The following is a 72,089-nucleotide window of genomic DNA, read 5'->3' as shown; positions in this document are numbered from 1 at the left end:
CACCATCCACTTGTAAAATATGATCATAGCTGGTGTTCAGCTGGAGCAACTACCAGGTTTCCAATATGTATAGAAATGAGTTAGCCGCCTTCCCCCCCCCCCCCTCCCCCCTTGCTTGTTGTTCGAAGAATAATGGGACGTGCCGTGCACTTTCTCGAGCATGTTTATGTTCTGTCAGCGTATGTGGTTTCTTGCTTCTCCAGGTATGGATATTGTGTGTTCACCTTGCTACTTACGTGGAAAGCGGCTCCATCGCTGAAAATGAGTGTCTATCAAACCAGCGTGCACTAATCCCAATTTGTACGGTTTAAAACATAGCCCCTAACGTAACACCTTCCACACTGCAATCTTTAGCACGAACAATTCCCTGCTTGTTTTAGTGAGTGACTTCCGACAACTTGGTTGAAACGCCTCGCGCAATCTTTCGACATTTGCATCAGGCGTACGGCGTCAACCAAGACTCTTCCTGTTACAAAAACAACCAATTTCCGTGAACTGTCGGTACCATACACCTACGTTATGTGATGAGTGTTTCCTAAATCGTGCAAGGAACTCACGCTGCACTTTAACCACAGATTTGGACACCTCAAAATGGAACACACAGGAAGCGTTCTCCTGTTCCGACGCCATCTTCGAGACAGACGCTATGCACGTGCAGTAAGCATTGCAAACGAAGATTGGATAGTGCATCAAAAACTTGGACAGCTACCGCTGCTTATGCTCTGAAGCTTTTCCATATGAAGTAATAAAACGATTTATTATTCATTTTTAAAACCGCAACTCTGATTTATAAATATTCTGTGCTACTCTGGGAGGAGATAGCTGATGAGGACTGTAGCAACAGTGGAAGCAGAAATATCTGGTGCAACGGACGCTCCGGCAAACGAAGATTGGATAGTGCATCAAAAACTTGGACAGCTACCGCTGCTTATGCTCTGAAGCTTTTCCATATGAAGTAATAAAACGATTTATTATTCATTTTTAAAACCGCAACTCTGATTTATAAATATTCTGTGCTACTCTGGGAGGAGATAGCTGATGAGGACTGTAGCAACAGTGGAAGCAGAAATATCTGGTGCAACGGACGCTCCGGCAAACGAAGATTGGATAGTGCATCAAAAACTTGGACAGCTACCGCTGCTTATGCTCTGAAGCTTTTCCATATGAAGTAATAAAACGATTTATTATTCATTTTTAAAACCGCAACTCTGATTTATAAATATTCTGTGCTACTCTGGGAGGAGATAGCTGATGAGGACTGTAGCAACAGTGGAAGCAGAAATATCTGGTGCAACGGACGCTCCGGCAAACGAAGATTGGATAGTGCATCAAAAACTTGGACAGCTACCGCTGCTTATGCTCTGAAGCTTTTCCATATGAAGTAATAAAACGATTTATTATTCATTTTTAAAACCGCAACTCTGATTTATAAATATTCTGTGCTACTCTGGGAGGAGATAGCTGATGAGGACTGTAGCAACAGTGGAAGCAGAAATATCTGGTGCAACGGACGCTCCGGCTATATTGTCATTGCCCACGTAAATAGACAGAAGCAGAGGTTTAAGTGTCGCAAAAGTGAAACGCTAGAGGACTCGACGTGGAACACATTACTAAACAGCTGGCTGAGTACGCCGCAGCCAGTTCCAGAGGCCGGTGTGCGCCTGTTGCCCCCGCGCATTGAACGTCGCTGCTGGCAACATTCCGTTCCGCGGCCCCTCTCCAGAGAACAAAAGGAACGCTCAGCCCAGCAGCCGCAGTGCCCGGGGAGGCGGGCTCGCATGCCGCGCTACCATCAGGCTTACGCTCCGCACAGGTTATCTCGGCTACCGCGCGCCCGAGGCTCTCGGCAATTACAGGCCGGATGTGGACAATCTTGTCCGACAGATCAGCACCAGGCCGGTCCAAACTCTGGACGAGGCCCGCACGTGGCTCTGTTCCACAGAGTCACCCAGTGGCCGATACACCTCGGTCTCGGACCAGGAGGTTCAACCGATGGCACTGACCAGATCAGGCAGCATGCCCGTCGGTGTTGTTTCATACGAGAGGGGTTCAATAAGTAACGCAACACGTTTTTCTTCTCGGCCAATATCGATTAAAAAAGTGTGGAATTTGTTGTCGAACATCGTGGAATATTCCTACTTCGGCCCCTACGGTGTTATGAAATTCCTACTGGTGGCGACGATATATGCAGCCTTCAAAATGGCGCGTTCCAAGCAGAGAACTGTCTTTTTTTTAGTTTCTTTTGGCGGATATCCACAGCGTCGCAAATATTCATAGGCGCTTGCAGGATGTCTACAGAGGCCTACCAGTGAACAGAAGCAGGCTGATTCGCTGGGCGAGGCGTCTGTCATCATCGCAACAAGGTGGAAACCTGTCCGACCTCCAGCACGCAGCTATGATTCCTGCATTATTGGAACGTACGGACACATTCATTCGAGGTGATCGACATATCAAAATCAAATACCTCGCTAAACAACTGAACATCTCAGTTGGTACTGCTTACACATCAACTCGAGTACTCAAAGGTGTGTGCTCGCTGGCCGTGACATTTTTTGGTGAACGTCAACGAAGGCGATGAAACATAGCTTCCTCATTTTGAATCGAAAACGAGACGGCAGTCCAGGGAGTGGCGCCACACTACCTCTCCTCCGAAGAAAAGGTTCGAATCCGCACCTGCAGCGGGTAAAGTCATGGCGAAGGTCTTCTGGGACTCTGAAAGGTTATTCCGTTTGATGTCCTTTCTCATGGTGCAGTTGAAACGACTTCAGCGTGTCCGTCCTACAAAAAGGCAAACGAGCTTCTCCTCTTCTGTGACAACGCAAGGCCTCACATCTACTTTCACAAATTTCTTTTCTTCTCAGCTCGATTAACTGCCTCCTCTTTATGAATCTAATCTATCCATGTCATTTTCAACATTCTTCTGAAGCAGCGCCTTCCAAAAGCTCCTATTCTCTTATAGTATGAACTATGTATCTTCCACATTTCACTTCCGTACAAGGCTATACTCCAGATAAACACCGTCAGAAGACACTTCCGAACACACAAATTTGTATTCCACCCTTTCGACTTCGCTCACCGTCAGTTATTTAGCTCTCCAAACAGCAAAACCCTTCTACCCCTTTCCGTATTTGCTAACCTACTTCCCCTCACCACAGTCTCATTTAATTCGGCTACATTCCATTAACCTTTTCAGCTTTGTTCATGCTCATTTTCTAACCTCTTTGAAGGCATTATTCATTCTTTTCAGCCACTCTTCTACGTTCTTTGCCTGCTGTGACTGAATTGCCGTATTATCACCAAACGTATAAATTTTATTTCTTCAGGATGAACCCTTGTTCTTTTTCCAACTTTTTTGTTAGTTTTCTTCACAGCCTCCTCAATAAGAACGCGGATGGGGTACAACTCTGTCTTGCCCCCTTTTCGACAAGTGTTTCCCTTTTATGTCCTTAAGACTTTTGCATCTGTAGTTTGGTTTCTGTACAAGCTGTGAATAACCTTTCACTGCCTATGTTTTATCTTTACTAACTTCAAAATTTAAAAAAATGAGTAATTCAGTGAACTTTCTCAAAAGCTTTCACAAAATCTACACACGCTGTAAAAGTCGGTTTGCCTTCATTCTACCTGTCTCAGAAGTAGGCTCAGTTTTATTTCGCGTATTCCAACATTTCTCCACGATTAAGACATAACTCGTTTCAGTATTATGCAACCATAAATTATTAAAAAGATGGTTCGGTAATATTCACCACCCTTAGCACATGCTGTTTTTGGAACTGGAATTGCTACGACAACGACGGCACTGTTTTCCCCATGCCCCCGACACGGTTTATCACGTCCACTGCTAATGCTGCTACATGCTGCCTGTGAATAACGTTCCCGTCAAATATAGGCGGCGGTCACATTAATGTGCCTGGACCATGTATAATCCATACGGAGACGTGGTAGATGTGTTCGAGGGAGCTTAAATGATCTTTTGAGGAAAGACAGCGTTCTCACGCAACATTTAGAGAACAGGTATTCGACGAAAGCTCCGACGAAAGCTCCGATGTCACCACTGTGTACTTCGGGTGTCTTAAGTAAAAGATAAGGAAAAGTAGGAGGCATAAACAGACATACCCGCAGTCCTTGTCCCTCACCACCTCCATCCGCGAATGGAGGAAGACAAAAATTCGCTAAAACTCTCACGAAGTTGGTATAGCGACTTGAGGAATTTCGCTCCCCCACTGCTGAAGCCTTGGCAGTGCATTTGTCTGCAATCAGCTGTGGCAGAAATCGGCTCCTGACACCGCCCATTCACACTGGTGGCAGTCTGACTCACAAAACAGCAGAAGTTCTATCGCCCCCTATGCCCTGCGGAGGTGAAATGACGCTCGTTCGTAAAACGTTTGTGGATGCCCTGCTATACGGCGGTTTACTTGCGTGAAGACACTGTCTCATGGATGTTTAGACACTGCTGATGTAGAAAAAGCGAATTATTCTGTAACCTCCAATTCGTTATGACCCAGCGTCTTCAACCCGTTATCACCCCACGTTCGAGGTCGGGTAACACGGGGCGTGCTACCATATTCGCTACCACAACTATCTGTAACAGATGGCTCACATAGCGTGTCCACAGTCGCGCCACACGCCTCATCCAGCAATAACATTCGGAAATCATCCAGCAGTAACATTCGGAAATCACACAAGGCACGTCTTCAAATGGTACATGCCTTCTCGTGACTTTCAACCTCTCATTTTGAGGAGCGGAAAACGCACATTCGCCAACTTGCTCATCAAGATATTTACAATCTGTAATTGGAAAATGTGTCAACGTCCATGAGTAGAAAAAGGGGAATAAAGATCATCCCGAATCCTAAAAACAACCCAGTGAAAACGTCAAACGCGGTTCGTTTGCAGACTATCTTTAAAATCATTAATTTAATATCCACTACGTTCCTACTTCGATGTTTTCACTTGTTCCTTTCTAGTTTTCGGGATGGCTTTAGCCCCTTTTTCTATTCATGGGTGTTTGGACATTTGCGAGTTACAAATTTTAAATACCCTGTTGAGAATGTTGGGGTATGTGCTTTTTCTGGCTTTTAAACAGATCGCTTCTATGGAATGACAGTAAGCAGACATAAACCTAGTCGCTTTTATATTCCATTACCTGCCATTGCCAAAATTCTAATAAGTTGTTTTATACATCCGTATACAAATAAACCCCTGATGATGCAAATATAGTTCGCTAAACCGGCAATCTCTTTCAATAACTGTCGCAGCGTTTCTACTTATTCAACATGGAATATTTCGACGGTGGATGCGCTAAGCAAAATGTGTTATGGAAACTGCCTTACTCCAATGGAATTTATCAGATATCACATCAGTTCAATTGTCAGGGGGAATCTTAACTTAGTGCCTACATCTACACTCTGCAAACCACAGTGAAGTGCATGGCAAAGGGTACTAGCCATTGTTCTAGTTATCGGGGCTTCTTCCCATTCCATTCTCGTAAGTAGCGCGGGACGAATGATGGCTAAAAACCCTGTATGCTACGTTTAATCTGGTGTTCTCCATCCCTGCAGGGGTGATACATAGGGGGGACGTAGTGTACTTCCAGACTCTAGTTGGTTCTTTAAAGCTTTAGAACTAGGCATACAGGGGATAGTTCGCATCTGTCCTTAAGCGTATGACAGTTACGTTTTTCAGCAATGTGGTGACTCTGTCCCGTGGATCAAACAAACTTATCAGTTATCACCATTCGTGCTGCCTTCTCCGAAAAGGTTCAGAGCCCCCAGCTCGACCTATCTGATACGGATTCCACAGACTTCAGTCATATTCTATGAAGGATCGCACGAGCTTTTTTGTAACCAATTTCGTTTCTACACACTTTGCATTTTCCCAGTATCCTGCATAAACTACGACTGAGCCTGTGTGTCAATCCTACGTGTGATACCTACAATACAGCTGGCCGTGGCTATTTTAATTGGTATGACAGTAACCTGTGAAACTAGCGTTGCGGCCTGCTGTGGTTGCCTTGTCGGCCGGCGTGGAGATAGAGACGTCAGAAACGAGTTCCAGACCGGCCGCATTGGTAGCAGCTGGGCGAGTCACGTCCACAGCTGCGGGCACTGTAGCCTGCACAGCAGCGCTCCCACCTAGCAGGTAATCCGATCCTCCTTGCAGCCTAGGCATACAGACCTCGTTGACCCAGCGCAAGGCTTCTGACCTGAGGTAGCGCTCTCACTACATACATCGCCCCTTCCTCTCGCAGACATATGGATGCACACGTGCTCGGGTTCTGCCCGAGTCACGACGAACAAACCACAGGAAAATCTACGTAGTAACTACAACCATTGAAATTCCACGCATAAGCCCAGAAATACAAAGGATTACGTCGTAGAAATTTGCAGTTTCCGGGAGACAATTGCACGATGCTACCTATTATCTTGTTTTGAGAGATGTGAAACGCGAGTATGAGAGATGTGAAACGCGAGTATGTCGGTGGAATATAGCGCTCATGTGATGAATATAGCTTCCGATCAGAAAAAAAGCACAAAATATTGGTACGTGTTGCACGAACTGACTCGCGAGTAGCCAACATTCAACCATCCGCTGACGTTGACCAAACGCGCTCGAGAAAATCCATTCGACTACGCCAATAACAGAACGGAAAATTGTAACAATGGTAGTAGCCAGAGAATTTAGTTATATATATATATATATATATATATATATATATATCAGAACCGTATTTCGAAACCTTTTATTCTGTTCTTGTCCGAATTGTATATATATATATATATATATATATATATATATATATATATATATATATATATATATATAACAATTCGGACAAGAACAGAATAAAAGGTTTCGAAATACGGTGCTACAAAGGAACGCTGAAGATTAGGTGGCTTGCTGAGATTAACGAGGAAGTAATTGAGCAGATTGGGAAGGAAAGTGTAAGACACAACCTGAGGAAAAACGGGATCCGTCGATACGGTACATCAAGACCGTGTGAGATCGCTCTCTAAGTTTTCATCTATTTTTAGGTTTCAGATATATATTTTAACTGTTTTTGTGATAATATTTACTATATAAGTGACTTATTAGTGGTTTCTTCATTCAGCTCTGCATTTCTTGTGTTGTGGCCTGATATTTGTGAGTGTTTCGTATCGAGCAACTTAACCTCTTACCCGTGTTTACATTCCGCGCTGACCAGTTACAGCTGTAGCGGCGCATCGAAAGCTAAGTACTAATTAATTGTTTGTGTATAGTAGTTTATTTAGGAACTTTAGTAGTCTTCAACCGGTGTTCTTGGTGTTTTCCGGTGAAATAACTTCAGAAGAAATTTTTGCGAACTACTTTCAGTTTCATTACTGTCATTAGACGTTTGATTTTCTTTCTGTGTTAGTATTTTGTTATATTCTCATTTATTGTAGATTAATACTGTCAATAATAGTAGTTACTTCCCTTGTAGAGCAAGTTTGTGATTACTGTAGTCAGTTTTTAACTTCTTATTGTAGTAGCGGAACTTAGATAAAGTTGTTTTCTTGTTTCAATAATTGTAAAATTTTACCATGAGTGAGAAGTGTGGGCTTTGCCGTAGGTTCGTGAGCAGTGGATTGCGGTGTGAGACTTGTTCGAAGTATTTTCACTGGGGGGAATGCAGTGGGGAAGCCAGTGGGCATTCTGGTGAGATCCTCTCCTGGAACTGCAGGTTATGTAGCAAGAGTAAGTTGATAGAGGAGCAGGAGCGTAAGATCTGTGCCCTTCAGGTGCAGTTGAAAAACGCACAGGAGGAGCTAGATAGGATGAGGAGGGAGAAGGGGGTTGGGGAATGGGAGCTGGCTGTTGGCAAGAGATCTGCTAAGAGAAGGAGATTTTTAGATAGTTTTACTATTGGTGTTTGTAATAGATATGACCAACTGTCAGAGTCTAGTGGAGAGGAATCTCTAGTAGCTGTATATGTAGGAAGTATGCAGCAGACCTCAGCAGTTACGGTGGCTAGGACAGTTGCAAAGTCTAAGAGAAAGAAGAAGGTTCTGCTGTTAGGTAGTTCTCATGGTAGAGGTGTAGGCCAGCAGTCGCAGGAAGTTTTGGGGAGTGAGTACCAGGTCACCAGCATTGTGAAGCCTAATGCAGGATTGGCTCAGGTGACTTTTAAAATAGGGGGGTTATGTAGGGATTTTACTAAAGAGGATCAGGTAGTGATTGTGGGTGGGGCTGGTAATAGTATTGATAGGGATGGGGAGCCACTCAGACTGGCAACACGAATGTGCATTTCGTGGAACTGTTTCGGCGTCACGATCGGCCTCATCTTAATACAGCCGTCAGGCGTAATAACATGAGACTTGGGGGTGCGCTGATGACAGAAGGCATGAGTCACATTTCAGTGGTGTCGGTGGAGTCTATCGGCAGGACGGGTTTCACTAGACATGGCCTACACCTCAACAGGTATGGGAAGGGGAGGTTGGCAAAACTTATAGGTGACAGCATAGGTGGGGGTGGTGGGATCACTCATGGGAAAATTCCGGTACTTGTGGGTGTTAGAGCTGTACCTTTTTTAGATTGAAGTCAGCTGATAGGTATTCCTGCTTAAGGGAAGTCTCTCTAACAAAGAAACCACTTTCTACAAAGCTTGGGTATCCGATTAATGAGGGAATTAGTATATTTCATCAAAATATACAAGGTATTAGAGATAAAGTTAGTGAACTGCTTATAGATGTTGACTCTGAAATTATTGGTATATCTGAATACTTCTTAAATAAGGAGATAATTCAGAGGCTTCCTTTACCAGGATACAGGTTGGCTGGCAGCTTTTCTATGAGCTCTTTGCGGTGTGGGGGAGTAGCCATGTATGTGAAAAACGGTATCCCATTTGAGTCAATTGATGTTTCAAAGTACTGCACTGAAAAGGTGTTTGAATGTTGTGCAAGTGTGGTTAAATTTAGTGGAGCTAAACTTCTTACTGTTGTTATTTATAGATCCGCAGACTCCGATTTCACAACATTTTTGCTAAAGCTACAGGAGGTTCTTGGCTCACTTTATAGGAAATACAAAAAGTTAATTATATGTGGTGACTTCAATATTAATTGTATAAGTGATTGTGCAAGGAAAAGGATGCTGGTAGACCTCCTTAATTCATATAATCTTATGCAAACCGTATTCTTTCCAACGAGAGTGCAAGGGAGCAGTAGAACAACCATAGACAATATTTTTCTTCATTCGTCATTATTAGAAGGGCATTCTGTTAGCAAAAAGGTGAATGGCCTTTCAGATCATGATGCACAAATTTTAAGTCTAAAAGATTTTTGTGCTGCAACACATGTTAAATATAGTTACCAACTTTTTAGGAAAGCTGATCCAGTTGCTGTACAGACTTTTGTAAACTTTATCAAGGAACAAGAGTGGCAAGATGTTTATAGTGCTGATACAGTAGACGATAAATATAATGCTTTCCTCAAGACTTTTCTCGTGCTCTTTGAAAGTTGCTTTCCGTTAGAACGTTCAAAACAGGGTACTAGCACAAACAGGCAGCCTGGGTGGCTGACTAAAGGGATAAGAATATCTTGTAGAACAAAGTGGCAATTATATCAAAACGTTAGAAACAGTCACAATCTAAATGCAGCAGCCCATTACAAACAGTATTATAAGGTGCTTAAAAAAGTTATTAGGAAGGCAAAAAGTGTGTGGTATGCAGATAGAATAGCTAAGTCTCAGGATAAAATTAAAACCATATGGTCAGTCGTAAAGGAAGTGGCTGGTCTGCAGGGACAGGTCGAGAATATAGAATCAGTGGGTAGTGGGAATGTCCGTGTTACTGATAAGTCGGCATATATGTACAGTACTTAATAATCACTTTCTGAATATAGCAGGTGAACTAAATAGAAACCTAGTCCCAACAGGGAATCATATAGCGCTCTCAGAAAAAAGTGTTCCGAGACTGGTACCTGAAATGCTCCTCCAGGATACCGACAAGAGGGAGATTGAGTTAATAATTAAATCACTAAAGACCAAGAACTCTCATGGATATGACGGGGTATCTAGCAGAATACTGAAGTATTGTTCCACGTATGTTAGCTCAGTACTTAGCCATATCTGTAACTTTTCCTTTAGGAGTGGTCGGTTTCCTGACCGATTAAAGTACTCGGTAGTGAAGCCACTTTATAAAAAGGGAGACAGGGATAATGTTGACAATTATAGACCTATCTGTATGCCATCGGTGTTTGCTAAAGTTATCGAGAAGGTTGTATATACAAGGTTACTGCAGCATTTAAATTCACATAATTTGCTGTCAAATGTACAGTTTGGTTTTAGAAATGGCTTAACAACTGAAAATGCTATAGTCTCTTTTCTCTGTGAGGTTTTGGACGGATTAAATAAAAGGTTGCGAACGTTAGGTGTTTTCTTTGCTTTAACGAAGGCTTTTGACTGTGTTGACCACAAAATATTACTGCAGAAGTTGGAACATAATGGAGTAAGGGGAGTAGCTTACAATTGGTTCGCCTATTACTTTAAGAACAGAAAGCAGAAGGTAATCCTCCGCAATAATGAGTGTGGTAATGATGTTCAGTCCCAATGGGGCACTGTTAAATGGGGCGTTCCCCAAGGGTCGGTGCTGTGGCCACTGCTGTTTCTTATTTATATAAATGATATGCCTTCTAGTATTACAGGTGATTCAAAAATATTTCTGTTTGCTGATGACACCACCTTGGTAGTGAAGGATCTTGTGTGTAATATTGAAACATTATCAAATAATGTAGTTCATGATATAAGTTCGTGGCTTGTGGAAAATAATTTGATGCTAAATCACAGTAAGACTCAGTTTTTACAGTTTCTAACTCACAATTCAACAAGAACTGACATTTTAATCAGACAGAATGGGCATGTTATAAGCGAGATGGAACAGTTCAAGTTCCTAGGCGTATGGATAGATAGTAAGTTGTTGTGGAAAGCCCATGTTCAGGATCTTGTTCAGAAACTAAATGCCGCTTTATTTACCATTAGAACAGTATCTGAAATAAGTGACATTTCAACACGAAAAGTAGTATACTTCGCATATTTTCATACGCTTATGTCATATCGTATTATTTTTTGGGGTAATTCTTCTGATTCAAAAAGGGTATTTTTGGCTCAAAAACGGGCTGTTCGAGCTATGTATGGTGTAAGTTCGAAAACCTCTTGTCGACCCCTATTCAATAGTCTGGGAATTTTGACATTGCCCTCACAGTATGTATTTTCTTTAATGTCGTTTGTTGTTAGCAATATTAGCTTATTCCCAAGAGTTAGCAGCTTTCACTCAGTTAATACTAGGCAGAAATCAAATCTGCATGTGGAATGCACTTCCTTGACTCTTGTGCAGAAAGGAGTGCAGTATTCTGCTGCATCCATTTTCAATAAGCCACCACAAGAACTCAAAAACCTTAGCAGTAGCCCAAACACTTTTAAGTCTAAACTGAAGAGTTTCCTCATGGCTCACTCCTTCTGTTCTGTCGAGGAGCTCCTGGAAGAGCTAAAAAATTAAGCAAATTCCAGTGTTACATTCTTGATTTTCTTTATTTAAACTAACGACTTGTCGCCTGAATATGTTTCTTATATTTCATTTCATTCTGTTTCTACAATCGTGTTATAATTTCATGTATTGACTCGTTCCATGACCATGGAGACTTCTCCTAAATGTGGTCCCACGGAACAATAAATAAATAAATAAAAATAAATAAGAACGGACTAGCGTGGAGAGCTGCTTTGAAGCAGTTTTCAGACTGTAGACTATAGCACCGCCATCGAAATTTAGAAGAGGGGATTTCAAAAGTTAAGTTACCTGTGTCGTCTCACGCTATGAACGTTGCACATTGTCAGAGGAGAGTACATCAGCCGGGTTTCCTACAGACGCAGTTCGCCTATGGTGCAGCATACACGTGAAAAAAAAAAAAAAAAAAAAAAAAAAAAAAAAGTAGTGTGGGAGCGAAACGGTGCGGCAACTGCAAACGGAGTCCATAGCTAAGGCGCGCGGCACGTTACGATTCTTGAGCGCAAAACGTCTAAATTGCACACAGATTCACCGTGAAATTCTGGCTGCACATGGAACTAATATTACGTCGCCCCCAGACGTCAACAAACTGACGAAGGCCGCAAAGATGTGGGTGAAGGTGATCGGGAAGGATGGCCATCGACATCAATTACAGACGATAATGTCTAGGCATTCGAGGAACCCATTCGCAGCAGTCGCAGATTTTACAACGATGAGGTCGTGCGAACAACGGCTCTGGTGTATCTCCATGACCAAGGAGCGGATGCATATCGTCGAGGAACTGGTAGACCGTTGTTTACAGTGACTACGTAGAAAAACAGTGTCACGTATATACACTCCTGGAAATTGAAATAAGAACACCGTGAATTCATTGTCCCAGGAAGGGGAAACTTTATTGACACATTCCTGGGGTCAGATACATCACATAATCACACTGACAGAACCACAGGCACATAGACACAGGCAACAGAGCATGCACAATGTCGGCACTAGTACAGTGTATATCCACCTTTCGCAGCAATGCAGGCTGCTATTCTCCCATGGAGACGATCGTAGAGATGCTGGATGTAGTCCTGTGGAACGGCTTGCCATGCCATTTCCACCTGGCGCCTCAGTTGGACCAGCGTTCGTGCTGGACGTGCAGACCGCGTGAGACGACGCTTCATCCAGTCCCAAACATGCTCAATGGGGGACAGATCCGGAGATCTTGCTGGCCAGGGTAGTTGACTTACACCTTCTAGAGCACGTTGGGTGGCACGAGATACATGCGGACGTGCATTGTCCTGTTGGAACAGCAAGTTCCCTTGCCGGTCTAGGAATGGTAGAACGATGGGTTCGATGACGGTTTGGATGTACCGTGCACTATTCAGTGTCCCCTCGACGATCACCAGTGGTGTACGGCCAGTGTAGGAGATCGCTCCCCACACCATGATGCCGGGTGTTGGCCCTGTGTGCCTCGGTCGTATGCAGTCCTGATTGTGGCGCTCACCTGCACGGCGCCAAACACGCATACGACCATCATTGGCACCAAGGCAGAAGCGACTCTCATCGCTGAAGACGACACGTCTTCATTCGTCCCTCCATTCACGCCTGTCGCGACACCACTGGAGGCGGGCTGCACGATGTTGGGGCGTGAGCGGAAGACGGCCTAACGGTGTGCGGGACCGTAGCCCAGCTTCATGGAGACGGTTGCGAATGGTCCTCGCCGATACCCCAGGAGCAACAGTGTCCCTAATTTGCTGGGAAGTGGCGGTGCGGTCCCCTACGGCACTGCGTAGGATCCTACGGTCTTGGCGTGCATCCGTGCGTCGCTGCGGTCCGGTCCCAGGTCGACGGGCACGTGCACCTTCCGCCGACCACTGGCGACAACATCGATGTACTGTGGAGACCTCACGCCCCACGTGTTGAGCAATTCGGCGGTACGTCCACCCGGCCTCCCGCATGCCCACTATACGCCCTCGCTCAAAGTCCGTCAACTGCACATACGGTTCACGTCCACGCTGTCGCGGCATGCTACCAGTGTTAAAGACTGTGATGGAGCTCCGTATGCCACGGCAAACTGGCTGACACTGACGGCGGCGGTGCACAAATGCTGCGCAGCTAGCGCCATTCGACGGCCAACACCGCAGTTCCTGGTGTGTCCGCTGTGCCGTGCGTGTAATCATTGCTTGTACAGCCCTCTCGCAGTGTCCGGAGCAAGTATGGTGGGTCTGACACACCGGTGTCAATGTGTTCTTTTTTCCATTTCCAGGAGTGTACATTACTTTCAGGCACAGTGCAGCATTCAATAAAAGCTGACTGGCCTAACATATAATGTGTAACGAATGTTTTACGAATGAAGCAATTTATTAGAGCGACACTGCAATTAAGTTCCCACAGTTTGCTGTCGATCTGCTATGACGAAATTCACCATTTCTTAAAGAACTTTCGGGTATGAGTTACTAATCAACCAGGGCAAAAAAATTCTAAACGGAAGTAAAGAGGTTGATTTAGGAAAATTCATACAGAAAATGTAACCAAGTGGTACGCGTAGACTGTTCCTGGTAGTTAAGTAAGCCTTGGCGTGATGCTTCGTTCACCATCCCTACTTTCTTTCCGTGTAACAGTATTTATTTTACTTTGTGTTTCGACAAGCCGCCCTCAACGCATCAGAAACGTTTTACTGAATGGTGCTTGAAGGTATGTGCTGTAGGTAGCCACGGCTCTTTACCTACGAGGAAAAGCAGGCGCGTTTGACATGCTGCAGGCGCAAATGGCTGATTTAGCCTGAGAACAAACGTAACCGCCACGCGCTAGACGAGGGGATGCGGCCGCTGTAGGCCCAAGAGCGAATATTTTGTACAGGAATTAATGAGTATTTCAGGATAAGCTTCTTTATCAATCTAAAGTACCGCTATTATCATTATTATTATTATTATTATTATTATTATTATTATTATTATTATCATCATCATCGTCACTAGACTAACACATTTCACAAAATGTACTGTTATAGTTCTGACAAGGATCCCACGTCCGGAAACGCACTTTTTGGATATCAAAAGGATCACTTTCAGATCTCTCGCTTCACAGTATGCACACAAACTGAGAACAGGACACCGTCCTCAGTCCCTACCACTTCCTATTGCAATTATGACACCATTTACCAGTTTCGTCCGACTACAGCAACGGCTGCGAGAAACTGGTACGTTCGCAGTTTGGATGGTTAACTGTGGTGCTGCAAGGACGTGCCGCTCTCTCGACTTTCGAGATGACGTCCATCGTCATGTAGAAGTGAATCCTAGAGTAGTACTCGAAATATTTCTCACGCCATGGGGCCCTGTAGGGAACGCAGGTCAAAGATCACCTAGCTCCCGCTGTGTGCGTACCGTCGTGTGGGAGATATGAAAGCAATCGCATCCTCAAACTTATTTTTCATCCACACGGCACATATCTGGATACAAGTTCCTAACCGAAACTTTGTCTAATAAGTCTTCTCTACGGCTCATAGAATAGCGAAACACTCCGCATTATTTTGCGTTCCATCCTACTGCAGACTGCATTTTTATAAGTAGATGACTAAATTTTCAGTAAAACGCTACTTACTACATGTTGCCCGCTGACTGTGTCTTATCCAGACCTCTCACTTTCTGGTTCTCAGGAAGCACAACTCCTGGATCCAGAGATCTCAACATGGTTAAACGTGCAGAGTACTGCTGATACTCGATGTAAAATGTAAGTCGATAAATAAAAATAAGGAAAACTGGCCAGGTGCGAGTAGGACTTGCACACTGACGGTTTCGTACAAACTTAATTACATAGATGAACAATTCATCCATTCCGGGAGTTAGAGATACTGCCGATTTTTTTATGTTATCGACAAGTATACTGGCAAACTATAGGTCCCATGGATTCCAAGACTTAAGAGAATGCTTTAATTTCAAGTGTGAAGCAGGAAAAATTTGTAAATTTGTGGTAAGTTCCTATAGGACCAAAATGCTGAAGTCAATGGTCCCTAGGCTTACACACTACTTAATCTAACTGAAACTAACTTACGCTAAGGACAACACACACACCCATCCCCTAGGGAAGACTCAAATCTCCAACGGGCGGATCCGCGCGAACCGTGGCAAGGCGCCCAAACATCGCGGCTGGATAACACATGACCAAAGAAGTATTCTTCTTCGTGCGATATAATTACAAATTAATAATTTCGGCTTGTTCCTTTTATCTGTACTGTGAGACCTTACTTCTTGCTAAATTTCACGATTCTAGGTCAAGGGAAAGTACCCCTTAAGTTTTGATGAGTGAGTTTTTGAGTAACAAAATATGTGACATAAATGGCCGTATCTTTTCGCTGCGTTAAATTAGAAGCTTAAAGTTTTTACACCGCCAAGAAAAAATAGACCCTAGTACGTGGAGTAAATTTGAACTTGATACGTTTGCCCGTTCCTGAGAAAAGGGGTTCTTAGCAGTCAGACGGACAGACAGACAGACAGATAGATAGATAGATGGACGGGCAACAAAGTGATCCTACAAGAGTTCCGTTTTTACGCACTAAGGCGGAACCCTCAAACTGAAAAATTAAGTAAATTAAAAGAAAGGAAAGAACTAGTGACACTGCCATTGCAAAACTGCCGCAACCACCCTCCCTGTGATTCAGCGTGAAAACAAAGTGAGCTGTGTTTTCTACTTATTTTTCTTTCCGGTCTTGCTCCCTATTCTGGAAGTTGTGTTCTTCGCCGATACGCGTGAAGCGGATTTCTGGAGACAGGCAGCTATGCGCAGATGGGCTAACTTCGTTTCCTACGAAGTGTGTGGCTGGAGTGGTCTTTTGTTTCCAGCGCTCCAGGACACGTTGAGGGACCGTACATGCCCAGGCCGCTTATGGTCTCTGATGCTCCGTAAGAGACCCTGAAGTCAGAAGCGTCACGTACCCGGAAGTCGACACACACACACACACACACACACACACACACACACACACACACACACACACACACACACACACACACACACACACACCGTCCCCCTCGTGTTGGTACTCCTACACAGCGATCATCAGCTCCGTTGCTGTTTCGTCTTCTGCTACACCCACCGAAATTCATGTTTGTATTGTTATGACCAGCTGCTGCGAGCCAGATGCCTGGGTTTCTGCTGTGGCTGGTCCTCCGGTAAGGTTTATAACTCTTCCCTCCTATAGCCTTATCCGTCATTCCGTAAATGTGTACCATAATCTTTCTGTTTTCAGTATTATATTTCTTGTGGTGTTTAGTCCGAATACTAGTTTGATGCTATTCTACAGCTAGTTCGTCCTACCCAGTACTCTTCATCTCTGCATAGCAACTGAAACCTAAATTCATTTGAATGTGCTAGTTTTACTTAAGCCTTCGTCTTCCTCTACAATTTTTACCCCCTCTCCCTACATTTTTTTGAACTAATAAAGTGGCGATTCCTTGATACCTCAGCACGCGTCCTGTCAACCATTCTCTCCTTCCAGTAAAGTTGTGCCATAAATTGCCTCTCTCCCCAATTCGATTTAGTATTTCCTCGGTGTTTATTTGATCTACTCGCCTAATCTTCATTCTTCTTCTTTAGCCCCGTATTTCAAAATCTTTTATTCATACTCCAGTTTCGTTTGTTTCCATTACTGCTTGCTCAGTGTACAGACTGAACAATATTGGGAATAGGCAACACCGCTGGTTCACTCCCTTTACAACTACTACTTCCCTTTCACGTCCTTCGACTCTTGTAACTACAGTGTGGGCTATGCACAAGTTGCAGATGACGTCTTATCTATGCTACCTTTAGAATTTCAGAGAATGTATTCTACTAAAGATTGTTAAAGAATTTTCCCAAGTCTACAAATGCTGTAAACGCAGGTTTATCTTTCTTCAGCTCATCTTCTAAGATATATTACATGGACAGTATTGCCTGGATTGTCACTATATTTCTCCAGACCCAAAGCGATCCTCCCCGAGATTGCATTATACCATATTTTCCAGTCTTGGGTAAATCATTCGTGTAACTTTTTGCAGCGATGACTTGTTACACTGATGGTTCTGTAATAGTGATAGCTCTCAGCAACTGCCTTCTTTGGTGTAGGAATTCTGACGGACAGTCAAATGAAAACCGAACATTCTCCGCAGCGAGACAATGGAGTGGTCCCATTCAAGAGTACTCACCACACGCGTTAACACATGTATCACATGGGCGACATGATCAATTCCTGCTTTGCAGAACGTGTTCGGCTGCGGTCGGATCCGCAGCCGCACCCACTCTCGCACTTTCCCGTTCGCCTGATACCGACATCAACGCATGTTTTTCTTCAGGTCGCCAACGATGTGGAAAACACACAGTGAGCGATCCGGGCAGTACAGAGGACGCTGCAGTTTTTCCCAACCAAATCGCTAAAGCGTAACCTTCGTCCGACTGGCAGTGCGCCTGTGACTGCAGAGGCCCTCTCCTCGTCGAGTTCCTGAAGCGTGAAACCACAATCAATGAGCAGAGCTAAGAAGACATTTTGCAGAAACTGCGATGCGCCATAAAGACAAAACGCCGATGAATACTGTCGGACGGAATCATACTGTTGCACGACAACGCTCGCCCGCACACAGTCAATCGAACGAAGGCTACCCTTCATCCATTTGGTTGTGAAACACCGGAACTTCCTTCGTACAGCCTGGATCCTTCACCGTGTGATTTTCACATTGTTTGCGACGTGAAGAAAGACAAGCGTGGACGTTGGTTTCAGTTGGACGAAGAAGTGCAAGAGTGCGGCTGTGGATCCGTCAGCGGCCGACCGCAGGGGTCATAAATGTCTTAACATGTGTGGTGATCACATTTGAATGGAACCATCCCATGGTCCCGTTACGATGAGTGTTCGGTTTTCATTTGATTGCCTCTTACATTACACTCTTCTTGATGTGTCAGTGTATTTAACATATTTCATGTATCTTACACATCATGAAGAACAGTTCTGTCATAGCTGGCTCTCACAACGACGTCAATAATTCTGAAAAACATGTCGTCTATTCCAAGGGCTGTTTTTCGGCATATGTCTCTCAGCGCCGTGTCAAATTTTTCTCGCCGTATCATATATGTGGCACTGTGGAAGAAAATCCTGTCACCAGCAGTCATTAAGAACAACCCATCGCATTCCCATACCACAGAACCTGGATATCCTTAAAACAACACTAATTCCCCTCATTCAGATTATTTGTATCCAACCATTTGGTGTATCGTGTTGTGCTCCTGTAACACGACACAGAACTCCATGCTGGCGCATCAATTTTCCTGGCCGGCAGTTCATGTAACGAAACAATTCATTCGCGTGTATCTGCGATACAGCCAGCTCGTCTCACGTGTACCTGCACAAAGGTGAAGGACGTCCCCGTAGCCGCCTCGCAGCCCGCCCTCAATCCTCGCCACGGTCGCTGTCGCTACCGACGCCCAGACCGGAGCTGAGTCGCGCCATCTGTAAACCCCGACACTCACCCCCACACCCCAGTCCACCCCCGTTTTCGGCGCTGGTGAGGGTGGCAAACAGGCTGGAAAATGGGCCGCCAACTACAAAAACGGCGACCCCACTCCGCTGCTAATGTGAGGCAATTCCACAAGCACTCTGTGGTGGAATCCGCCCCTGCACGTGCGTCACTCCAGAGGCGAGGGTGCGAGCTCAACCCCTTTCAAGCCGCAGCCTCTAAGTGGCGCTATGTGCATTTAGCGCGGGTTCATTTGTGGCCACTTACCTTCAACAGGTTATCGGCACCATGCACTCTTGCTGTCAAGGTTACACCCTTCCTGTCATCACATACCTGTCGTTGAGAAATAAGTTCTGCACCTTTCTACTGTTCTGTAGGTCTCCACTTTAGGAACACGGCAAACTAGTCACATAAATGCTACGTAATGATAAAAAAATAAAATGATGGTGTGGCATTGTTGGCCGGGAGGCCCCGTCCGAGGAGCTCGCCAGCCGGGAGCAAGTCTTATTTCAGGTGACGCCACATTGGGCGATTAGCGCGTCGATGATGAGATAATGAGGAGCACAACACAACACCCAGTCCACGGGTGGAGAATCGAACCTGGGCCCGTTGCAGGGTAGGCAAGCACGTTACCACTCAGCTAAGTAGGCAGACTGCTTGATGATTAATGACACGTTCTACAGTTTCTTGGGGAAACATATAGACACGTAAATGAACCTCAGATGGGTACATCGACATAGCTAAACTGCACATGTCGAGAATGTCATCGACTTTATTCAGTATACTCATGAACAAATACAGTTTCATATATACTAGTTTTTAATTTTTTGTCTGGGTCGTATTTTCCCAGAATTAAATAAAAATTGTTTCCATATTCTAGTTGACGCAAGTGGAGCGCAGGAAAAACGACTATCTATATTCTTCCGTACGAGTCGTAATTTCTCTTATCTTGTTTTCGCCATCCTTGAGGCATTTCCTATTTGAGTTCACGAAGCATTCCCACAATACTCGTGTGTTGATCGAACCTACCAGTAGTAAATCTAGCAGACCGCCTCTACATTGCTTTGATGCCTATAATCCGACGTGGTGGAGATCCCAAACACTCGAATAGCACTGAAGAATGGGTCGCACTAGTGTTCTGTACGCTGTCTCGTTTATAGTTAATCTACACTTTCCTACAATTCCCCCAATAAGCCGAAGTCGATCATTCGCCTTCCCTACAAGTGATCTTACACCCTCGTTCCATCCCATATGGCTTTCAAACGTTACGCCTACGTATTTAATCGACGTTACTGTGTCAAGCAGCACAATACTAATGCTGTATTCGAAACTTACGGGGCTATTTTTCCTACTCGTCTGCATTAACTTACAAACTTTTGTACATTTGCCGCAAGCTGACATTCATCACAACTAAAAATTTAGCCTGTCATCTTGTATTCTCCTACAGTCACACAATGACGACACCTTGCCGTATACCACAATATCATCAGCAAACAGGCGCAGACTGCTGCTCATCCTGTCGTTAGATCATTTATGTACTCGCATATAAAGAATAATAACGGTCATATCACGCTTCTCTACCGCACCCTTGACGACAGCCTTATCTCTGATGAGCACTCGCCGTTCAGGACAACTTACTGGATTCGAGCCACTCACATATCTGATAACCTACTCCGTATGCTCGGACTTCCGTTAACCCACGGGCATATGCAGCTGGCTCACAGCCAGTCGCAGTTTCCAGGTCTGTTATTACACTGCCGGTTGTGAGACGGGCCGAGCAGCTACAGCTTCTTCTTCTTCTTCTTCTTCTTCTTCTTCTTCTTCTTCTTCTTCTTCCTCTCTGTTAAAAGATGACAGGAAACATGTTATGTACCACTGGAAAGCTGAGAAACCTATCTATTTAGTGGTGTATAACACAATCGATTTCTTTCGACATTTTGCTAGTTACAAGAAATCGTTTTCAGGTTTTATTAGGTTTATCCCCCCCTCACCTAATTCCATAAAAAAACACGCTGCAGAAATAGTGTGTGTGTGTGGGGGGGGGGGGGAGGGGGGGAAGCGCACGCACGCACGCACGCACGCACGCACGCACAGCAAGGAAGAAGAAGTGATACATGGTGTGAGTGTGAGAAATGTCTAGCGGCGTTGCACCTGCCTGTATTTTTTCGGAATGCCGCACCAACATGAACTACAACAGTACTATCTACACTCATCGTTACTTTAATAAATAGTAAGGATAGATTTATAAAGAATTCCTATCAAAAAATTATATAATTTTGAGAGAAGAGTGCAAGACAAAATATGCTTGTTGTCGTAAATCTAAATAGTAAATGTAGGGTCGCCTATGGGAATAAATATTAGTAAGTCAGTGGGTTAACGATCTGCAGTGGGATATTGCATGAGATGTCCGGAAATGGACGAACGTGGAATCTAACAGTGGCATAATTACTTAATCTGGATGACATTTCTTATTAACATATAAAGCAGATGGTAGTGAACAATATTTATAGTATATTGTTTCGGATATTTGAAGGTGTTACTTGTTAAGAGTGAATGCAAGGACTTGAAAACTAATTTGACTGTCATTAAAATCTCAGTATTATCAGAGCAGCATGCAGCAAACGACAATGAGGCATTAAGTGCTCTACATGCTTGGAAATGGAAATGATAATCATTTCAGTGCGCCGGACGTTAGTAGCTGGAGTAATACGGTCTACATTATGTATATAAGGAAACATTTCGCAGCAGGCTCCTTATCCATAAACTGCATCTGAATATTGGCTGTTTACAAGAAGAAATATATCGCTTCTCGCATTTGGTCGGGATCTCACGACTCATGCTAATATGGAATCGATGGGTACCAGGGTGCCATCCTCAACATCGTACACTATGTCGGCTGCCCCACGCGACTAGCACCGAAGGGGAAAATTTCAGCTATGGAGGATCGTACAGCCACGTCACGTATCTTCAGTCAGGAAGTGGGTTGTTCGCAGGAATATTAGATTCCACAAGGTCAGCGCGATGTCGTCTGCAGCACCACGAATTCTCAGCACAGCTACCGTTGTTGCGGCTTTCCTTGACGCAGCAGAAGCAGCAGAGAGATGAGCTGACACTGGTAAGACCAGTGGTAACACTGAAAACAGGGGTGGCACCACGTCCCAGTTCTGCATACAGCATAGTGATGGAAGAATCCAAGTGTGGAGGCTCCGATGGGAAAGAACGTTGGAAGGTTACATTCAACATCGTCGTATGGACCTAGTAACTGGTGCGATGGTATGGAGTGCCATTTCTGATGTATTAACGCCAGTAGTTGGGCCCTCCCTACGAGGTCTAATGACGATAAAGTAAGACTACACGCTGCCCGTGATATACTGATCCACTTCGACACAGTGTGTTCGACTGTTGCTTTGTCACACGATGGAAACATTTGATGAGGAGAAGACGGCAAGTGCCATAATCCAATTTCTCAGAAACTTCGCTCAATGTAAGAGGAGTTACAATAATGTGTCTCGGCTTATCTGAAGATACAGGACCGTTTCTGAGAAAAAGGCTGTCAAGGTTTTCGACTTCATTTCGGTGCTTTTTTAGCGCGCGATAAGGTTAACCCAACAGGTGGCACAGTGGATAGCGTTGCAGCCTTTCACTATTGCACCTTGTGTACGAAACTCGATTACTGTTTTTACTGATTTTATGTTTTTCATTAATCTATCCATGTACCACGCGACTGTTTCTTATGAAGTTAGCGGATACAATGGAGTTATATTAATTGTAAAGTTACAGCTGGATTTCACAGTAAGTGTTACGCACTGATCACATAACATATGCGTGTGCGGTAATTTCGGGGCTTACACTCTTTTTAAATTCTGATATTATTATGTTTCATTCGTACATCAGTTCTTGATTCTTGTATTTTACTGTTATGTTTATTCTTCAGGAAGATTTGGTTTATATAGAAATTCCTACCACCAACAGCATCGCGCGAAAACAGGTTTCTCACAGCGACATTTCTTCGTATTAATCTCACTCGAGAAAGACACTTCGTTAACACTGCTGAAGGTTTCACGCGTTGGCAATAAATTGGCGCAAAAACCACGCAGAACTGATCACTTTTCCGAAAACTAGCGCTTGCAGTTGATTATGAATCAAGAAACACTTCCTGCTTTTTTATTCATTTACCTGGTAGATAACTAATAGACAAATAAGGACAACGTTATTTCAGTATACACTGGAAAACATTCGTGTAATGTGATAAATAAATAAAAATAATCTGGTTTTGAACACGGAGCGCCAAAGTGTGAAGACATGACGCTACCCACTATGCCACTGTTTCGGTTGGACTGTTTACTTGCAAAAAGGTATATAAATTACCTCGAAAAAATTAACCGCCATTCGAAAAAATTAACCGCCATTTTCTCAGAAGCAGTCGCATATATACGGATAAGTAAGATACGTGTTCTCTTACTTTGACCACTCTTCACTTAACGAAGTTCCTGGGAAATCGGGTTATGGCACTTGCCGTTTTGATACCAAGACTGTTTAGAGCCGTTGCTGCTGCTTTCTCCAGAGGTAGCAGAACGGCATACTAGATTTCGCGCCCCGTATACCTTCAAATCACCAACAAATTTAATTATGTATTTTCCTGTTATACTGTATAGAATTGTACATCAAATTCGTCACCAACCATTTTTTCCTAGTGTTACCGTTTCAATGGCCAGCACGGTATATGAGAACCTGTTACCTAGTCAAATGACGCGCTGCCTATTGATGATGATGTGTTTACGACAGGAGGGCATGCGGAAGCTGTACTTTTAGCTAATTCGCGAAGTCGAATCTCAATACGCTGTCTGAAGAGTATTAATCACAGTCCAAACGTCACACTAGCAGACTGTCGTATCTATGGGGTTTACTTTCATTTGTGCCTATGTATTGAAGTATATTACGTGGCTAGTAAACAATGATCAGCAGAAAGATAATACCGCAGTGACATCAACCACCAATCCTGGTTCAAATAATTCAACACGTAACAGTATTTCTGTGAACATGAGTTAGGGAAGCTCATGCTGTTAACAGCATCCTTTCTTTCGTCACTGATCTGTTTTTATAACGTGAACTGCCAGCGCAAGCCCACTGTTGGTTTCGGGAGCGACGCCTGATGTATAGGCCTCCCGCATACCTTCGCCACAGGCCTCACTGCGGCTCCGGCTGCCTTCAATAGTTTATGTCGGCCCACCGCTCGATTCACTTCTGCGCTCAGTTTTCTTTCTTACAAATTCCTTTCTTCTCTTTTAGCAGCCTCTTGCGGAAATTCCAGCACATCGTACACTGACACACTGTTCTTTTTTTACTTGTTACCCTGAACTTCATAATACGAATTTATTACTACTTAACAAATTTTGCAAAAAGAAAATATCAGTCGTAAAATACGAATCTACTGGAAATTCAACGGCCTTAAAAAGAACTTCTGAGTAAGAAAGGTGATGTATTACAAGTTTTGCGTATTTAGTGGCCTATGTAATACTTGCGAAATTGTTTCCTACCAACTACGGAAACCATCTTCAATTCGACTCTGTGCTCAGCGTCTAATGAACTCTTTGTCGTTGTGCCGCTATCCCTAAGCTACCTTCCTGCCTTCTTTTCTGCCGGTGATAACATCACAGGATTCTTGACATCCCTTGTGTTGACTAGTTGACAGGGCTCACGGCGAGAGAGATCACGTAGTTGAACCTTGGTAGTGTTCAAATGTAATTTTTGTGTGTTTTCTGCAACAAATGAGGTGGAGGGAGGATATGCTGCGTTCACCCCGATGTATTCACGCGCTTAATAAATTCTAAATTCTTCATAATCGACGAATCCTTACTTCACACTCATTCATTACTTAGTTATCTTCTAAGACGTCATCGACTGCGATCTGCTTTCACATTCTATTGTCATTTCAATTTTCTTTGTCGATGTTCAGTATACGGAGACACCGTTTCCGGATATCTACGGCGTATAAAAGATAGGGTCTTCTATGTTGCTGTAAGGCCAAATTCCAATCAAATACAGAGGCAAATATGGCTTCTTGAAATAAACCGACGTGTTTATTTACCCTATGTAAGAGCTCTTGAGAAGAGTAAACGAACAGTAACGATTATTACCGTCTGCAATTAGACTCTCAGCGAGAATAACTGAAAATTGTTGAAAATGTCAAGGCTAAGGTGATGTCCAGCGAATGCGATGTCCACCCGGGAAACGATACAACGTTGCTAGCCTTACCTCCACACAATCTGTGGATCACCAAGTAACTGTGCAGCAGGTATCACTGTAAGCACTGGCGACAGTACTATGCACATAAACAAAAAGAAAGAAACGATAGTGACATGCGTAGCAAGCGCACATGGTGGATAAACTTTTAATTTGGACATGAAACTCTTCGAGAGGAGGTCGAATTTTCCTATTTCGGATATAGAATAGCTAAAGCAGGACGATGCAACGATGACGGAATGGTAAGGCTTGCTCACGTCCAAAGGGCTTTCTATTAAAAAGAATCAGCTTCTAACAACCAAAATTATGAACCTTCAGAGCAGAAAAATTTGATTATAAACCACGTATGGAGCGTACTTCTACGTTAGTGTGAAACGTGGGCAATGGGAAAGGTGTTACAGCAGACATGTGAGGATCAGACGGACTGATCGATAAGGAACGAAGTTCTGCAACAAGTGAACGAAAAACTACGCCTAACAATGAACGCTATGAAAAGGATAAACAGAATGGTTAGTCGATGTTGAAAACTGTAGCCGAAGGGATTGTGGAAGGATAGATTAGGTATGTGAAGAATACACGTGAACGTGACGCAGATTTTCGATGATGTGTAGGACGCAGCAATTGTGCTTAAATGAAGAGTAATAATGCCAAGCGCAAGACCTGGAGAACTACATCTAACCAACCTTAACGTTGATGATAGAGACAGCAGCAGCTAGTTCAGTATCTTCGTAGATGTAAAAGACAACAGGGAAGAAAACTTCCGTCGCTTTGTGTATTATCGACATTAAAAAACAATTAATATGAAGTGTCCAACGTGTCCTTTTATCAATTAAGTGGAATTAAGAAAATTTGTTTCCGACATCAGTGTGTTTGATTTCTCAGGTCTTTGCATAACACATGGGTTCTGTTTATAATTATCTCTCCGTTGTTCTAATCACAAATCCCAACTCAGTAAACCTCTTCCAAGTTTATTGGATCTGAACAAACTGCTGCTTGTGAAGACACCTGGGAAGCAGTATTAACTTAGCGACACTGCCAGTTGCGAGATGACCTCCCCTAAACCAATGATGCGTGTTCCGACATCAGCTCAAATTGAAATTAAACCGAAATGATATAGAGAAGTCGCTGGCGCGTCTGTCGATTGAATGGCAGGGGCTAGATTCAGATGCGTTGCTGTAAGGGTGTCACCACGAACCTCTCTCGCTCCTCCTCTGCTTCCCAGGTTAGGTATTTATCGAAGTATCTGCCGAGTTTAATTCACGTGCGATGTGTGTTGAATGACGCGTAGCGAATAAGTAACAGATAGGGGAGAGGGAGAGGAACCGTGAGCGAAACGAGGAATTGGGGGGGGGAGTGGGGGAGGGGGGGGAGGAACCGCTGAATGAGTTCCATCGAGATATGCGGCACGTTCTGTAGCACCCTCATCCGCAGTACTCGGCAGTGAAAGGACGCCGGCTGAATGCGAAGGAACGTAAGCAACATGTCCTCATTGCAGATGGCGTCGTAAAGCAGAAAGAGCAGCACGAGGCCCGGGCGTGGCACATATTGTGAGTGCGGATGGGTTTTAGAAAGTGAGTACGCTAACCTAGAGCTATACCAACGAACTGTTCCTATGATTATGACGCCTAAGGCAAGTGATCGCCACGATTCTCATTATAGCGCGCTTAATTATACATCACGTTGTTTTTGCTTAATGAACTAGTTCTTTTTCCATTAATACATCATGTGTGCAAATTTATATCTGTTATTCTTTCCTTGCTTTATTAAAAGACAGTCCCATTATTTCTTGGCTTCCTTCCCTAATCCGAAGGGACCGATGACCTTGCAGTCTGGTCCGCTCCCCCAAATCAACCAACCAACCAACCAACAGAGGTAACACGCAACTACCACCCTCGTTCGTGCAAGATATTTTCCTTCGTCAATCTAAAAATCCGATTATTTTTCCTCCGAATCGCAAATGAATGACTCTTTGTTTGTTGTAAGTAGCTGCCTGCCGCCACAGTAACGTCGATTAAATATCTAGGTGTAACGTTGCAAAGCGACATAAAATGGAACGAGTACCTAAGGTCGGTTATAAGGAAGGCGAATGGTCCACTTGAGTGTACTGGGAGATTCTAAAAAGTGTAGCTCCTCTACAAAGAAGACAGCGAACCGAACATTTGTGCGACCCATTCTTGCCTACTGTTCGAGCTTTTGGGATCCCCGTAAGGTCGGATTAAAGAAAGAAATCGAAGCAATTCAGCGGCGTGCCGCTAGATTCCTTTCCAGTAGGTTCTATCAACACGCGAGTATTACGGAAATGTTCCGTGAACTCAAAATGGAACCCCTGGAGGAAGTAGTAGTTCTTTTCGTTTACAATACTAAGAAATTTAGAGAACAATCATTTGCGGTACATTACAAAACGATCCTACTGCTACAATCTACATCTCGCGTAAGGTCCACGAAGACAAGAGAAATCAAGACTAGTGTGGAGGCACAAACAAGGTGGCCAGAGTCAGTCTGAAAAGCTTGTAAGGATATTGCAAGGTAGGTTGTGCTGAGAACTAGAAGTTAAGAACAAGAATTCTATACTTTACGTTGTTTCCGAGTTAATTAGCATTGAAGTTACTTAATCAGCCCCACTGCGCGTGCAAACTCAAGCGGCCCGCCAGATACAATTAGTGTCATTTGTTCTCAAAGCACACGAGACTGCTCAACCTTTATTGGCTCGGATTCGAGCCTTACTACGGTCCTACGTCCAGTTTTTTTTTATCGCTCTTGTTCTGTTTTAGGAATTTGTGCACGCAACGGCCTAATTGACTAAGTTCAGTGTTAAGTAACACAGAAAAGACGCAACGTATCGAATATTTTTAACGACTGTTTCTCAGCACAACCTGCCCTGCAACATCGTTACTGGCCTTTTAGACTCTTTCTACATCTCCATGATTACGCTGCAATTCACATTTAGGTGCTTGGCAGAGGGTTCATCGAACCTCACTCATACTATCTCTCTACCATTCCACTCCCGAACAGCGCGCGGGAAAAACGAACTCCTAAACCTTTCTGTTCGAGCTCTGATTTCTCTTATTTTATTTTGATGATCATTCCTACCTATGTAGGTTGGGCTCAACAAAATATTTTCGCATTCGGAAGAGAAAGTTGGTGACTGAAATTTCGTAAATAGATCTCGCCGCGACGAAAAACGTCTTTGCTTAATGACTTCCATCCCAACTCGTGTATCATATCTGCCACACTCTCTCCCCTATTACGTGATAATACAAAATGAGCTGCCCTTTTTTGCACCCTTTCGATGTCCTCCGTCAATCCCACCTGGTAAGGATCCCACACCGCGCAGCAATATTCTAACAGAGGACGAACGAGTGTAGTGTAAGCTGTCTCTTTAGTATCTGACCGCCCTATGTAGATTCGGAACAGCCGAGAGCCGACAACACTTGCTTGGCGACAGTCAATTTTCCCTCGCTTCATCTGCGAATGGAATACGAAAGGGAATAACTGGCAGTGGTACACGGTACCCTCTGCCATGCCTGTATTGTGTGGAGTAACGAACTGTTGAGACAGCGTGGTAATCCTACATGCACCCATTATGAGTCGATCAAAATGCAAATTCCGAGCACAAGCCAGGGTACAGAAGCCGCAGGTCATTACAAGAACTAATGCAGAATTCGCCGCAGGTCATTACAAGAACTAATGCATAATTCGGTGTCGCAGCACACGAGTGTACCAAGCGCCAGGGGCCCACGAAGTACATACGTGGCTATTTGAGTATCACTTTGCGAACAAGTCAGTACTTCGCGTAAGAATAACGCTGGACTCCCATTTGTGGAAACAGGATTCTAATACTAGTAAGCACTTTCATATTTCGATATTCCGTGGCTTCCCTAAATCACTGTCGAGACGCTATCTTTGAAAAGAAAGGATACGTATGGTTTCATTTCCCTTCCTGTCCTACTGCGACCTGCGCTGCAATGACATCATGTCGACGGCAAGTTAATCCCTCGCCGTCCTTCCTCTTTTCGATAAAACCCTGTTGCAGCTGATCAGATGAATGGCGGCATTGTGTGTACCACTCAAAGCGACATAGCGCATTATTTCTTAGGATGCATTATTCCAGCTGTAGCAGATTTATCCAACACCGAATTGTACGAATGTGCGCTTTTGTATTTGTGAAATACAACTTATGTTGTTCAATCTGCATCAGGTAACGATACTGCAGGTTTTGTTTGTTGGAAACAATAAATAAATAAATAAATAAATGAGCTTAAAGTGAAGACTGCCTTTCGTTCAGCGCGAAAGAGATCACTGTCGTAGGTCCTGTGAAGTACGATCTAACGCTACGTAAGGCAGGTATGTACAAGAAGACTGTCAGTAACGACTTTCGTATAAAGAACAGTCAGGAATGTTGCGTGAAAAATGGTTCAAATGGCTCTGAGCACTATGAGCCTCAACATCTGAGGTCATCAGTCCCCTAGAACTTAGAACTATTTAAACCTAACTAACCTAAGGACATCACACACACCCATGCCCGAGGCAGGATTCGAACGTGCGACCGTAGCGGTCACGCGGTTCCAGACTGAAGCAGCTAGAACCGCTCGGCCACATCGGCCGGCGAACGTTGCGTGAAACAAGGAGGCTACATTCGTCTGCTACAGCCTGACATATCAGGGATGGCTGACCACTGGATTCAGATATACCACTTGTAGCGTGGCACTCTGATGTAGTCCACGCTCCACTCCACCTCAAATACAAACACTAATCAAAAATGTTAAAGACGATTTGGGCGGAAATATTTCTTGAATAATACCCTGTATGCATTTGACATATAATTAAATTCACATTCACGAAAATTCCAAACGGAAACAGAATTATACAAAGAAACAATGAGAACAAATGAGAAAGTCCAAACGGTGATTAAAATAATGTGGCAAGGGAACAGAAATAAAGAAATTACATTTAAACCAATTAATTGAATGAAAATGATCAAGTAATTTCGATAAAAATTTGAAAATAAAAAAGGTAAAGTACCTGATGAGATTCGAACCCACGACTTTCTGCCTGTATAGCCCTTACCCTACCCACTACATCACGCAACCAATGTGTACAATGCATGACTTTTAACGCTACAGAGGGTCACGAAAATTTCCGAAGTTTTATTTCGTCCATTACTGGCAAACGAGGGCCCGCCAGGATGAATGGCTGCATTGTGTGATATTTATTTATTTTTATTTATTTGTTGCCATTTACAGATGACCTACCACCTTGTTACTAGGAAAGCTCGTACTTTCACAATATGAAATTGTACGTGTACAGTATGTGAAACTCATTTGTTATTTTAGTAAGGATTAATAATATTGCAGCGTTAAATACTTATAGACTTAAAAGTAATTAAGAAACGGAAATCTTAACTATTTATGAATAGAAGACGTGTGTGACACCTGGGATCTTAACCTACGTCACCAGATAGATGGTTTCAAAAAGTCGATCCCAATGCGGGGGACCTCTCCTTGTTAGATGTGGAAGCCATCAATTATGGGCAACTCTATTCACCCAGCTTTGACCCATGTCAGAGTGTAACAGCTAAATGGTGAGAGCGCTGCTGATCGGTGGCCGCCCCTCCCGCTGACTGCTGACTGCTGACATTTGTGCGGGACTGACGAGCCCCGCAAAGGTCAGCTGCAGCCGGCAGCGAATCGTCCCCTCGCCCAGGGGCGCCGGCGGGCCACTTGTCTGTAGCGACACGCCTCGTTACTGGCCACCTAGGGCGCGTTGCCAACACCTTCGCCCGCCTCCCGAGGCCAACAGCGTGCTGCTGACGACCCAGTGTCGTTTCAAGTGGAAGGCAGCGCTGTCGTGCGTTTAACACTACTAGGCGCAACTGTCAGTTACAGAACACCATGACCGAAACGACGATGAGTGCTCCTTTCTAAACGACGCTTACACAATTCTGGTCTTCGTATCTTCCTGTTCCATTAATATGACCATGTCTACTAACGACAACACAGTCTCTCACAATCCTCATTATAGTCAAGAGACTATATTTATTTTTACACTTGTTGAATTTGTATGTTAAGTACGAATCACATTTCTGACGAACTGCCAACTACACCGGTCTGCGTGATGTGTCACAAAGGGCGATGAACCTACACAGAACGAACAGCAACAGTATAATAGCGTAGGGCGGGGCTAGTTGAATTGGTTATAGCTCCTCAACAATAAGTCTTAATGGCTAGTTATGCATACTGATGGATAAGTAATTTATCCCTTTGCAAAAGCGTCCTTAGTAATTTATTTCTACCATGTCGCATTTAAGAGGTAGAGCTGTTTAGATGCGAACAGTCAATTACGTTCAAAGTACCCCATAGATGAGGCAAGTTCAGCAAGAGTATGGAGCAAATTGAGCACTTGGAAATCTAGCCAAGCCATGGGTTTCTATTTGACAATCAACTTTTTAATTAAAGTCTTTTAATGATGTAACAATAAAACTAAAAGTAATTTTCATTTAATAATAAACAAAAAATAGTATCAACAAATCATTAACGTATCTTCCGTTTAAATTTTGGATTATACTCGGTCTCTCTTTTCAAAAACAGACTTGAATATTTATGTAATTATCAATATAGCTTATAGTAAGAAAGAAAATATTAATAAGATCTTGGAAACTTTATCGTCGTTGTCATTGTTGCAGTTTACAAAAATGAATGTAGGACCAGCATCTGACGCACATTTTATATGTGCCCATTACCAGTAAACTTGACAATGGATAGATGTTTCCCTTGGTAAACTAGCAGAATAGCCTTTGCAACACACCAGACAGAAACAATCATAGTTTTTTTTTCCTCACTCAACTGAAGCATTTTTTTGGAACATTCTTTCTTTATCATTGCTGTTTCTTGGCTTTTTAATTTTTGTAGCGGTTTTATTTTCTTCCTCTTGCAATGCTTTCTTTTCGGGTGTGTCGGTTAGAACATCAGCTTTCCTCTTTTTTGTTTTTTTTCCTAGGACCCGATTTTCGATATGGTCGAACAATTTTTGGAGAAAATGTATGCGTTAGGTCGAACAGCTTGTTCTTTATTGTTTACAAGGTTCGGTTTCAGTTTGACTGGTGAACGTAAGAGGAGTGGGATTAGATTCAGTGTTGGACATTAGGCCTATAGCTTGCTCTGGAAGATCTTTTTCCAGCTTGACGGTTTCTGGATCTGGACGGTCGGTGAAAACTCATTCTGACTAAAAATGTTCGTATAATGTGGGGAGATGCCAGTCTTTCGGAAACCGTTGGCAATATTTATACTTGTCTGACCCACTGGCAACGAATCAGCGACAATTTTGTTATATCGTAAATAGTTTGGGTCTTGCCCGGATTATTTCGTAGCCACGCATCTTCAGCAGCAGTGCAATACTTTTTGAATGGTCCAAATACTGAGACATCCAATGGCTGCAGCTTGTGGCTACAATACGACGGAAAGGACAACATTACAACTCCGTTCTCTTTGGCCAAATTTAGTGTCTTCATGTTCAAATGCGATGAGTGATTATCTAATACTAGCAAAACACGGTGCTCAATGGACAGTTTCGCATGTTTCATAAAATGTTACGTAGACCGATGGAATTCTTCGTCTGTAACCCATCCACTGGCATTGTCAGCTCCTATACAATCAGAGGGGCCACCATTAAGAAAGTGTCTCTTAATTTTTTTCTGGGAAAAACAAACATAGGAGGTACTGTTTTTCCATAAGCAGTCACAGCAGTTACTACTGTAACGTTAGCCCCTCGCTCCCCAGGAGTCATGGCGCCGACGTTACGCTTACCCCTGGCAGCTACACTTTTATTTGGCTTCAGCACAGTGGACACTACTGTTTCGTCTACATTCCATCGCCTGACGCACTGAATCCATGAATATCCAGTACTTCAGCTAATTTGTAAAAAACCTTTGACATTCTCAGCATTAAATGATGTTGCCATATCAAAGCTGGTGGGTTCTGATTTTCGAATGGATAGCACCGATGTCGTTTTGAAAACATCGTAAACCATTCTTTTCCGGCCATCTTATTTCAACTCCAGGAGAATGGAATTTTAATGCCAAATTTAGCAGCACACTCGTAGGCAAGGCTACGGACATCTTTTGGGGAATATCCATAGAAGACTGATGTCATTTGTGACAAGTATTTTTTTTTAAACGAGTCCTGTTGTGTGGGAGAAAATATCTACCTCGGCGTAGCATAATCCATGGATGAATTACCAGCTTCAATTAATCCTGTCAAAGTCATTCGTTTGATACAGAATTCCTTGGCGGCGGCATTCACACATTTTCCATCACCATTGACAGCCTTTGCAGCAACATTTAAGTCTTCTGTAGTGTAAGAACCTCTTGTAATCTTTCTTTTATAGGTCGGATCCTAAAAAAAAATAAACAAACCGTCAACCTGATACATACCGAAGGTCTTTTAGAAGTCGAAATTAACTGAAACGGACTGAAACCACGAAAGTTCACAGGGACTCTGCACAAAGCAAATAGGCTAACAGGATACGAGGATGTAATGGTGGCCACGTTGATGAGTACTGCCGTTCTGGCTCTTTCTTCTGAGGAATTGTCGATAAAATTCTTGCTTACGTGAAAGACGACGGCCATAGTGAGGTCCGCGAATTTGCAGAGATACTAGATATCTCGTGTCCACGGGCGCGTAACCAAAATTCCGAATGAAATTCTGTTTATGAAGAACTGGAGTACCGTAGAAACAGTCTTCGACACTTTCACTCTTTGGCTTAGTATGAGCTGCCATTATTGATAAGTATTGATGACGATGTCCCGTACCACTGCGATCAATCTCCTTTTCTCCTTTCATTGTTTCACTTGCAAGCGACTTTTTTCATGTTTCAGTAACCGTTTTAGGTCGCACACGCACTATGCTTCCTTTTGTTTCCTACAAATGTAAACATGGTACAGTTTGCTACCGGATTTTTCGAGTGCGAAGACATGATCGTCCTCTTATAGGCTCACTCTGCTTTTCGGAAGTACTACAGCTCATTCGATTTTAAGGACACGAATATTTCCCAAGAAGAAAACTTGCAAACATCATACTCGGCAAAGAATGAAACAGAGTGTTTACTTAATTTTATCCATGTTTTGCAGCTGTGAACCTGACCGTGGTCACTACACAGGCAGGTTTTCTGTTATGATAAAGTTAAATAGCAGGGTTTTTATTTCGTGAATCGTGAATCGAATGTTTTTCTAACATATTTTATGCAGTTGATTCACAAAATACAAAACCGAACATCTAACTTTCTCATAGCAAGATACTTCATTTCAGCTCACTTAAGAGCAAATGTAAATTATGTATTAGATGATTTGCGCCAGAAGAAGGACGCACATGGCCCGTAATGGATAGTATAATTTAATAAAACACGAAAAAATTGTATCTGAAGGCGTTTTCATCCTAACTTCGTATATAAGAGTGCCTACTGCCCGCAACGTATCTGTACTGCCACACAAAATTAATAACCAATGATGACAACGATTCTCTGCTATAAAAGGCTTTGCCCATCGACTTGATTCATTAATCTTCAAACGATTGAACACGTTTCTGTCCTCCTCATTCACACTGTTATATCTCACGAAGAAAAACCCCTAATTCTTTGATGTCGTTTAAGTAACAATATGATTACCAATATAATAATCTAGCCCATGGGGCTAACGACGCACATGAACACGAATTACTTAAGTTGAATTCTGGTCCCGTAAATTTACTTCTTCGCTGCCACACGATAATTACAGCCCATACTGGACTTCCTCGATCGCTGCACTTTAATTATAAGCACCCGGATCATTGCAAACATTTAGACGGGAGATGTATTACAGTACAGTACATCTGCGTATAATGCCCTGCGTTCGTAAAACATGTAACATAACGTATCTCCGTGTTTCTTGCTTCACTCTTAAGCGAAGAGTCTCTGACAGGCGCCTTAGATAGAATTGATCTGATCCCCCTCTTTTGGACGGCCGTCTTCTTTAATCCCGCTGCCCTGGCCGGGAGGATATTCTGCATGAACAGGCTGGACCACGGGCTAGAGGCCAGCAAAATGAAATCGCGTCTGGTCTGAAATCACGTTTCTCTGGCGGACGGTCTTTTCCGCACCGCTGCAGCGTCTCTCCCCTTACAGGACATGGCTGCGCCTGCGCGTACATAGAAAGAAAGAAAGAAAGAAAGAAAGAAAGAAAGAAAGAAAGAGAGAGAGAAAGAAAGAAAGAGAGAGAGAAAGAAAGAAAGAGAGAGAGAAAGAAAGAGAGAGAGAGAGAAAGAAAGAGAGAGAGAAGGCAACGAAGACAGCTACTGTATCGCCCTCAAAAACACTTTGTACGAGACTAGTGAAATGTGAGTCTCACATTATATTCGTGGAATACGGAAGTCTATATGTACATACACTGTGTGTTTCATAGTTCCTGCAACAGGCTTCAAAGCGTTGCAGAGGGTGTAGATAAGATAACTTTCAAATCTTCCGCTTCCCTGTACGCACACAATGAGCTCTGACCTGCGTGCTCTGCGAGAGTCACGCCACGGGCAATGTTTGGAGTACACGTCGTTGTACTCTCTTCTACGTGACGAAGGACGAACTCTCCGAAGTCCAGTTTGCACCGCGTCTGTGGAGCACCACTGTCAACATACTAGTTTCGAACATACTCTGTTTCTCGCAGCCGTTCTAATTGTAAGACGAAACTGGCATGTTACGTCACAGCTACAACATGGACTGACGACAGAGCCCTCTTAGTGTTTCTGCGTCCCGTTAAGCGGGGCAGTTGAAAGTGATCTGATCATATGTCACATCCAATGGTAAATTTTCAGACTTAGGTTACTCATCACAACTTTATTTACTGAGTTCCCTATACAAACCATATAGGCCTGTAATAGGAACTGTGGAACACCCTATATTGTTCTACGGTAGAGCCCTGAAACATTTAAAATTCTCTTACGCGTAACATTTCGCCAGAAGCGGACGCCAGTGGCGCCAACCGTGGTCAGTTAATGAAGCCATCAATAAAGTATCTGCGTTTCACAATAATCCCTTGCATCACCAACAAAAAATGCATTTATTATGTAATGCATTTTATTATTGACAGCAGTGACACAAGATGGTTTTGATTTTATTTGAAGACACAGTAAGAACGTTGCCTTAAAAGGCTACTATTAATAATTTTTTAATACTTTAACTGATGACAAGATCGAAAACGTAGTTGATATAGATTTATTTACAAGTAGCTCGTGGCAGTTCTCAAATATGACGTCTTTTACAAGCTCTGGGGCACCGCCTGCACAAAATAAATCCGCCGGCCGAAGTGGCCGCGCGGTTCTGGCGCTGCAGTCTGGAACCGCGAGACCGCTACGGTCGCAGGTTCGAATCCTGCCTCGGGCATGGATGTGTGTGTTGTCCTTAGGTTAGTTAGGTTTAACTAGTTCTAAGTTCTAGGGGACTAATGACCTCAGCAGTTGAGTCCCATAGTGCTCAGAGCCATTTGAACCATTTTTGAACAAAATAAATCCATATATTTAGTGTTTTCCTAATACTTTGTTTCCAGTTGTTATTTATAACTTTTACTGTATATTCTCAAACGCTCTTTAACACATTTACGTATATTTCTGTTTAATTCAGCTGAACTAAATGGAGGTAGAACTGATTTGATCCATTGTAAATGGTTCTGAAAGGCTGCGTCTGTGAAAACAATAGGTTTGTTCATAAAGAACTCATCTGCTGCCAGTCACGATTTTCTTTATTTTATTTTTCGCACGACGCGTTTCGGGAAATGAATCCCATTTTCAAGTGTGTTTTTTGTGTGTGTTATGCCATTTCTATGTGATGTTGTCGATGTGTGACAGTCTGCTTCATTTCGGTGACTTTACTGCAATATATAAGAAAACACGCGATTTTTAAAATAAATAAAATTAAATAAATAAATAAAATTAAATAAAATCGTGACTGGTAGCAGACGAGTTATTTATAAACAAACCTAAGGAGGTAGAACTGTGCAACTGCTTAAAAAGAGGACTGTAATTCGACATCAAGATAAATGTGATGTCTGCTATAAGTCTTCTGATGCGTGCCATTTGTGGTTTCTTCAAGCGATTCAAGGGGAAAGCTATTATTGAAATCTACTATCAAACTTGAAGAGAGCATCCAGCACAGGAAAAAATGTGAACTCACAAACAGTCCGTTAAATTGCTTAAAATGACATGCGTACAAAGTAATTCGAGATGAGAAGGCTATGGAAGCAAACGATCTATGTGGGCTAATGATTAACGCAGACTTTGCAAATTCTGCTCAATCAATATGTAAATTAAGTCAAGGTAGGTGGAGCAGTAAATTAACATGAAAACTGAGCCGTGGGTGTCGAATGGGAAACTGCTTAATTATGTAGATTCTTGCTTTTTGCAAGCAACAGACTGACATCAGATTCTGAACATTTATTTTAACTTTACCACCTGTAACGAGAATGACTTAGGAAGAGAGACTAACCATTTTGTACATCGAAGCACGGTAGGGGGCCAACTGTATGATTTTCCGAAAGCTGCTCGGACAACTGAACTGTAAGAGCAGAGCTCCCGAAAAGCTGGCATTAAAATTTAAATCCATGACAGAATACTATTTCATCACGTTAGGAATATTGAATATAGCTGTAACGAAGCCGACCTGAAGTGGAACGACGGCGTTCATTGTCTTACACGACGTCGTTGAACATCAGGAACATCCTTGCAGACTCCTGGGAACTTAAAAGGCCTCTGTTTATTGTACATCATAGTTTCCGTAATGAAATCAAAGAAGAAAAGAGGCTCACAAATATGGAATTAATGAGAGAGAAACTGCTATTTTTTCTGGAACTTAATGGTTCGACGGCAATTTCGCAACCATCTGTGTTTCATAAAACCGCCAGATGGACAGGGACGGCGCCAGTACCTAAGCTTGACTTGTTGACGTAAGATTTGGCCAAAGCGTGTACACAAATTTTACTATCGCAAAAGATGATCCTGCTCCACCAAGATCCATCAAGAAGGTTCAATGTTTAAGTTTAGTTACTTACATTAGCCAGGAGTCTCGCCCTGATGGTCCATTTTCACATTCTCCATCCGGTTAATGCAGAAACAGCTCAAAATGGAGAACTTCCTTAATAGTTCCTGCAGTTTAAGTTTAGTTACTTACATTAGCCAGGAGTCTCGCCCTGATGGTCCATTTTCACATTCTCCATCCGGTTAATGCAGAAACAGCTCAAAATGGAGAACTTCCTTAATAGTTCCTGACCGTTAAGTTTGAATGTAACGTGAAGCCGCGCGGTGGAGTACGCATACCAATTTTCCCTCGATCGGATAATTCGCGCCCAAACTGGTTTCACAGCTTGACGGGCAAAGACACCGGCAGTTCATTCGCTTCCGCTGCCATGTTTACAAACAGAACTGAGAGCCACGGTCCGGCGCATTCGGTGGCTGATCTGAGACGTATCACTTGTGTACAGAAATACTGCGGAAGTTAACGCCATTGTTGTCTCTCATCACGTTGGGAGCGGCAATGTGTTAGGGCCGTTCGTGTAGATCAGCACCATTCGCGTTCTGGAGCTTGCTGCTGTCACGTTGGTTGCCAGCGAACAATTACACAGCCTTTGCTGCGAGCACCCCGGTATCGCCATCTCACAAATCGGGATGAGGAAAGCTTTGTTGTTCGACCCCTGCTCCTGTTTTCAACCTATTTTACACGTGCGACTTACTGGTCAAAATCGACTACTCGAAGTGTGTGCTCATTTCATGGCTGTAAGTAAATCAGCAACGAAACACGACGCGAGTGTATCTATGACGTCAACGCTCTATACATTGTGTCGAATGTGGAGTTCTAAATTACGATGGGGAGTTCTAAATTACGGAGTATGCTGCACGCTGTGCGTGAACAGAGACAAGGGACTCTGGCGGCGTCTGCTAACATCGATAGCTTTATAATCTATTCTGCTCGAGCTCGCTCCTATTATACACTGAAGCGCCAAACAAACTGGTATAGGCATGTGTATTCAAATACAGAGAAATGTATACAGGCAGAATTACGGCGATGCGGTCCGCCTATATAGGGCAACAAGTGTCTGGCGCAGTTATTACACCGGTTACTCCTTCTACAATGGCAGGTTATCAAGATTTAAGTGGATTTGAATGTGGTGTTATAGTCGGCGCTCGAGCGATGGGACACAGCCTCTCCGAGGTAGCGATGAAGTCGGAATTTTCCCGTTCGATCATTTCACGAGTATACCATGAATATCAGGAATCAAGTAAAACACCAAAACTTCGATATCGTTGCGGCCGGAAAAAGATCCTGCAAAAACGGGACCAACGACGACTGAAGAGAACCGTTCAACGTGGCACAAGTGCAGCCCTTCCGTAAATTGCTGCAGATTTCAATTCTGTGCCATCAACAAGTGTCAGCGTGCGAATCATTCAACCATTCAACGAAATATCAACGTTATGGGGTTTCAGCGCCGAAGGCCCACTCTTGTAGCCTTGATGACTGCACAACACAGCCGGCCGCGATGGCCGAGCGGTTCTAGGCGTTTCAGTCCGGAACCGCGCTACTGCTACGGTCGCAGGTTCGAAGTTCTAGGGGACTGATGACCTCAGTCCCACAGTGCTCAGAGCCATTTGAACTATTTTGAACTGCACAACACAAAGCTTTACGCTTGGCCTGGGCCCATCAACACCGACATTGGACTGTTTATGATTGGAAACATGATACCTCGTCGGACGAGTCTCGTTTCAAATTGTATCGAGCGAACTGACGTGTGCGGGTATGGAGAAAACCTCATGGATCCATGGACCCTGCATGTCAGCAAGGGACTGTTCAAGCTGGTGGAGGCTGTCTAATGGTGTGGAGCGCGTGCAGTTGGAGTGATATGGGACCGTTGATACGTCTAGAAACGATACTGACGAGTGAGATGTGCGTAAGAGTCTTGTCTGATCACCTGTATCCATTCATGTCTATTATGCATGCCGACGTACTTGGGCAACTCCAGCAGGACAATTCTACTTTCCACACGTACATAATTGCTGAAGGAACACTCTACTGAGTTTAAACATTGCCGCTGGCCACCAGACTCCCCAGACATGAACATTATTGAGCATATGTGGGATGCCTTGCAACGTGCTGTTGAGAAGATATTTCTACCCCCTCGTACTCTTACTGACTTATGGTCAGCCCTGCAGAATTCATGGAGTCAATTCCCTCCAGAACTCTTTTAGACATTAGTAGAGTCCATGCCACGTCGTTTTGTGGCACTTCTGTGTGCTCGCGGGGGTCCTCCACGGTATCAGGCAGGAGTACCAGTTTCTTTGGCTGTTCAGTGTAGAAATGGATTTTGTGCTTTCACGTTTGCTAAATCTTTACTGTGTTGGTTCACATGGCTCTGAGCACTATGGAACTCAACTTCTGAGGTCATTAGTCCCGTAGAACTTAGAACTATTTAAACCTAACTAATCTAAGGACATCACACACACCCATGCCCGAGGCAGGATTCGAACCTGCGACCGTAGCGGTCGCGCGGCTCCAGACTGTAGCGCCTAGAACCGCTCGGCCACTCCGGCCGGCTGACTGTGTTGTTTACTCCTTTTTCGTAACTTTAAAAAGGTTTTACGAGGTCTTGGCATTTTAACTACTAGTTTTCTCCAACAAGAGAGACTGACTGGGACCATAATTACACTGCAAGAAGTGTTCCTGGGCGTGCTAGTATTGTAGAAGGATGGTGAGTTAAGCGAAATACTGGCATCAGGTTTTTTTGAGCGTTGTGTTTGGTCGTTGCGGGCGTTACATGACATCCTTTTAAGTTCGTTTGTTGATCCTTCTATTCAGTTTTTTATTACAGAGGCCAACCAGTTCTCTGACCGAACAAGCTGAGTTACCGTACCGGCGTCAATCATCTCACTGTAGTTAAGAGACTGTGAATGAGGCACGGGGCCTGCTGTTGAACTACTTTCCTCGTACGATTGGTGAGCAGTTGCGCATCGATGTCGGGTGATTAGCCCCAAAGGTTGCCCCGCGAGGGAGGGATGTTGAGTGCAGCGAATTGTACACCTTAGAGAAAACTGCTGAAAATATTGATTAGCGCATAGTATCCGCATAAGCAATATATTTGTGTGTGTGTGTGTGTGTGTGTGTGTGTGTGTGTGTGTGTGTGAGTGTGTGTGTAAAAGATGAGGACGGGCGCGGTGGCGAATACTCTATTACGCTGCTAGTATAGGGTTGCAGGTCGATGCGCCCGTCGCCCGCCGGCAGCGCCACAGAAAGTGTGCCGCGCTGAGTTACGCTCCATTAGAGGGTAACCTGCGTCAACCGCGTTAACTTCAATGGGCCGTTAATAACACATCGCCTTACGAGGCAACTTCGCCAGCCACGCAGCTCCTCACCGCTGCGGCAATATACACCTGGATGTGGCGTGCCTTCGTCGAATACGGATGTGTGTCGCTGCGGTTGATGGCTGTTCTTACGGGCAAAGCAAGTTGTTGACCTGACGAGGTGCTACAAACAATTATGCTCTGTCCTCTTCTTTTTCTGTAACAGTGCCTTCGGTAGTGACCATTGCTTCTTTAAATTTAATTCAAGCAAAGATATAATTCTGACACCAGAGGAGAAAAACATGAATACGTTCCTTGTTAAGAGGCTCCGACAGGAAAGTCGGGAGAAGCTGCCTCAAACCCTCATTCCACATTCCTTACCAAAAATTTTGGCATGCGAATATATCCACGCTCTTTTAAAACAGAACTTGCTAAATGCTTTTACTCGACCTCTCTTTCTAGGTAAGCCTCCATAGCATCTCCCTCTCATTGCCGATGTCTATATATGTCTCTCCCACACTGTCTCCTTTTTCTCTCATTGATTTACAGTACATCCCACGGTCACTGTCTACAAAATACCTCAGCAGTTTTACTTTTTCCCCGACACTCAAGTGTTTAAAACTTCGGTACACTGTGAGGGCGAGTGTTGCTGCTCGTGTCCAGCTGATGATATAGACAGGCGCTTCTCCTGAAGCCCTATCGTGACTCAGTCGACTGTTCCTGGCAAGTATGTAAACTGCAGTACCCCTTGTGTATTAATCGTGTACGAGAATCGCTTGTTCCCGCATCTGTTGTTTTTGCGTAAATTGTGAAGCTCTCTCCTGTCCAGTTACGCGCATCAACGGTGACAATGAGGTTTCAAGAGATGATCCTTACAAAAGTCGAAGAACAGTAACAGAATTAAGGAAGTAGCAGACAATAGAATTTACTAACGACCAAAGCAAAAATCATTGTTAATGCTTTTGACAAAGGTCGTGTGATCTATTCCTCCACACTGTTGACATCCGACTAATGGAAAAAAATGTCGTCCAATCATTTCAGAGCAGTTTTTATAGCCTCGAAGAAATATATTCATACCAAGATATCAATGAACGTACTGTCCCTATGTAATGCGGAATTGAGCATTACATGTCACAATAGGACGACTCGTCAGCGTAACACGAGGCAGGGAGTATTGCGTCAGTAGAGAAGCATAAAGAACAGAACGGGTCGTTCAGGGGAGATCAATGACTTCGAATGCAGTCTAGTCACTGGATGACCAAAACCACGCAAGTTTCGTGTAATTATTGGTAAGGACCATCCAGTTTTGCGGAGGGTGGTTATTAAAAAAAAATGCATCAAATCACCGGAAGGAATCATTCTTGAGTCCAAATTTTTAGTAGCAGTCCAGTTACCACGACTGTCCGTAGGGGGTTAAAAGGAATAGTATACGATGGCCGAGCAGCTTTTCAATAAGCAATAAATTTTTCCTAGTTAATGCCAGGCGACGTTGAGGTGGTGTGGAGAGCGACGTCACTCCCTAGTAGATGAGTGGAAACGAGTGATTTCGAGTGACGAATCACGCTCTACACGATGGCAATCCGATGGAATAGTTTGGGTTAGGTCAATACCTGAAGAACTTTATCTCCCGTCATGTGTAGTGTCAGCTGTGAATTACGGAGCACGTGTTGTTACGATATGGTGTGTTTTACGTGGTTAGGTTGTAGTCCCCTCATTGCGCTTAAGAATACGCTGATTGTGGAAAGATATGAACACATACAGCACTGTTTACTGCGTACAGTAGAGGAACAGTTGTGAGGTGATGATCGATTGTATCCATACGACGGTGCATCCTGTTATGGCAATGGTTTGCGGACAATAACATTTCTGAAAGGGGGTGACCCGACCAGGGTCCCGACCTGAACCCAACGGTATAATGTTGAAGTGAGCTAGGACATAGACTTCGCTCCATACCCCAGCGTCCAACATCACTACCTTCTCTGGTTTCAGCTCTTCAAGAAGAACGGTCTGCCATTCCTCCACAGACATTAAGGCGCCACATTTCCACTTTTCCGAGCAGAGCTCAAACGGCCATTATGATAACTTGAAATCTGCTCGGAACGCTATACATGAGGTGTCTGAATGTATGTGGAGGAATGGCATGCGGTTCTTCCCGAAAAGATGAAACCAGGGAAAGTAAGTGATGTTGGATGCTGGGATATGGAGAGAAGTCTACGTCCTAGCTCACTTCAAAGTTAAACCGTTGGGTTCAGGTCGGGACTCTGGGCGGGTCACCCCAGTTCAGGAATGTTACTGTCCGCAAACCATTGCCTCACAGTGTACACATCACATTTATAAGTCTACTAATATACTCTACGGGGTGTATAAAAATGATCATCCGATTTGGCAAGTCTATATTTCTGAAACTAATAAGCATATACACTGAATTTTGTTTTTTGATGAACGGGGAACTAAAAAAATTGTTTTTCATACCTTTTCATAGATGTTCAATATGCCCCCATTTAAGTGGACGGCATGTCAATGTGGTATTCAAATTGTTCCCACACTGCATCGACCATGTCTTGAGTTACAGCTTCCACAGCCGTCTCAGTTCATTCATTGTTGTTGGTAACGGAGGAACATAAAGAGTCTTTTATGAACTCTCACAAGAAATAACCAATCAGCTCTGTCGACCTTGGAGGTCAGTTACGTAAGGCTGATCATTTGGTCCAGTACGACCGAGACATCGTTCAGTAATCCTTTGATGTAAAAAGTCCCGTACTTCCAGATGCCAGTGTGGCTGTGCCCCATCCTGTTGGCAAATGAAGTCGTTCGAAACAGTCTCCAACTGTGGGAAAAGAAAGTTCTCAGGCACATCGAGGTGTGTACTTCCTGTAACAGTCTTGTCGGCAAAGAAAAATGGACCATAAACTGTACAAAACGCATTAAATTTGGAGAGTCCCACTCATGTTGTACAACTTCATGTGGTTGTTCTGTACTCCATATTCTCACATTATGACGGTTCACCTTTCCATTTCAATGGAATGTTGCCTCGTCGCTAAACACTAAGAGTGGAAGAAAACTGTCATCCTCCATATTGCCAAGAACGAAATTACAGAACTCCACACGTCGTTATTTGTCACGTTCACGAAGAGCTTGCAATAGTTGAATTTTGTATGGTTTCATATGTAAACGTAGGCGCAACACACGCCAGACGGACATCGGAGGCATGTTGAGCTGTCAGGCTACACGGCGAACGGATTTCTGCGGCCTCCTTATGAAACTATAGCGGATGCGTTCGACGTCTGTGTCAGAGAGTCGGGGACGGCCCGGCGATTTGCCTTTACACAAACAACCAGTTTCTCGGAATTATTCGTGCCATCGTCTAATACTCAGTACTGTAGGAGTATCCACACCATAGCTAGTACGAAAGTCACGCCGAACAGTTGTTACTGACCCGCACTGCGCGAAACGTAGAACACAAAACGCTTTCTGCTGTCACGACACCATTTTTACTAGAACTGAAGTGACCGTACACTGCTGCTGCCTAGTGGGAACCATGTAAAACTCGCGAGTTTGCTCTTTGCACCAGTTCACTGTTCACGCGCATATCTCAAATGACATAATAGTTATGATTTTTTAAAAATCAGATGATTCATTTCGATGCACCCTGTGTTTACAGATAGTTTTGATCAGATATTGTATTTACAAAACAGTAAATAGCACGTTTTTACTTTATTCTTTGTATCTTGTTTTCTTGTAAGTGTCAAATAACATCGGAATAAAATTTCGTTCAGTAGATTTGACTTTTCCACTCATTATATATTTTTCCTTAGGAAACGTGTTCCTTCTGTTTACTATCTTATTTATGCACAGTATATGTTACTTTCCTTTTTCTAAATATTGTAATCCCTAATTACTTTTGCATTTTACTTTCACATATTAGGTCTCTTTCGCGGTAAAGCAACACCTGGAAAAATAAAAGTCTATATCCAACATTTGCAACGTGTCAAGAAAACAAAGCAAAGATTGAGAAGACAAAAAAAAAACCATTAAAAATCCCCGACCAGTATGCAGAGTCGCAGATGGAGCACTGGTTGTTAGTGTTTTGCTGTCTTCGTCAAACCACGTCGCTGAACTGACTACAGCTTTCCAATCGCTGTTTAGAATGGGTATACAAATTACATTATAAAAAATGTACTCGTAAGTATGTATAAGCTGTCATTTCCCGTTGAAAGGGCGTAGCATGGAACAAATGTTGAACAATATATGGGTTGGTTCATTCCAGGTATACATTTTAAAAACGAAGTTACACGTATCTGTCGAAAACTTGAGAACCTGTATCCTGTTCTATCTGCTATCTACATTATCATTAACCTGAAGCTCTATCCAAAGCTGCGCTTAACCTCCTTCTTACATCAGGAGAAATATGAGAATAAATGCTTTACATACCATCTGAATTCAAAATGGGAAGCTCTATAACTCTGGTGAATATCCGATTCTCTTCGCAAACGCAGGCATGGCCTGCCGTCGACAAAGTAATCGTCGTAAAGAATACACAAATGAAACAGCCACAGGATGCACATGGCTTACTTTTATAACCTGTATCGGCAAAAATTCAGCAGACGACATCAGACAACAGAGTTGTATCGTTATGTGCAAACCACTTACTAGCATAATTTTGCAACATCTGATCGAACAAACGGAAAACTGTTCAAATTGAATTCATTCACTTCATTTAATACATTTTACATACTACTTTCCTGTTAGCAACTCCAATTCTTCCAGTTCACTTCGAAGAGCTTAGTCCTCAGTTCTAGTAGTTCTGAAACTGTCTCATCCACAGTTTCTTTGGAGCAATGAATGACATTAGAGGAATCTGTGGTTTCACCTTGTTATTACTTAATTACGGCTCCCCAGGCATTCGATTCTGATTTAATTGAATAAGTGATCATTTTACGAAGTGAGATCTAGATATTCAGAATGTACACACCAAACTTCTAAAAACATTAGCCGACATTATTCCAACGCCCTCTTGACCTCAACCCTTTTAACTTTCATTTATGGGGGCACTTGAAAGCTCTTGTCTACGCAACCCCGGTACCAAATGTAGAGACTTTTCGTGCTCGTATTGTGGATGGCTGTGATACAATATGCCATTCTCCAGGGCTGCATCAGCGCATCAGGGATTCCATGAGACGGAGGGTGGATGCATGTATTCTCGCTAACGGAGGACATTTTGAACATTTCCTGTAACAAAGTGTTTGAAGTCACGCTGGTACGTTCTGTTGCTGTGTGTTTCCATTCCATGATTAATGTGATTTGAAGAGAAGTAATAAAATAAGCTCTAACGTGGAAAGTAAGCGTTTCCGGACACATGTCCACATAACATATTTTCTTTCTTTGTGTGTGAGGAATGGTTCCTGAAAGTTTAGCCGTACCTTTTTGTAACACCCTGTATATTCGATGTAAATAAATTTTTCTTCTTTAGAAATGCTTTTATTGACACTGCAAGCGTACATTTAATATCCACTATACTTCGGCCATCATCAGCTATTTTGCTGCCAAATAGAAAACCTCATTCACTACTTGCAGTGTCTCGTTTCCTAATCTAGCTCCCTCAGAATCACGTATTTTGAATTTTGTTGTAAATTTCTTTTTACAGAAATCAAACTGGATTACACAAACAGCGATCTAGTAAAATTCAGCTAAAATCCAGAGCGTAGATAACAACGGTGCAGAAGCTGATGTGTGTTCCTTGACCACCTAAAGCCATTCGATACAGGTCCACACTGTTGTATAGTGAACAACAGAAGAGTTTTCGGAATCACAGAACATATTTGTGACTGGACTCAGGACTTTACCAAAATAAAACGTAACAGGACGTTCTGAACGGGACGAAACCGACAAATGTGGAAGTGACAATCGGAGTGAGATAATGTTTAAAATACATATAATTTGTGTACTAGATTAATCAAAGCTCCAAGAGGTTCTTCGTAGACGATGCTGTAGTATACAGAAACCTTGCAACGCCGAAAGCGTTCAACGAAACAGAGAGAAACCGGCAGTTGATCCTGAACGTAAATGAAGTTGACGGACTACGCATAAACGGTAGAGATCGATTACTTTTGGGTTAGACCAATGGAGATAAATCGCTGCAAACAATGGCGAAGTACGTAGAGGTACCGCCCATAGCGACCGAAAGTGAAATGTCAGATAAAATCAACTGTGAAGAAAAGTAAAAGCCATGCTGAGATTCAGTGGGGAATCTTGAGGAAATGTGCTTCATCCATAAAAGAAGTGGCTTACAAAGTAGTATAAGACAGATTCTTGAGTACTGTTCGTCAGTTTGCGACTCTTATCAGGTTAGATTAATAGGAGGAGAGTTGTTGATTCAGCTGAAGATTCCAACTAATATTACAAAGTCTTGGGTTACAAGAAGGGTAATGTGTCTTTCTCTCATGAAATCACCACAACACAAAATCACAACAACACAAAATCAACACAACAACAATGTGGAAATCAGGGCTCATTCAGAGACCTCCTAACAGTCGTCACCTACCGCCTCTTCTCCTCTCTCCCTGCGTGCGCGCGCACACACACACACACACACACACACACACACACGGAAGGACGGACGGACGGACGGACGCACAAGGAACAGTACACTGGCGAAATGATTGTGTTGCCCGAAGTACACTCTGCGTCACATCATAATGTTGCTTCTGGAGTGTAGGCCCAGCCAGAAGTAGAAATGTAAAAAGTTGTAGGTTATACAACGAAAGAAGTCATTGTTTTGCAAGCTATTCGACAGTCTGGGATCTTCAATAGGTAGCATTGATAGCGGAAATAGAGAAGATCTAAAGAAAAGCAGAGGTTTTCGTTGAAAGTTCATTTAGTAAACATGAAAGCGTCAGACGGATGCTAGCTAACTCCAGTGGCATACGCTGCACGTGATGCATTCTACATCACAGAATGGTCTACGTTTAAATTCCGAGAGCAGACGTTCATGGAAATAAATATATTGTGTGAAGGTAAAATTAGAGAAATCTGTGCCCACGCCAGCAATCGTCCATGCCGCTAAACTTTCGTAGCTGGACCAAGAAAAGGGGAAGTGAGTGAGTGAGTGTGTGTGTGAGAGAGAGAGAGAGAGAGAGAGAGAGAGAGAGAGAGAGAGAGATCTTATGGGGTTTAACTGCTAAGGTCATCAGTCCCTAAGCTTACACACTACTTAATCTAAATGATCCTAAGGACAAACACACACGCCCATGCCCGAGGGAGGATTCGAACCTCTGCCAGGACCAGAAAAGGGGAAGTGACAGTACATAAAGTATCCTCCACCATTCACCGCAAGGTGGCTTGTGGAGCATAGGTGTAGATGCAGATGTAAATTACTTTGCATTCTGCTTGGAGATACAAGGTATGGCACGAAAAGGCGCAACTGAACCTGCAGTCTATCCAGTCACCTATTATTACTAAAATAGGATGTTTCTCGGATTGATTTGCCTAAATAATGCAGCTTATGAGCGGACCATCATATAGATTTCTGTCAAGAGAAAGAGGAAAGTGCAATATATCAGTGACTGGTAACGCTGAACAGAAACGCGCTGACGGAAGGCGCATGCGCAGCTTACCTTTGCAGATGATCCTCACGCGCCGTGACGACCCATGCAGGGACGGTGCGTCTCTTCTGTAACGAAACAGAGCACTCAATTAAAAGGCTGCAGGTGCGACGAAGTTAAGGAACATACTGAATGAAACGATTCTACACACACTAGTCCTCCACATTTTTCTTTGCAGACACATGATCCAGATATAAAATTGGTTCCATTTCTTCAACTGTGAAAAACGTTCTATATGCGTTACCCTTCGTTGTACGGCCAATGCTAGAACAATTTACTCCGTTCCACACATTCGCAATTGGAAACCTGTGTCCCCACTGGAACCTGCTTGAAAAGATCCAAGATCAACTATGTGCCGTGATCTCAAGCAACCCGCCGTCTACTGCGATACGTAAAAAAATTATGACGCAGCATGACCTCTGACACAAAGAGGCAGTTCCGCCGTTTTCAGTGGAAATGTTTATTGTGAAGTTTCAGTGTTGGGTCGACCAGTTATTGTGTCAGTCATGTGTAGGTTTATATTGGAGAACACTAAGGCTTTTAAGAATAAAGAATCAACATGCACCGAGTAATGGAAAATCAATGTAATCTAACATGCATCACCAGATAAAGAAACGTTTGTTGCTTCGAAAGACATAAGCTGGTTAAAACTATGCCAAATACACAAATGACAGTCAAAACAAAATGAACATACAGGTATTAATGCATAATAAGCAGAGACATAAATAAGAGAGAGAGAGAAGACACTTGAATGACCCTGGATGAACACCACATGCGACAGCTTAGTCTAAGACACTGTAACTAAATCTGCCAATTCTCCAATACTGCCCAACCAGATAGGCAAATGTAGCATCCGCAACAATCAGCACCAATAAAACAAAATTCTTCTACGCAGAAGAATACTGTGAAGAAACAATCTTTTAAATTTCATCGGCTTCGCCAACAACCATCCACATCTGATGACATCGGTCGCCGCCGGGCTGTCATTAATTTTACCGACAAGACATTGGACGAAGCCACTTTGTCGGTTTTGGAGAAAGGCTTGAATTTCGTTCCCACACCGAGGCATTTACCTACCGTCGATATTATTAGTGCTGTGGAGCAGGCCATCGCCCGTTTTCCCGAAGATCGGGCAGAAGAAATTAGACAGAAAGTGTCTCATCATCTTCGTCGGGCACCACCACCACGGAAAAAAACATTTCTTCTAGTTAAAGGAAAGCCATTCGGTCACTCAGGGAAGATAAGGATATTTTAGTTCTTCCCGCTGATACAGGCAGTGCCACTGTTCTTCTTACTCGTGAAGATTATCTGGCAAAAATGGCTTGTTTGTTGGAGGATTCTTCATACCGTAAGTTACGGAGCGATCCTACCGATCGGATAAAGCGGAAGACCATCTCTCTTATTAAGAAGAGCTCATTGCCTGAATATATCCTCAAAAAACTTCATCCAGGGGCGGCAGTACCACCCAGGTTGTATGGTCTACCCAAGGTACATAAACCTGGGGCACCTCTTCGTCCGATCGTTAGTAATCTGGGCGCCCCTACTTATAATTTCGCAAAATATCTTGCTTCTGTTCTGAGCCCACACGTTGGGAAGTGTGAAAACCATTTATCCAACTCGTCCGATTTTATTCAACGCCTGACGTCTCTACGCCCTGGAACATCTGACCTTCTAGTGAGCTTTGATGTTGTTTCAATTTTCACTCAGGTATCTTTGGAGGAGTCTTTACTGCTAATTGGTCAACTCTTGGATGACAGAACTAGTGAGCTGTGCCGGCATGTACTGACATCGACGTGTTTTTTTATTTAATGAAGCAATTTTTGAACAAACTGACGGTGTGGCTATGGGGAGTCCTCTTTCCCCTATAGTCGCCAATCTCTTTATGGAAGATTTTGAGCACATGGCACTTATGACATCTTCTCTTAAACCAACATTTTTTTTTGAGATACGTGGATGATATTTTCATGGTTTGGCCACATGGAATGGAATCTCTTCATCGATTTTTTAGATCATTTTAACTGCCTTCATCCACGAATCAAATTTACGATGGAAATTGAAAATGATGGCAAATTACCATTTTTGGATGTCTTAGTACATAAGAAAGAAAATAGGACTTTGGGCCACAGTGTATACCGAAAACCTACGCATACGGACCGCTACCTCCATGCCACAAGTTGTCATCCACAACATCAACGCTTGGGAGTTTTACGCACACTGGTCAAGAGGGCTTATGCTGTTTCGGATTCCGATAACTTGAAACAGGAGTTGGATCACCTTAAGGTTGTCGTCAGGCAGAATGGGTATTCTGATCACCAAATTACTCGTGCTTTTCAATTTGGACCCCCACGAGAACCAACGGTGGACACTTCCAAATCTGTTGCTTTTTTACCCTTCGTGGGAAGTATTTCTTCGAAAATTTCAAGAATCTTCAGGAAATATGATATTAAAAGCGTCCTTATGCCTTTGCCCAAACCTACATCCCTTCTTGGATCGGTGAAAGATTATTTGGGACTGAGGAAGCCTGGGGTATACAAGATTCCCTGTCACTGCGGCAACGCCTACATTGGACAGACTATTCGTACAGTTCAAGATCGATGTGTGGAACATCAACGGCATACACATCTGCTCCAGCCGGAAAAATCAGCCGTTGCTGAACACTGTCTTAATGAAGGGCACAACATGTCCTTCAAAGAGACGCAAATTATTGCCTCGGCTTCCCGTTACTGGGATTGTGTATTGAAAGAATCAATTGAAATGCGTCTGTCTGGTGATATTATTAATAGAGACAAAGGTTTTCCTTTAAGCAAGACGTGGAATCCTATTTTATCACAGATAAAACAACAACGGTCTGGTTTCCGACCGGCTGCATTTTAATTTTGCGATTCGTCGCTTTTGACAGTTTTCACGGCTGGAGCCGCTGCAATTCTTCGCCTCACAGAGGGCAGCTCTTCCGTTGCTGGCGCACGCGCAACGGCCTGTACCCGCGGTATAAAGGAGCCGCCGAATCTGAGGTCTCTTCAGTTCCGGCGTGATTGCGCACTCAATCTCACCTGAAGATGGGGCCAGATGGTCCGCCGAAATATCGTGTTGTCGTCAGGACGATGGAACCCGGCTGCAAACCCGTGAAAATCATAAGTGTTTGATACGCCGGGAAAATCTACGCTATCACAAAATTCTGACACTTCTATGAATAAAAATACGTGACCGCAGCGGGCAGAACAGGTGGAGGAACTCTTGGAATGAGAGATGATATTCGGCAAATGGACTGGCCTGCCCATTCCTCCGACTTCAATTCCATCGAGCATAAGCGGGATGCGTTGAGGACACGTACTGCAGCACGTCCACATGCACCAACGACTGTTCAACAGTTCTCAGCTGCGCTGGTGGAGGAATGGTACTACAGGAACTCCTTACCTACCTTGTGGCTGCGATGGGAGCACGTTGCAGAGCATGCAGTATCGTCCGATTTGTCAATTAAGAAACATGTCCAGCCTCTTGAAATTTCCAGGGGACCATCATAAATTGCGGTGACTCCACTGTAATTATTGTCTATATCTACATCTTCATCGATACTCCGCAAGCTACCGTGGTGTGCGTGACCGAGGGCACTCTGTACCATTACTTGTCACTTCCCCTCCTGTTCCACTCGCAAATACAGCGGAGGAAAAACGACTGATTCCACACCTCCGTATGAGCCCTAATTTCTTGTACCTTCTCTTCGTGGTCTTTACACGCGATGTAAGTTGAAGGCATCGGAATCGTTCGGCAGTCAGCTTCAAATGCCGGTTGTCTAAAATTTCTCAATGGTGTTTCCCGAAAGAAACGCCGCCTTCCCTCCAGGGATTCCCATTTGAGTTCCCGAAGCATCTCCGTAAGATTTAAGTTTTGTCCGAACCTGCCGGTAACAAATGCAGCAGCCCGCCTGTGAATTTCTTCTGTCTCTTCCTTCAATCCGACCTGGTACGCATCCCAAACACTAACAGTACTCAAGAAGAGGCCGCACCAGCTTCCTACATGCGGTCTACTTTACAGGTGAACCACTCTTTCCTAAAATTCTCCCCACAAACCTAAGTCTACCATTTGCCTTCCCTAGCAGAGTTTTCACATGCTCGTTCCACCTCATATCGCTTTGCAACGTTACGTCCACATATTTAAACGACTTGACTGTCAAGCAGGACACTAGTAATACTGTATCCGAACATTACAGGTTTGTTCTTCTTACGCATCCGCATTAACTTACATTTTTTCACATTTAGGGCTAGCTGCCGTTCATCATACCAACTGAAAATTTTGTTTAAATCGTCTTGCATCTTCCTACAGTCAGTCAGCTTCGACACCTTACCGTACACCACAGCATCATCAGCACCCATCCTGTCCGCCAAATCACTGGTGTATATAAACAGCAATAGCGGCCCTATCATATTTCCCTAGCGCACTCCTGACGATACCCCTCTCTCTGAATAAGAGTGTCATTTCTGTTCGTCTCATTGAAGATTTCTCTCAGTTACCTTCTATACGATATTGTAGCAGTTCTTTCCATGTATGATCCAACTTTCATCGAGCTGTGTTACTTCATACTGACATACTCGTATCACGCTAAAGTTAGTTTCGTCCTTAAGTTTTGCACACCAGGGTATTTACGGGCGAGCAGCGGCACGTACATGGTCTTTTGTCTCAGGTTTTCAGCCCTCCGTCTGGGGGATGTTTTTACCTTTTACGAGCGGTATTTTAGCGGCGGGCGTGCTTGACGGCAGTCTGCATGGTCTGTGCGAGGAAGTATCCGCGGTAGTTAAAACACTACCAACGTTCAGGTACCGATCATTGGACTTACGAATTATTTTAGTGAGTGCCGACGAACTCTCTGTTAGAGCATTTGATTGTGCTTCTTAGTGATTGAGTCTAAAGACCCATACGAATTTCAAGTTTATTTGTGCTACTTAAGGCAGCTGACAACTTTAACATATTGCTATGGTTAATATTGCGATTCAGGTCTGATGTTTCGTGCTTGTTACTACAGCAATTATTTACGGTAATGAGCCTTAATTTTATGTTGGGATTGATAGTGAGAATCTGTGCTGTGGACAGCTTCGAATATTTGCTTTCGAATTTATAGATTAATGGGCTGTTAAACGAACTTTATATGCATGTGTTCAGTTTACATTTCTCTGCTGCACTACATTAATTATTTATTATTCATCTTCGTTTCAATTTGAATCCGCAATCGTGTAAGATCACATTCGCAAATGTGTCAGTTAATTGCAATTAACATTTATTGGCTTTAAATGATGATTATTGTTTGGACAGCGTTACTATTTCCATGGCATTTGTCCACGCAATTTACGTACAAATTGTTTCGCTAATTTGCCTATTACATTATAATGACCTAAGGGTTAGTTCTTTAATAGATGCATGGGATTCGGAGAGCTGCTGTAGAACCGTCCCTACGACATTGAAACAAGCCCCGCTAATAAACTGGGTCGTGAATAGTCGACACCATAGATGGATTTTAGAACTGCCGCCGGAGTCGTAATATCTTACCAGTAATCGCGCATTTGAGGACACTTCGATAGTTAAACGGTTGAATTACTTTCAGTTTTGTCATGACCTATGTCGGTAATTACACGATATTAAGACTACTAGCACGTGTCTGTTTCGCTCTCAGCGTCCAGGTGGCCGTTTTTCGTTTCTTCGATTCCGCATTTAAGACTCTTAAAGGTTGTATATGTTTCGCATTATATTGGTATACTAATAATCATCAGATTTCGACATGTCTGAAACCACTAAAAATAATCAATCTGATTTTCAGTACTGAACATGTAATTATGTGCAATGGGAAATGTTTATCTCTAATTTCGCTACTTATCGCTGTAGTGGCAGTAAAAGGATTGTTCTCGTTCTCTCTCCCCCTCCCTCTCATTGCCCTATCCATAAACCGTGTTACTTTCTGTCACTCTGGACAGGCAACAGGAGGGTTTCAAATTTAACCGAGGAATGCAACACATTGTTTCATGGATCACGAACTTCTTGCCAACATCACTGCTCTCCTTTCATATCAAGAAAGTCTTTCTCCCAACAATATGCATTCCTGGAGGTCATACCATACAGAAAAGTGGTGGAGTTATCAATAATCGAAGACCAGGTTTTATTCATATATATACCGAGCGAGGTGGCGCAGTGGTTAGCACACTGTACTCGCATTCGGGAGGACGACGGTTCAATCCCGTCTCCAGCCATCCTGATTTAGGTTTTCCGTGATTTCCCTAAATCGTTTCAGGTAAATGCCGGGATGGTTCCTTTGAAAGGGCACGGCCGATTTCCTTCCCAATCCTTCCCTAACCCGAGCTTGCGCTCCGTCTCTAATGACCTCGTTGTCGACGGGACGTTAAACACTAACAACAACCACCACCTATATATATATATATATATATATATATATATATATATATATATATAATTTATCTTACAGTACTACATGCCTATAGGCACCTATTGGTAGAATTTAATTTCAGGAAGTTGCGAAATGTTAATCTATCGTGTACTATTTTATTTTCCATTGACAGATTGGTGAAATTGTTTGATAAGGCCAGCTTCCATACACGTACAGATGATCTGACTGAATGTGGTGGGAGGGCGGGAGGAGTAGAGGAGTGTGCAATACAACTTTGTGGAAGGTGGATGGATGGAGGCAACTGAACAATTTCGTACAAAATGAAACCCAAATCATTTCAAAGAGAATAGCTCCGAACAGCAAAATAGAGTTCACAAAAAGTGGCTCCGGGAACACTTGCTGTACGTCATATTTTATATATTACACGTACTGGTTTCCTTGAAAGCAATTATGCACTGATACGACTATGTGTGACGGGGGAGATTGCGATAAAAACTCTAGAAAATCATATATTTTTCTCGGGGGGGGGGGGGGGGGTAATACTTTTCCGTGTCACTCACTGTGTATCTGTTTTGACGCGGATTTCAAAACGACTGGATGTAGCAGTTAGACATGGTAACCAGCAAAAGATAAAAATCCAGACAAATATAGTCATGCCGTATCGGGGGACCATCTCATATAAATTAGCGAGATGGTTTAATAAGAAAGGGGTTAGAATTGCTTTCAAGGCGGAAAACAAATTAGGATAGAGGCCGAGGAATAAGATCGGTCCAAATGAAAACTGGATGGGGAAATTGAGAATGTATGAAGTAAAATGTCATGATTTTGATGAGATATGTGGGGCAGACGGGACGGAATTTTAAAGTTAGATTTAAAGAGCATGATAAGAGACAACGGTTAGTCAGCTGCAGCAAAGCATCTAAAGAATGTGTATCACTCTTTGGGGAAATAACGGAAAACATGTGGGTGTTGCACGTTAAAGAAAAAGGGTAGTTGCTTATCAAATTTAGAGAAGGTAAAGATTTATTGTGCCTTGAAAGATGAGTGCGTCGGAGTTTTAAATGAGAGGACGGAAGTGTGTAAATGGCATTTCTGGGCACAATTTAGAGATATCTTCCTTAAGAAGTAGCCACCAACATAAACTGAACAGCCAAAGACATTGATACACGGCCCCCGCGATCATGCTGAAGTACCCCAACACGGCGTGGCATGGTTTAGACTAATGTCTGAAGTAGTGCTGGAGGGAACCGACACCATGAATCCTACAGGGCTGTCCATAAATCCGTACGAGTACGAGGGGGTGGAGACCTCTTCTGAACAGCACGTTGCAAGGCATTCCACATATGCTCAATAATTTTCATGTCTTGGGAGTTTGGTGGGCAGCGACAGTGTTTAAACTCAGAAGAATTCTCCTGGAGCCATTCTGTACGAATTCTAGACGAATGGAGTGTCGCACTGTTCTACTGGAATTGCCCCAGTCCGTAGGAATGCACAATGGACTTGAATGGAAGCAGGTGATCAGACAGGATAATTATATATGTGTCACTTGTCAGTCATATCTGGACGTATCAGGGGTACCATATCACTGCACACACCCCACACCATTACAGAGCCTCCACCAGCTTGAACAGTCCTCTGCTGGCATGCAGGGTCCTTTGATTCGTGAAGTTTTCTACATACCCAGGCACGTCCATCCGCTCGATACAATTTGAAACGAGACTCGTCCAACCAGACAACATGTTTACAGTCATCAACAGTCCAATGTCGGTGTTGACGGGGCCCAGGCGAGGCGTAAAGCAATGTGTCGTGCAGTCACGAGTGGGCCTTCGCCTCCGAAAGCTCATATCCATGATGATTCGTTGAATGGTTCGCACGCTGACAGTTTTAGATGACCCAGAATTGAAATCTGCAGCTATTTGCGGAAGAGTAGTACTTGGGTTCAAAGATTCTCTCCAGTTGTTGTCGGTCCCGTTCTTGCAAGATCTTTTTTCAGCAGCAGTAATGTCGGGGATTTGATGTTTTACCAGATTCCTGGTATTCACGGTACACTCGTGTAATGATCATATGGGAAAATCCCCACTTCATCGCTACCTCTGACATGCTGTGTGCCACCCCTCGTGCGCCGACTATAACACCAAGTTCAGATCCGCTCACATCTTGACAGCCTGCCATTGTAGCAGCAGTGACTGATCTAAGAACAGCGCCAGACATTTGTCTTATACGCGTTGCCGACAGCAGCGCTTTATTCTGCTGTTCACATATCTCTGTATTTGAATAGGCCTGCCTATACCTGTTTCTTTGGCGCTTCAGTGTATTTTACCTTTTAACACAAGATTTTCGCATGATATTTCCGTTCGATTGCAGCATAGGGACAGTTTTAAGTTAGAATGGGGCAAGGCCAGATATGAATTTATCAACGATTTTATGATTGACAGTAGTATATTTAGTACTGAGCATTGGACTTATATCATCGTTGGTATGTTATGGCAGCAGCTTTCAGTCTGCAACTGGTACTTCGGGAACAGTAAATGCATCGGCTTGTGATGTTTTATTTTTTTATAATTTGAGTTGACAATGCATGCGTGCAGCTATTTTTTTAAGTTATGACTAGGCATAATGGCATAAAAAATTTAACTCAGGATTTCTTCAATGCTTATGTGTATGTCGGTATAAGGAGGATTGTTTTATCTTGTTTCCTTGTTTTTAGCACCTGAAAATGGGATACTGTTATCCCGAAACATGTCGTGGCAAATGCACGATTGACAATTGGGCTGAATATCCTCAATATTGCTTTGTGTGTATCTGGCTTCCCGCAAGCCTAAAAGAACTGTCCGTCTAGCTGTGACGGAGTGGGATTGACAAAGAAAACACACGTGTTTCACCTGTGGGAGAACGGGCATGTAGACAGATCCTGAGGTGGACGGCAGGTAGTGGGCCGCGGCAGGTCAGGCCGACGTGCGTGCGTGCTGCCGGTTGAGCAGCCGCTAGACTGCCCCTGACATTTTGCACTACGAGGCCCCGCCACACCCCGCAGTCTGGCACCGACATTCTCCTCCCACAACTTCAGTGGCGGAAGTACCGCACTCCGCTACAGCGTCACGAGCTCGTTGTCTTGTGGTTGGCGTTTCTGATTCTCGATCACGTGGCCCCAGGTTCGATTCCCGGCCGGGTTGAAGATTTGCGCTCTCTCTCTCTCTCTCTCTCTCTCTCTCTCACTCTCTCTCTCTCTCTCTCTCTCTCTCTCTCTCTCTCTCTCTCTCTCTCTCTCTCTCTCTGTGTGTGTGTGTGTGTGTGTGTGTGTGTGTGTGTGTGTGTGTGTGTGTGTGTGTGTGAGGGAGGGAGGGAGTCGCGCGCGTGCGCATCGATGTGCCGAAGTGGCGTCACATAAAAAGACTTGCGCGTACTTCCCACGTGGAGTCTTCCGCCCATTAATGTCATGCGTAAACTTCGTTTCCGCTATTCCAGCTGCCATAAGATTTGAGATTTCCTCCTGGCCCAGGGTTCTACAGAACAGGCCGCGACAGATGCTACTTCCTGTGGCACTGCACTTGAGGTCCACGACCAGAACGACTGGCGTGACCATGTCTATTTTACTGCCCACGTCGTCCCAGATGTTTAAATGTACATTGAAAGCTTACGTAAAACCCGCCATCGCCTCTAGGAAAAAGAGATTCCCAGATAAGTGAGTGGCTCGAAGTAACACAGAACCCAGCACATTGTTCTCGACGGCCTGTGTTCATAAGAGACAAGGGTATCGTCAGAAGTGCCGCATGTGTGGCGGACCGCTGTTACCTTCCACATACATAAATGATCTGCCGGACAGAGTGAGCAGCAGGCAGCAGCTCTTTGCTAATGGTGCTACGGTTGACGGGAAGGTTTCGTCACTGAGTGACTGTAGGACGATACGAGATGACTGACAAAATTTCTAGGTAGTGTGATGAACAGCAGCTAGCTCTAAATGTAGAAAAATATATAAGTTACTGCAGATGAGTACAGGCGTAAAGCTGAGAAGCGATATGAAATGCAACGGGCCTGTAAGAGTTGCAGTAGGGAAGGGGAAACGGACGACTTCGGTTTATTGGGAGAATTTTAGGAAGGTGTGGTTCATCTGTAACGGAGTAAAACGCATATAGGACACCAGTGCGACTCATTCTTGAGTACTGCTCGAACGTTTGTGAGCTGCACCAGGTCCAGTTGAACGAAGACCTCGAATAAAAGTCAGAGGTGGACTACTAGATTTGTTCCCGGTAGGTTCGATCAACACTCAAGTATTACGGAGGTGCGTCGGAAACTCAAATGGGATTCCCTGAAAGAAAGCGACGTTCTTTTCGAGGAACAATATTGGAAAAATTTAGAGAACTGGCATTTGAAGCTGATTGAGAAACGATTCACTACCGTCAACGTAAATTTCGCCTCTGGACAAAGAATGTAAGGTAAATTACAGCTCGTACGGAGGTATAATGGCAATAGTTTTTTTCTCGCTCTGTTTGCGAGTGGAACAGAAAAGGAAACACAATGAGATTTTCACTCTGCAGCGGAGTGTGCGCTGATATGAAACTTCCTGGCAGATTAAAACTGTGTGCCCGACCGAGACTCGAACTCGGGACCTTTGCCTTTCGCGGGCAAGTGCTCTACCATCTGAGCTACCGAAGCACGACTCACGCCCGGTACTCACAGCTTTACTTCTGCCAGTATCTCGTCTCCTACCTTCCAAACTTTACAGAAGCTCTCCTGCGAAAGGCAAAGGTCCCGAGTTCGAGTCTCGGTCGGGCACACAATTTTAATCTGCCAGGAAGTTTCACTGCAAAGATAGTAAGAAAAAGAAGAAATGAGTTGTATTACTGTACTGCAACAAACTCAGGAGAAAGTGCAGCCGATAACCTCACAGCACTTGGCTGAAAAGTACGTTCTCCTTATCTTTCTAACGAGATACGTAGCCTGAGTGTTAACCACACTGTGTGGTCGTTTCAGTTCTGCGGCCGGGAACCACTAAGAGATTGCAAACATAATAATTCTTTGCCTTTATCCACACTCAATGAAATTTTCATCAAATTCTACCAATACAAGCCCAAACAGCCCGAGTCCATCAGAGGTGAATAAGGTCCGAACGAGGTTTTCCACAATCTGAATCGGGAGATGATGTTCTACCATTATGTAAGCGAAGGCTTCCGCGGCCGTTGTCATCTTCAATAAAATTCTTCAGGGTATCAGACCGCATCGTCATAATTTAAAATGCGCCAACGTTTCGGCCAGCGTTGCAGCTAGCCTTCATCAGGGCCTTACGTTGAACTGCTAAATGAATCACACTTGGTTCCTTAAATAGCTGCACGAGAAAACCGTGTCGTTACTTGATTGGCTGTAGAAAGATGAGAGGAGGGGTGGAAGGTATGCTTTATTGGTGTTTCCTTTATTATCTGTCATTGTTGAAATAGCTGTTTTCTATTGGTCTTTACATTAATCCACCCCATTGGAGGAGACGGACGAATAGCGAACAGGTGATGGCTGTGACGTCACACTGTTTACATGCTGTCCAGGAGCCGGCTGCGGCGTGCCATTGCTCTGTGTGCTCGCGATCACTACTGCGGCTCTCCCCGTGTCTGCCAAAAGACCCGCCAACATGAATAGAGAGGACGGATACAAGCTTCCGAGGTCTTGGCTGCCTGCAATAGCAGGGCTACGGAGCGGCGGCAGAGCCGCGGCGGCCCATGCAGACACGGGGAGAGCCGCAGTAGTGATCGCGAGCACACAGAGCAATGGCACGCCGCAGCCGGCTCCTGGACAGCATGTAAACAGTGTGACGTCACAGCCATCACCTGTTCGCTATTCGTCCGTCTCCTCCAATGGGGTGGATTAATGTAAAGACCAATAGAAAACAGCTATTTCAACCAATGACAGATAATAAAGGAAACACCAATAAAGCATACCTTCCACCCCTCCTCCTCATCTTTCTACAGCCAATCAAGTAACGACACGGTTTTCTCGTGCAGCTATTTAAGGAACCAAGTGTGATTCATTTAGCAGTTCAACGTAAGGCCCTGATGAAGGCTAGCTGCAACGCTGGCCGAAACGTTGGCGCATTTTAAATTATGACGATGCGGCCTGATACCCTGAAGAATTTTATTGAAGATGACAACGGCCGCGGAAGCCTTCGCTTACATTTAACCAACCTGTATGGGCAGGAAATCCACGGAAACATCAAGAAGTTAGAAGCACTGCGTCTAAAAAGAGGTAAACTGCTGAATGACCTTGCTTTTTTGAAGAGATGCAGAGACACGAGTGTTGTGCCGTATTCTTTGCGGTTGACGTCTCACATAAAAACGAACAAGGCGAGGAATATCTGTGCTAAAGCCAGTAAAGCATTGCTACGGGAAAGGATCCGCCACATCCGCATAAGTCTCGATGTTCACAACAGGAATTTGTGTGATCTGCACCTATTTTTGGCCGGAAAGCTTCAGATGGAAGACTGGGATAAAGTCGACAGGTTAACCTTTCAGCAAGCATCAAGGACCAGTAATAGTATTACTAACCGCCAGATGAGAAAGTACGACAAACTACAACAGAAAGCCACGGACGAAACATTGACGCTGGACAGGCGACGGACAGTGGTCAACCTCTCCAGCCACACCTTGAGCGAAACAACCACAGCAATTCTGGCCAAGGGAATGAATTTCGCAGTCGCACCTAAGCGAGTTCCAAAAGAAGATATCATAGAATCCGTAGAGGCTTCGGTACGTCATCTGCCACAGGCCGAGGCGGAGAAGATCCGGCAGGAAACGGTCAGAGTTCTGAATAAAGCAAAGCCACCGAAGCAAAACATCAACGCTGAGGAATACCATGCCATCAAGGAACTCAGGGACAACCCCCACTTAGTAGTGGTACAGGCAGATAAGGGCAACGCCACTGTAGTCTTGGACACAACTGATTACAACAAACGAATGGAAGATATTCTCGCAGAACCTATCTACAAGAAACTTCAGGGTGATCCGACGGCCAAGGTAATCAAAACGACGCAGGCACTGCTCAAGCACTCCAGAATCAACTTCGACAAGGCCAGAAGATTCATCCCGCAAGTGACGCAGGCACCAAGGATATATGGTGTACCGAAGGTACACAAAACCGACTTTCCCTTAAGGCCCATAGTAAACAGTATAAATTCGCCGACCTACTACCTAGCGAAAGAACTGGCACCTAGGCTCCGACACCTAGTGCATCAAACGGAGTCCTACGTTAAGGATTCCACTCACTTCGTGTCTCTACTAAAGGAAATGCGTGTTACGGACCAAGATCTGATGGTTAGTTTCGACGTCAAATCCCTATTCACGAATGTCCCAGTGTCAGATACTGTGAACATCCTAGAAGAACGCGTGGCACCTGATATATGTGAGCTTGTGCGCCACTGTCTGACGACCACCTATTTCAAGTGGAGAGGTCAATTTTATGAACAAACTGACGGTGTAGCTATGGGCTCACCCCTATCGCCTATCGCAGCAGAAATCTTCATGGAGGCATTTGAGGAAACAGCCCTCCAGTCCGCACCATTACGTCCAAATTGTTGGCTTCGCTATGTCGATGATACTTTCGTCATCTGGCCCCACGGAGAAGAGGAGTTACAGAACTTCCACAAGCACCTTAACCAACAGCATAGGAAAATTCAGTTTACAATGGAAACAGAGAAGAATGGGGTGCTACCTTTTCTCGACGTGGAAGTTTATCGGAAACCTGATGGTAAACTTGGCCACAAAGTGTATAGGAAACCTACCAGTACGGACAGGTACCTTCACGCCTCCTCCCACCATCACCCCACGCAGAAGAAGTCCGCCCTGCACACGCTAACGAAGAGAGCGTACAGGATAAGCGACGAAGAACATCTGAAGACAGAACTTGAACGCCTCAGGTCCATCTTCGGAACTAATGGCTATGGGAAGCAGATGATAGACAGCACCATGTCGACAAGGGAGAAGAATAATAGGGAAGAGGAGAAGGAGTCGCAGAGCATTGCTGTGTTACCATATGTACAAGGGGTCACCGAACGTATTGGCAAAATTCTACGAAAAGCCGACATCAAACCAATTTTCCGAAGCAGAAACAAAATATCAGACATGCTCGGTTCTACCAAGGATGCAGTTGACAAACTACACACAGCTGGCGTGTATGAAATTGGTTGTGCGTGTGGATTAGTCTACATAGGTGAGACGGGACGTCCGATCAGCACAAGGCTCTCGGAACATGAAAGATATATCCGCCTGAAACAACACACTAAGTCAGCAGTGGCGGAACACCGAGACGAGTGCGGGAAACCAATATTTTTTCAAGAAGCCCGCGTCCTGGCAAAACAGCCTCTCACTTTCAAAAGAAAGATTAGAGAGGCGATAGAAATAGCCAAAAGACCCGCCAACATGAATAGAGAGGACGGATACAAGCTTCCGAGGTCTTGGCTGCCTGCAATAGCAGGGCTACGGAGCGGCGGCAGAGCCGCGGCGGCCCATGCAGACACGGGGAGAGCCGCAGTAGTGATCGCGAGCACACAGAGCAATGGCACGCCGCAGCCGGCTCCTGGACAGCATGTAAACAGTGTGACGTCACAGCCATCACCTGTTCGCTATTCGTCCGTCTCCTCCAATGGGGTGGATTAATGTAAAGACCAATAGAAAACAGCTATTTCAACCAATGACAGATAATAAAGGAAACACCAATAAAGCATACCTTCCACCCCTCCTCCTCATCTTTCTACAGCCAATCAAGTAACGACACGGTTTTCTCGTGCAGCTATTTAAGGAACCAAGTGTGATTCATTTAGCAGTTCAACGTAAGGCCCTGATGAAGGCTAGCTGCAACGCTGGCCGAAACGTTGGCGCATTTTAAATTATGACGATGCGGTCTGATACCCTGAAGAATTTTATTGAAGGGGGTTCTACCATTATCTGCCAACCACAGCAGCAATCCTCTTTCCTCTGTATCTATTAGGAGGGACGAGACGTAATTTCATAGTTTTGCTAAGAAGGTCAGTCTCTGTTTTATGTATACATTTTTGGTTACTGTGACTCGTTTTATGAGCCCCGTTACTCTCAAACACTGAAACGTTTATCAGATGTGTAAATGAAGTCTTGTACTGACTTAACTGTTACAATTAATAGCAGTTTTGTTATTTATAGCCGGCCGCGGTGGTCTAGCGGTTCTAGGCGCGCAGTCCGGAACCGCGCGACTGCTACGGTCGCAGGTTCGAATCCTGCCTCAGGCATGGATGTGTGTGATGTCCTTAGGTTAGTTAGGTTTAAGTAGTTCTAAGTTCTAGGGGACTGATGACCACAGTAGTTACGTCCCATAGTGCTCAGAGCCATTTGAACCATTTTTTGTTATTTATATGTCATATAAACATTTATATCCACACACCGCCAGCCACCTTATGGCGTATGATTTAGAGTACTTCGGGTACCACCAGGGCCGGACCGTTTTTCCACACAAGCGACTTTCTAACATTTCATAAAACACATTCCCAATAAACTATAATATAAAAAATCAATTCTGTTTAATCTGCCCTCTCGTCTCCCCTACCCCCGCTTTTGGTTGACAGATTTTCAACCGTGCCAGTTTTCGCTAGTAATTTTGATTTGCACTGAATATACATCTTGTACTTGGGGCCTACCCGGAGCCCCTCTCAGCTTGGTTCCTCAACAGGCCGCTCGTAAATGTGACACGTCCTGTATAGAAACTCACAGTTATGGCGCCTCTGATGCCCATCTCAGCTTAGTGCCCCAAGCGGCCGCCGTGTGTCGCTTGTGTCTTAAACCGGCCCTACACACTTCGTTCCCCGTACCATTCAAGAATGGAATGCTTACTTACCGAACACGCATGAAATGGACCGCGTTTTTCTCTACCTCCTCTGTGAATCCTGGCTGATAAGGATCCCATACTGAAGTAAAATACTCAACCGAGGGTTTTAAGGTAGTTCCTATGTGGGTACTTTACTTTTCACTGAGAATCTTACAAAGAATCTGATCATTACTTTGAAAACCATGACACCTCTTGGGCTCTGCGAAGTAATCCACTTGGCCATATATTCCCCAAAAAAACGTGTTTCCGTGAAATTCGTTCCGTAAATCTGCCACAAATCGTTATCAACTATAGTTACGTAATACTGTACCGCAACCTTGTTGAAAATAATAATCATTCGAAAGACATTCGTTGTTCCAACAATTGAGCAATATCTCCCTTTCAAAAGACCGCTGTTTCGGTGGTCATGGTTCGTTGTGTGATGGAAGTGGAAATTTTCGAAAGTATCGAAGAATTAAAGTGTTTCGTATTCTTCCCTTGCTGTCTTGGGAAGAAGGAAATGACCACAATCAAAATAAACAAAGGAGGCCATTTTTTTTCAGGGCACGTTCCGTTCCATAATTTCTAAAATCGCAAGTCGCAAGTAGGTATAGAAGGATTCGAAAATCTTTCTTTTTCCAAACACGAAGTGCAAATCAAAATTTCTCTAAACTACTGACATCTCCTTGCTGTGAGGCCCAGTACTGCATAGTTCTACGGGAAAATAGGAAATCGATTATCTCAAGAAGCATTTAACAGAGCTTCTTTGACAATGATCTGCTTTGTCTATTTAACGCTTCCTCATACAGCGATGTATGTCGGTGGAGTTTGAACTTATTTTCAGTTGTTTTGTGAGATTATGTATAATTTTTGCTGGTATTGCTTTAGACCTCACGAGTGATTCCTTCTGTTAATTTCATGTGATTTTTTGGCACCACCCTCTGCAGTGCTTTGCCTTGTCTTTGTCTAGGTGTGGTTCTTCTTTCGCGTTTCAGTTTCTCAGTCAATGAACTTTGGGCAGCTTTAGAAGATCTCAATATCACTGATGCATTTGTTACTGAGGCGACATTAAATGAATAATCCACGTTCGAAGTTACTGAGCTCTCTTGACCAATCCAGTCTCTTGTTACTGCGTCTCTATGGAAAACACAATACTCTTCGCCTCTTTTCATAGTAGCGGGTCTGCCTCTCATGATATCAATCACATGGGGACGTCCAGATTTTTTGATCAGATGGTGCATACTAGTTACTGTTAATACTACGAAAGCGTAAAGTTATAGCTTTCAGAACTGACTGTGCTGAAGCGAAGAGGTATTTGATGGCTACTGCAACGCATTATCTTTAGTTTCTATGACTGGCCCCCTGTGTCAGATGCCAGAGCTAATTCAGTTTCTTCTATTCGCTACTCAGTTTGATTAATAAACAATTTTTTCCCTTCAATGTTGCTGCTCTTTTGCTGATGCTTAAAGGACGCCACGGCTCGTCGCTTCGAACTAGCGCTCCTTTCCTTCTCTCCCTTTCGGTAGAACTTTTTCCATGGAAATCCAATCGGAGATAGTGGAGGCCAAATGGCTTCACAGCAGCAAACTGCTATTTTCCTGCCGAACTATCGGTGCGTTTAGCCGAGACATACTGCGCGAGAGAGCTTGCGAGGCAGTCTCGCGAGGCGATAAAAGAAGTGGAGCCGTTCGGATTCAAGGGCCCCTTGGGAAACGGAGACGGTTTGGGGTGTGGGCACGCGATAACAGTTACCCAGAGTTAACAAGAACGTTGCTTCTAACGTCCCTCGCTTGATAGCATATACACAGTAATTTTCAAAAAAGGATTTTGTGGAAAGTGATACGGCAGTAGTCACTGAATGTTGAAAATGCTTTGCGAAGCTAGTACTGGAAGGATTCAAACGCTGGCCTTCTCATCTGGCTACCTAGATAAAGAATTATTTCGGCCTTGTCTGCAGTCACTACTTCTGTGTTTGTGAGACTCTTTTAACTGTGCCTATCGAGGGCTAAGAGAAAAGAGAACTACAAACAAATACATTAAAGGTCTGTTGCATGCATTCACTAGCCAATCGGCTTGTCGTACTTCTCTGCGGCTGTACGTATTAGCTGTGTGGACGGACCACCATAAATTGTAGACTGTATTTAATGTATGAATACAAAAACATTTGCAATTAAAAACATGAAACTTTAACAAAGTCACAATCTGCACAACGTAAAATGTTACGTAGTTTGCCGCTACCTATTTCTATTAGCACTGCTATTGTGAGCAAAGGTCTGCTGCCTGTGGCTTTCCGAACACGTAAGTCTGATCCTGTTGCAGCTTTTTTAAATCGATGAGAGTGTCTTCGTATCTTTCTTTTTCGCTCACTGTCCTGTCGTTTGTCGCTAATACCTATGAACTGTTGAACCGTGTCGGATTTGCTCTAGACGATAGTTACGATCAGCGATCAGCCTGTGAATGTATCCCTCTCGCTGGCTGGAATGTTCCGTGCAAGCAACTGATAAGTATCCTGTGACTGATGTAGCGTGTAATTTTTATATTTACTTGACGACTTTAAGACATCAAGTTCTTTCCTTACTTTATTCTCTGGAGGTTACCGGACAGCTTTGGTACACGTAAAGATATAAAAACATTTACAAAATTTGTTATTTTTTTAGGGTGGGGGTTGACCTCCGTGTATCTCCCCCCCCCCCCCCCCCCCCCCCGACGGCCTCATTCCTCCCTGGATACGAGCCATTCCCTTATTACAGAAAAGTGAAACAGATTTTCAGACTTTGAAATGAAGCACAGGGAGCTTAGCGAAGCAGCTGACGTGTGTATACAGTGTGATTCAGCTGCCCCTATCGCTGTTGTTTCGGGCAACCCTCTATGCCATATCTGGCATCAACAACGACGCGCAAAATTTTCATATTTTCTCGCTCGCTACGAGCAAACTGTTTGTCCTACAGGAAAGGTGAGCAGGACCTTTTTATAGGAAATTTAATGCACTTAAATTTTGTACTGGGACACGTTTTCACTAGAGGCCGTAGCTTCGGAGTTATTCAAGAAAAACGTACTAAAGTGACCTTCAGACGCTTCTCCATTTTCCCACTCAACCCCCAGCGGTCAGGATTACTACTTTCTTGTTCATGGCACTCCTTCCTACCACTGGACAAAAATTTGCACGATTTATTTTACACGTTCGACACTTTTGGTCTTCACTATCTGGTCTTATTACGACACCGGCTTAGTTGAGCACTTACAAATCGCAAAACTGACGTTTGCGTAAATTTTACCGAACAGTTTTGACAATGTTAACAGCACAAAATAAGCAATCGCTTTGTTCTATTACGAAACTACTGTGCTTGTAGGATTAAGTTTGGATCGAATTATCAACGTAATTAATTTCGTAACGTTTATGAAAGTCTTTTTCCTTTCATTGTCCTCACGGTTACGTTTAAATTAATAATGTTAACGAAATATAGGAGTGTGCTGGTGGCGTACAAGTCCAATCAAGAGAGACCAAAAAAATGTGAATATCGGGAATAGTTCACGTAGCCGAAAGCTTTGTACAGTGGTAGGAGGGAGTGCCACGAACAACATGCAAGAAATCCAGACTCGAAAACCTTTGGTACCAGTGAAAACGTACCCCGGCACAGAATTTCACAACAATAAATATCCTACGAATAGGTCTCGTATATTTTTTCTGTAGCACTAACAGTTTGCGAGTAGCGAGTGAACGAATATGGAAACCTCGCGCATGGTTTATGAAGGCCATGTATAACATTGCGGGTTGCATAAAATGACAGCGGTAGGGGCAGCTGAATCAATCTGTACGTCCTTCCGAAGCGTTTACGCCTTGGTGGACTTGTCGAAGGTCAGGTCTCAACGGAATGCACACAGTAAGTTAATCTGATTTCACTGTAAGAGATGTGAAGGCGTCAGTTAAACCTTCCACTAGCCGATTTCCTCGGGGATATCACAGCTACGTGTCCCACGTATGGAGAACGCATCGCAATGACGTGTGTGTGTGTGTGTGTGTGTGTGTGTGTGTGTGTGTGTGTGTGTGTGTGTGTGAGAGAGAGAGAGAGAGAGAGAGAGAGAGAGAGAGAGAGAGAGCCTTGTTTACTCTACAGACTAGAGTGGGAAAGCAAGATGGGAAAGTAATTTGCCGCAACGAAACGCGAACAAGGCGGCGCAATTTTCCAGCGGCTGCCGCCCTCTTATTTCCGTCTCGGGGCAGGCTAGACAGGGAAGGCGGAAAAATGAAAGCACGGCCGGGCAGACGAGAGCAGCGCCGCTCGATCGCCGCGCCGCGACGCTAGGCGACCGTCGACCTGGGTCGAGCGATCGATCATCGTCGACCGCGGAGGCACGGCCACCGCGGCCGCCAAACGTGACCGCGGGCTTATCAGGTCACGGCCGGGGGCTGCGCTATCAGCTTCTGCTGAGAGCTGCTCACTTGACGTGTTGGCGGAACAGGCGCTCTGCGAATGTCCTCGAGCTCAAGTTGTCTCGAGCGGAAAACGACTGCGCTTAAAAGGAAGAGCAGGCAGGCGGAGGAACGTACGTAACGTGCTATTCACTACGCAGTGCTGGCTTTCATGTGCTATATTTACATCCTGAGCAATTTTTGTTGTAACGGCACCATGCCTTGGTATATGGCATGTGTCAAGGGTCTACGTTTCGTTTCCCAATGGCAGAGATATCATCAGAAATATGCTCTGTACAAACCCAGCATTCTTCACAACGGGATCAATCTGCAATTCATACAGAGCCACAGAGGGGGTTACCAATGGCAGGTTGCATCCTTGGACACTCCTGTTCTATGAACATGAGACCATGTTCTAAGGCAAGTTTCAGTGCCAGCGTTCTGTTCCTAATGCTGTAAACAGCAACAGCGGCTTTAAGATCGTAGTCAGTTTCAAGTGAGCGCACTTTTTAAGTTCAAAAATCAACTAACTACGTCATTGTACTCTATGTGGATGTTTCCAGCATTACGAGACGATACGCTAGGCACCGAAAACGTGCCTCGGATCACGGTCTAACGTCCATTTAACAACAATCACCAAGTATGTTGACTTCCTCCACAAGGGATGTAGACTTCTCTTTTATCTCTGTCAAGAACGTACTGAGTTTAAATAAAATGCGTCAGTTATCCAGCTGAAATACACTGTCGAATAACTGGCACCACACAGGGAAGCCGTACCGTACACTGCATGCAAACAAGCTCCACACATCCCCCACACAGTGAGATGATCTATGGCCGATCTCCCACTACTGTATAACGATCTTGATTGTTCCAGGAATGTAGCAGCTGCAGCAACTGGGACACATCGCCATCGCTTGTCACGGTAATGATGCATGATACCTATACTAACAAATCCAACCTTGCATGAGCTATCGCAGCTAGTAAGCCACTACTGCTCTTACTACCCATCCCACTGTCGCAGAGGTTTTTTTCCCACGGCACGAGCCATGGCACTTTTTTCCCTCTGCTCTTCAAATCGCTACCCTCACTCGCGTTTCGTCCACTATCTATCACCTGATGGACCGTGTTAATGCGTAGCCTTATCCAGACGCACGGACAACATCACAGCCCAGCATCCTGTGATCCACTTACTAGACAACTAACATGTTTACGGAGGTGACAGTAGAACTTTTGGTTTGGTCACCACGTTGGTGCGGGCGTGGAGGGGCCTCATCTCTTTTAAAGTTACACTTTTAAATAACTTTCGGGGAGTATTCTCATTAAAACAAGAAAATAGATCCACATAAATTGATGTAAGTCCGAAAATGCTTTTTTGTGTTGTTCAACGAAATGAAGTTCTCAAGTCACCTCATAACAATTGTTCAAAATTTCCCCTGCTGTTTTAAACACGCTCGTCGCAATTTTGACGGTCCCGAATTTTCAGAGACTAGTTTACCGTAGTACTAATCTCCTACGCCCATAAGTATGTCTGCAGACATAACGTTACGCTTTCTGCAGGTTTAAGCTTGTCCATTACACCTCAGTAAATGCTTAGCCAATTTCTTAGCATTATGTACTCAGATACAGTTCAGCTGCTACTTTCCACATAATTTTATGTAGTATTTTCCCTTAATTTTATTTTAAATCTGTACATCCATGAATCACTATAACATGACCAGGCGTAAGATTTACCTTCGAAGAAATCCATATAAATAGTAACAAAGACAAGCTTTGATAATTCGATAAAATCTGAAGTTGTTTCACTGATGTTTGCTGCAGAAGTTTATGCCGTATTATCCATTATACACAAAAACAATAACGATGTACGTAGCTTAGTTGCACTTAAGTCCTCAGTAAGGATGTTGCGGACGTACGTTATTGCTTCCTAATTCCGGCTTGTCATATACGGCCAAGTGGTTATGAAACAATATGGCTTCTTTCACAACCAGTGCGGGTAAGATTACAGTCGCGATTGAATTTAAGGTTGGTATTCGTCGTAATACGTGTATAAAGCCCACCAAAAGTTGTCTCGGCCAAGTTGCTTTGTTTGTTGAATGTTTAGCACCAGGAGCAGATCTACACGTTATTAATAATCTCTCCCCGTCGAGACTCACATTCGTAATTATAACTGATATTTGACGTTGCACTCACAATCACTGTTCTGTTACTGAAGAAATATGTGAGAAAAAAATAACAAAAAACCTTTATAAGGTATTACGTGCTACGTGTAAGACAGTATCTATATTATCTACCTTCGTAGAGTTTTAAAAGGGCATATCACTCAG

The sequence above is a fragment of the Schistocerca nitens genome, chromosome 4, assembly GCF_023898315.1.
Source record: "Schistocerca nitens isolate TAMUIC-IGC-003100 chromosome 4, iqSchNite1.1, whole genome shotgun sequence".
Taxonomy (NCBI): domain Eukaryota; kingdom Metazoa; phylum Arthropoda; class Insecta; order Orthoptera; family Acrididae; genus Schistocerca; species Schistocerca nitens.
Note: the sequence above shows the minus strand (reverse complement) of the source record.